Source organism: Gymnoscopelus braueri, assembly GCF_963280865.1.
Source record: "Gymnoscopelus braueri genome assembly, chromosome: 15".
NCBI classification, from domain to species: domain Eukaryota; kingdom Metazoa; phylum Chordata; class Actinopteri; order Myctophiformes; family Myctophidae; genus Gymnoscopelus; species Gymnoscopelus braueri.
In genome coordinates, this window is record NC_137620.1 from 18,836,150 (window position 1) to 18,908,238 (window position 72,089).

Sequence of the window (72,089 nt, forward strand, 5' to 3'; positions counted from 1 at the left end):
TTGCTTCTGGGGGTCCCTGGAACAAAATATTTTCAGGTGGGGGTCGGCGGCCACATAAATATCATTTTAGTGGTCCTTGACATGAAAAAGTTTTGAGAACCACTGACATAGAAACATATGTTTTTTCAGAAAACTGTGTAGGATTTTAGAAGACATTTTGTAGAATCGGAACCTCAGGCCATAACGGGTTAAAATCTGCAACCCCCCTCCTCTTCTTCTCTCCTGTCCAGGTGAGCTACTACTTCCCTCTGAAGACGCTGTGGCGTTCCTTCTTCGCCGCACTGGTGGCGGCGTTCGTCCTGCGCTCCATCAACCCGTTTGGCAACAGCCGGCTGGTGCTGTTCTACGTGGAGTACCACACGCCCTGGTACCTGTTCGAGCTCATCCCCTTCATCCTGCTGGGGGTGTTCGGGGGCTTGTGGGGGGCCTTCTTCATAAAATGCAACATCGCCTGGTGCAGACGACGCAAGTCCACCCGCTTTGGTGAGGAGACTTCTCGCCAGAGCCCCGACCAATGCCAATTTTTGGGGGGATCGGATGCTGATCCCAATTTCTTTGTGTCCCAGTGCCACCGGTTACCGATATTTTGACAAAAAGTGTAAAATTCACAAATCAAACCTTTAGATTTTATTATCTTCTATTTGATAACCTTTAACTTTGAACCTTTAATAAGCAAATTATAAGCACGTTTTATTTAACCACTTAAGCCCTATTCAAAACCTTTTTTCAAATAGCTCATCTATAAGCTCACAATGCTATGCATTGTGATCTTGTAGATCTGCTATTTTAGAAAACCTTTTGAAAACTTAATAATGCCTGAAAATAGGGACACCAGGTTGTTGAAAGTGGTTAAATATTGGGACATACCGATACCAATGTCGTTTAAAAAAGACAAATAATAGCTGCTTGCAACGCAATAATAGTGAGCTTACAACGCGTCACTTCGTGACTCGTTTTAAGCTTGTAGATCTGCTATTATTATTATTTTTTTAAAGTATAGTCAGTCATTTCTTTGTATATTTTGAGTTATTTGTCATATTTGCCCTGTGCAATTTCTTTTATTACAACGCTTAAAAGGCAAACCGAAATAACGTTTTTATTCATATGTTCATATTTATTCATATGTGTGACAATTAATCGTCAACTTAAATGTATAATCGTGACAGCCCTTACTTGACGTTACTTTTTCCCGTCCCTCTGCCCCACACACACACACACACAGGCAAGTACCCAGTCCTGGAGGTGATCCTGGTGGCGGCCATCACCGCGATCGTGGCCTTCCCCAACCCGTACACGCGGCAGAACACCAGCGAGCTGATCAAGGAGCTGTTCACGGACTGCGGCCCGCTGGAGTCCTCCCAGCTCTGCCAGTACCGCAGCCAGATGAACGGCAGCAAGGCCTTCACCGACACGCCCAACCGGCCCGCGGGGCCGGGCGTCTACTCCGCCATGTGGCAGCTCTGCCTGGCGCTCATCTTCAAGATCATCATGACCATATTCACCTTCGGCCTCAAGGTACAGTGGGGGAGGGGCACGGATGTGATAAGCGATGGGGTTTTATTATTAAATACATTTAATTAATAATAGGTTTCTCAAGATACCTGTTTAGTGTCTGTGTAGAGATTCGATATGCCTTACATATTACGTGCATTTTGAGGATTTTCTGCACAAAATCTCCATGGTTAAATTAAATATAAAAGGCTAAACCTCTGTGTATTAACAATGTCTGTCAATTAACATTATGTGATTATTAATAACTTTTACTTTAGCCCATTAAGACCTGGAACTGTGTCATTTTTAGATGTGAGCTAAAAAGTATTATTTTACACTTTTGGCTATTCAAAAATAGCAGATCTACAAGCTCATAGCGCGGCACCGAGTGCCGCGCTACGAGCTTGTAGATCTGCTATTTTTGAAAAATCGTGAAAATGTGTACAAATCTTTGAATATATATATTTCTAAAGCGAACATTTTTAACTCAAATCTTTGCTTCTGGGGGTCTCTGGAACAAAATATTTTGATGGGGGTCTGTGGCCAAACATATAATTTTGGGGGTCCTTGACATGAAAAGGATTGAGCACCACTGATATAGAAACATACGTTTTTCAGAATACTGTTGAGATTTAGGAGACATGTAGAATTGGCTTCAGGTCTCAATGGGTTAGTGCACTAACCCTAAACCCTCATGCGAGTGTAACGACCACGGTATCAAAACCCTTCTGGTGCCCTCCTCAGGTTCCAGCGGGCCTGTTCATCCCCAGCATGGCCATCGGGGCGATAGCGGGCCGCATCGTGGGCATCGCCGTGGAGCAGCTGGCGTACTATCACCACGACTGGTTCCTGTTCAAAGAGTGGTGCGAGGTGGGAGCAGACTGCATCACCCCGGGTCTCTACGCCATGGTGGGGGCCGCCGCATGTCTGGGTGAGTCTAACCTCGCGTCACCAGGCTTTCCACCATGGAGAAAAGCCTGGTATTCATTTTCCGGTGGGCGTCACATAGTTTTTGTTCCCCACATAATGCAAATTAAATTAGTTTAGTCTCGCTAGTCGTGCTCTTTTGGTATAATAACCTTTGAACTCATATATTCAAAGATTTGCACAAACGTTCACGATTTTTCAAAAATTGCAGATCTATAAGCTCATAGCGTGGCACAAAGTTACGCACTATGAGCTTGTATACCTGCTATTTTTGAATAGCCAAAATATGAGATACATGGTTAAAGTGGTTAAAATGATTTTGATGCTATATTAACTGATTTGGACCCCACTTTGAGAGCCAATGCTGTAAGATTCTAAGTCTTTCCTCTGCCCCGTCCCGTCGGCGTGGCCAGGCGGCGTGACCCGCATGACCGTCTCCCTGGTGGTCATCGTGTTCGAGTTGACGGGCGGCCTGGAGTACATCGTGCCCCTCATGGCGGCGGTCATGACCAGCAAGTGGGTGGGCGACGCGTTCGGCCGCGAGGGCATCTACGAGGCCCACATCCGCCTCAACGGCTACCCCTTCCTGGACGCCAAGGAGGAGTTCACGCACACCACGCTGGCCCGGGACGTGATGCGGCCGCGGCAGAGCGACCCGCCGCTGGCCGTGCTGACCCAGGACGACCTGACGGTGGAGGACCTCCAGGCGGTCATCAACGAGACGAGCTACAACGGTTTCCCCGTCATCGTGTCCAAGGAGTCTCAGAGGCTGGTGGGCTTCGCCCTGCGCAGGGACATCACCATCGCTATAGGTGAGGCTTCCAAGTGCTGCCAAAGGTTTTACATGAACCCATTTAGACCTGTTACGCCTATACGTTGTTATACCTTTCAAGCTGGGAACGCCTCTGTGTCATTTTAGTTGTTGCTATATATTGCTGTTGTCAGGCAGAAACCTCTTATATATATTCTAACTTTTTGTGTTTTTCGTAAATGAATGCCCTACTTGATCATACTACAAACAGCGTCACACAAAAGTATCAAAAGTAGCGGATGTACAAGCTTGAAACCCGGCACGAAGGATATGAGGTTTCCACCCGACAGAGACGATATATAGCAACTATTTAGATTTTTTTTAAACGTTTTTCAGGAAACTTGGGTAGGATTTAGAAGGCGTTTTTAGAATCGACCTCGGGTCTTAATGGGTTAAAGGCTCTTTTCCCCTCCCGAGAAAGAAAAATGCACGCCCTTCTTTGCCTCCATATTATGCATGGATGGCACCCTTTCTGCTGACTGGAATCTCCGTGTCAGCATGTGCCCTTCTTTGTCCCCATAAACGACTTAAGTGGATTAAAGTGTAACTTGAACAAATAAATGTTCCTGATAATGAGCATGCCCTCCCCCTCTGTCTCCTTCTTTCTCCCTCTCCCTCTTTCTTTTCCGTCCGTCTCACTTGTTTCTGTCTCTCCCACATTTCTCTCTTCATCTCTCTCTGTCTCTTTCCCGTTGTCTGTCCCCTTTTCCGTTTCTCTTTCTTCCTCCCCACCCTCCTCCACTCCGTCCCATCAAACAGAGAACGCGCGTCGTAAACAGGAGGGCATCATGCTGAACTCCAGGGTGTACTTCACCCAGCATGCCCCCACCCTGCCGGCCGACAGCCCCCGGCCCCTCAAGCTGCGCTCCATCCTGGACATGAGCCCCTTCACCGTCACCGACCACACCCCCATGGAGATCGTGGTGGACATCTTCAGGAAGATGGGCCTCCGCCAGTGTCTGGTCACTCACAACGGGTAAGTAAGACATTTGAACGGAATGGGAAAAACGTATGCGTGTGTACATTCTGTACAAAAACTAAATTTGATGCAGGGAAGAGGTAGCACTGAGGGAAAGGGCAGACGACTTTCTGCTTCCCCCCCAGTTCTCCTTTCTTTCATTCACACTAGCTAACATTTTAAAGGGGGCACAGTGAACAGACAAGCACTTGTGCACACACACACACACACACAAACACAACATTGCATGGCCCCTGTAACCAGCATGTTCTGTGCCCTAGTCGAAGTTGTACTTGATTGCGTGCCGATTTTGTGCACCGACAATAGAAGATCTATAAGACTGCAGATCAGCTATTTGTGGTCTGCGACACAGGCGGGCAACTAAGAATAAATCATCCTTAACTGCCCTGACCTGTACCCTGCTACTGAAGAAATACCACCTGGTTTATTCAGTAGTGGGAACTCGACTACCACATAACGGGTATTTTGACAAATTAACTCACACAAGGCAGCTTTCTTAAGGAAGCCAGTGCACGTCTGCTCCCAAAACGAGAAGTGAAAAGGAATTTGGGTTTGGGGAAGAAAGTCTTAAGTTATTCGGCGTGATTTCTCATATGATTAAGAAAGGAGAACAATGGCACTGTTCATGGTAATGCTAGCGCTGAGAAGTTCTTTCACCATCAGGTGCTCCAGTCATCAGGGAAGGAACTGTCGTCTCTCTAGGGAGTCACCTGCTGGGGAGATTTAGTAATTACAGGACAAATTTGTTTACAGCATTTAATTACTAAGTGAAGTGCAGGGTCTGAGGTCTCATATGGCAGCAGCATGTTTGTTTTTATTATATTTTCAATTGTTTTGAATCCTTGTTAATACCCCACATTTAATTGTATTTTTATTGAGTTTTGATACAGTGACAATGAGCGTTTAGTAGATCGATTTGATTCAGTTAAAATCTTTTTTTTTAAAAGACTAGTCAAATAAAATGTATTGAAACGTGTTCCTTATTTCCATTACATTATATTACAGAAACAACTCAACTCTCACCAATTCAACTCTCGCCACCACTCACTCACTCACCCGCTCTTACAAATACTAGTGTCCAATTCCAGTCCCTCAAAATTCCACTTTTATTAACAGTTTTATTATGTTGACTGCCTTTTATGTTGTGTAGTGTTAAGTTTAAGTTATTTATTTGTGTTAAGTTATCCCTGTTATGTATGCTTTGTGCTGCTGCTGTCTCGTATCTCTCTCTCTCCCTCCCTGTCTGTCTCTCTCTCTGTCTCTCTCTCTTGTTGTTGTTGTTGTTGATGTTGTTGTGTGGGGGTTGTTGCCGAGTAACGGGTGTGTGTTGCAGGATTGTGTTGGGCATCATCACAAAGAAGAATATTTTAACACATCTGGAGGAGCTGAAGCAACACACGGAGCCCCTGGTGACTAGCCACGCCCCCTCCCTCTTTTAAACCCCTCCCCCCCACACACCTCTGTTCTCTTAGGCTCCGCCTCTTAGGAAGGGATGCATGAAACTTGTGGTGTGGAGTGTATATATATAAAGTGTTGACAGTTCCCGGTGCTTCCTAAAGAAGCCACCATCTTCTTCTCTTCCCTCCACCCGTCCTTCTCGTCACTTAACTTTTATTAAGCACTTTCACTTTGTGGGGTTTGGTGGTTTGGTGTGGACTTCCCTTCTAACGGAGATGTTCATCGTAGCAACAAAACAAAAAGAATGCGTAGAGCATAATTTCTTGGCATCCATTTTCATTGCTAAGCAGCTGCTCATTACAGTTTAGCGAGTCAACGTAGAATACATTTTCGCTAGTCTTTTTCCTAGCTTGGTAATATATATGGGTCCTGTAATGGTGGACCTCTAATGGGAACTGTCACAAACAGAGACTTTACTAGTTTCCCTGACTATAGCTTTGCCAGTCCATGCTCATGAAGCTGCATCTTAGTTCCAGTAACTCCTGCTTAGTAGTGTGTGTGAACTGTGTCACAAGCATGTCCTGTTAACCACTTGAGCCCTATATACCAGTGGTTCTCAAAGTGGAGTCCAGGGACTCTCTGGGTTCCTTTTCGAGGAGCAGTCCAAATTGACCCTTTGCAAGTCTGTAACTCTGACAGTATACAAATGGAACCAAATGGAGCCGTTCCGTTCGTATACTGTCAGAGAGTTGAGTGGAGACCGTGACATTTAAAAGTTTTGAGAACCATTGCTATATACAGTTCTTCATTCTTTGGAGAATAGCGAAAATAGCCACCTACAAGCTTGTAGTTCTGATATTTTCGCTATTGTTTTGTTAATCTTTGACTATTTCTGACAGTATAACGACGTGCCCAAAAGAGGGGCACCAGGGTTAAAGTGGTTAAAGGACCATACCGGCATCACTACATGTTTTTGGCCTATAGTACAACTTCCGCCATATAACGTACATAGGTTCGATGCCAAGCAAGCAATGTGTCGATGTGTGTACCTGAGTAAGACTCTTAACCCCTAATTGCTCCCAGAGCACCGTAGAATGTCTGCTCACTGCTCCTAGTTGTTCTAGGATGAGTAAATGCAGAGGACAAATTTCACGTACAGTATGTGCAAATATACAGTGACAATAAAACCACCCCAAGGAGTGGGGACTATTCTATTCTACATAAGAGTTCAAAACATTTAATCCCTGACCGAGTGGATCACATTTGGATTTTGGGTGTTAAAGATATTATTTGATTAAAGGACCTCTTTAATCAAATAATATTAAAATGTTCACAAACACCCACTAAAGTTGAAAGTAGTAGAGATCTGGAAACGAGTCTTAAGCATTTTCAAGTGTATCTTCGTATAATTGGTCCTCTCTCATTGCCATTATAAGATGGTACCATTTCAGTCTACTCGGTCTGTGTCTCAGAAGGAGGGCTGGGAACTGTTCAGAAACCTGCATTAGCGTGGCACCGAGTGCCGCACTATGAGTGTTTTTGCAAAAATCTCTCTCTCTTTCCATCGATGATGTCATTGGTAGGCAGGTTTCTGAACTCCCCACAGCCCCTTAGCCCACCAATGACATGCAGAGTGAGCAGACGGAAATTGTGCCATTTTATTATGAGCATTAGTGAGGACCAATTATATCGTTGCTTATATCGTTGCTGTCTGGCAGAAACCTCTTATCTCCATATTTAAACTTTTTATTTTTCATAAATTAATACCCTACTCCTACTTCGTCATACTACCGTTTCACAAAAGTAGCAAAAATAACCCATCTACAAGCTCTTGCATCGAAATGCGTTTTGAGCTTGCAGATTGCCAAAGTTCTGAATGGACATTGTGATGCCATGCTGGTATGGTCCTTCAGGATTGGTAGAAGACTTTAAAATAGCATTCATTCCCCCATCCTTAGAAAGCGATATCTTCATAATCAATCATGTTTTTTTTGTGTTTGTGTGATCTATGTCTGTGTGTGTGTGATCTATAAGAGTCATGTTTAAGATTATTATCGCATCATACTACATATATATCTCTCTCTCACACACACCCACACACCCACACACACACACACACACACACACACACCATAAGACAGCCATCTCTTTGGGGAAAAGTTATCTACCACAGTTAACAACTGCTTTTCCCTTTCTTTTTCTTTCTTTTTGTTTTCTTTTTTCTTTCTAATCCCCCTCGCCCCCGGGTCTGCACAGATCGATGACATCTGACCCTGACTCGTAGCCGTGACCTAAACAACCACTTGGCGAGTAGCTAGCCGCCTTTGGGAAGCAGATCATTGTTTGTTTATTTCTAAGGGGTGTGGGGGGATATTGATTATTTTTAGGGGTGCAACATTTAATCAAATCGATTTAATTGATTATATAGAATAATAGATCATTAATATAGTATCCCTATTTTGGGCATGTCATAATATGTCATGCCCAAAATAGGGATTAGATTAGATATTAGAGCGAAGAGTTTTCAAAAATAGTGAAAATAGTCGATCTACAAGCTCACAACGTGAAAAATGCGTTGCGAGCTTGTAGATCGGCTATTGTCACTGTTTTTTTAATGACACCGCTGTGCGACCTATACAATAGGGCCTAAGATGTTAATCGTTTCATTGATATCTAAAACAAATAAATAAATATTTTAAAAGCACACTTATCGGTTATTTCGAAAAAGTAAGCGATAGAATGATCGCTTAGAAAATAATGGATAGTTGCAGCCCTAATTATTTTCTGGAGGGGAAGAGGGAGGGAGGGAGAAGAGATTAAGAGGGATAATGTTCGATTCCCCCAGTATCCGTCCACTCTTCCTCTTCCTCCAAGCCTCCCCTGGTGCTAGAAGGGTGTGTAGTGCTACAATGAGCCCTGTGGTGTGATTTGATGGTATAGCTGTAGTGGTTCTAGTGAGCTAGCTTTTCAAGGCCTGGGTTATACTTGGTTGTGTGTGGTTTTTGCACGCCGGAAATAGCCGATCTACAAGCGCACAGCGCGTTGCGCTGCAAACTTGTAGATCGGCTGTTTTCGGTACGCAACACCGCCGCACAACTAAGAATAAATGAGCCGTAATATTATGACCAAGCCAATCCCCTGCACTCCTCTGGCATCCTCCCATGTTGTCACCCCACCCTTAAACTCCTCACCCCCCAAACCTCTCTGATATGAATCGATCCAGTCTTAGCCTGGTGTCCCAAATGCATTTTAGCGCTACGGTCACTTATTGGTTTATATTTAGAATATGGCCTTAGGGCTAATTTGCCTTTGGGAAATTCTGATTTGCTTCACTTAGCATTTTTAGTATTTCCTCCAGTATTTCTCCTGCTCCTCAGTAGTTCTATAGCAGTAAATCAAGCTCCACTCCTACAGGTCATAGCCTCTTGGAGGCCGTCTCAACTCAGACCTGGGTTCAAATGCTGCTCATATTTTTTTTAGACATTCTATTGTACTGTATGTGCATTTTATCTGTTTAAAAAAAGTTCAAATACAGTTGAGTGAAAGTTGTAATAAGCTTCCTCTGGGCACCAGACAAGTATCAATTCTCCCTCATAATAATTACGCACAACAACTGAATTACATTCAAAAGCTTGTTGTTTAAATATTTTCTTTCTTTGTCAATTTACGTCTGCGGCATGTGATCATATTTATATATATATCACACATTTTCTGTTCATGCAATTGGTAATTGTAGAATATTGGCACATCAGGAATATTAAAATGTTCACAAACACCCACTAAAGTTGAAAGTAGTAGAGATCTGGAAACTAAAAAATACAACGAGAAATGCGAAATTACCATTTTAGGTACGTACTAGACCAGTAGTTCCCAAACCTTGGGATTTTGTCACACATTATTATTGCAATATATACTATATAGAACTGTACAAAAAGTACTGTATCAGTACTTTGTGCATACCCAATACAGAGGCAAATTCTATACACATTTTCATCTTGTGTTATAGAGACTATTTTGCATGGATATGAATACAGGTGTGCCTTGAGATTTGTACTTGCTCTTTGGTGTGCCTTGGACACACAACGTGTGAAAACCACTGTACTAGACCAGTCTTGATTTGTACTTTAAAACTTGAAAATATGAACTAAATGAAAGGCTAAGTCTGTCTGGCCGCCTGGTGACCCTGGTTTACTTTAATGAAATGATGAAGCTATTCGGAGCCGAGGTCTGCATTGTTCTATTCCTGTAGCGAACCACCTCTCCTGACCACTACCACATCTTCCTGCTCAGACACACTTTTCTCTCCAAGTTCTGGAGATGCCTCTCTGCATCTTCTCTGCACCTTAAAGGACCTTACCAGCGTCTGCACATGTCATTGTCTATACACAACTTTGGCCATATAGCGTACATAACTCTAGACCATTTTATCTCACATTAAGCTAGGCTCACACTACAATAATGTAAATCTCGGGGAGATTTTGGCTTTGAGGCTGTTTGGAAACGATCATTCTCTGCCCAGATGATCCTGTAGTTTGAAGGGTTCACATATCTAATCTCAAACCTAACAACCTGCTCACAGACTCATCGATAATTATCGAACGTGTTTGATATTTATCTGGGATGGACGCACGCAAGTACATCAGCTCAGAAAGACTAAGTGTACAAGAGTGAAGTGTGAAACGGAGAGCCGAATCTAGGACGCATCTGAAACGAAGGATTTTCACAAGGCTGAATTTCTATGCCTAGCATATGTTTTCCCTCACCTTTTTATCATGATTAGCAGTGAATGGGGATGAGTAAGGACCAAATATAACAACATAATGCAGTCTAAAGAAGAAGGAAGAATTGTTTACGTTTATGTATCGTATGTGGTCAAAGTTGTTATTAGATGATGCCGGTATGGTCCTTTAAAACTGTTCATGGCTGAATTCAAGAGCGCTGGTACTTGCTGCTCACTATGGTCATTTGTAAACATTATGAAATGTAATGCGTCCCATTTGCATGACACCTCATTCCAGAAACCAAAAGTTTCCAGAGTAAGCTTGTGAGGTGCTCTTGAATCAGCCTGACCAGGCACTTAGAATATTGAGCCAAGTCAGACCTATTGTCTGTTGTTTGGTTGGCAATGAAGAAGTATTATGTACAAGGAGAGGACAAGGGAGGAGCCCATTTTACAATGGAGTGTCTGAAAAATTGGCGCACAACATACTTGTGAATTTTCATTATATTGCCGTTAGTCACAGTTTTCCGGAAGCAAAAATGATAGTTACATATTTGCGCACTACGTATGATCACAGGCTTCGTTTGCTAATGGGGCTTCATGGGTTGAACGTCGTCATGTACATAAAGATGTGTGGATCAAGCCATAGAGCCCTATTTGGGCGAAGCCTGTGCGGAATAAAACAAAAGAAGCAACACGATAATCTTGGACAGTCTGCTATGGGGGCATCAAGCAGCAGTGTATATCCATAATGTAGAATAATGACTCGACACAAACCCGTGTCTGTCTACACCTCCAGACAGGCACGTTAGCATACCCACACTGCCCTCATGTCTTCACAGTGGGAACTTTGCTTTAATCTTTGATTTTTAAAACTCAATTCTATTATTTGGATGATGACACAAGTTATGAATATCTTTCAAAAACGGAAAATGTATGTATGAGAAAATTATTTGATTGGATTTGGATAACCATACACTTCAGCCTTCTCTTTGCAGTCAGGATGTCATGCTCGCACTGCCTGTGTGTCCTGCTGACTGGCTGGGATGTGAACAGAAAACGGGGTCAAAGGCAGGAAAACATAAACAAATAGGATGTTATGCACCGAAGAAAGTGCATTCTTCGACAGATCGTAACAATATTGTCTCCTCACTTGTCCTCTCAGACCCTGAATGCCATGAGGGCAATTATGTCTACTCCTTTTCCACTCCTCCAAGGTTCTGTGTTCACGCTACTTCCTGTTCACCACTTCCTGTTTCCTGTAGGAATCCAGTTCACTCTGCTGTTCACCAGGCTTCTGGACCGCTCTCCCTTTTAAACGAGAACCGTCACAACGACGTCTCAAATGGCACCCTGCTCCCCGTGGAGTGCACTTAAAACCGAGCATTATGCGAGAGCGAGTGTCAGATATTTAAGAGTGCCAAATCTCGGTCGGTGGCGGGGTGCCATTTTGAATGTCATCACAATTCACTCACTCCTCCTGCAGTACTCACCTCCTCTTCTTTCCACCGGCTGTAGTTCTTCAGGAACTCATGTTTTTGTTGGCACGGCTGCTGTTGATGCATTTGACACATTAACAAGGTTCTCTCTTTACCTTGAGGTCTATGTGGCGAATGATATTTGATCCGATAATGTTTTACTTTGGCTTTTTAGTGTGGTGGCAAAGAAGCTGTTTTTTGCTCACGTATATATAGCATCCTTTTTGCTGTTCCCAGGTAAAAAAAAAAGAAAGATGAAAAAAATCTCCTTTTTTGTTCAAAACAGATGTGTCAGACCTCCTTTATTCACCTGCTGAACCGAGCCATTGTGCCAACAAAAACATGACGTCATTCTGTCTCCAACACCCCAAATGGGATGCTGCCATCTTCAGCCTGAGTTATACTTTGTTGTGTGCAGGTGTCGTGAATCGAAAAACAGCCTCATCTACATGCTCGGATCTGCAATTTTTATTTGCCATGCGACACCGGCACGCAACCAAGTATAAATTAGCCATCACTCCTACTGACTTTCTCTCTTCTATCCTTCCCTTTCCCCTGTCTCTCCTCCTCACCACCACCCCACCTCTCTCCCCTCTCCCTCTCTCCTCTGTCTCCCCCTGCAGGCGGCTCCTTGGTATTATCACAAAAAAAGACATCCTCCGTCACATGGCCCAAATGGCCGACAAAGATCCAGAGTCCATCATGTTCAACTGATCCCCTCCTTCATGGACCGTGGGACAGGAGGGGGAGGAGGAGAGGAGAGCGAGGAGGATGAGGTGGTGCACCTCCTGGATGGCTCCAATCTCTGACATACGGCCCGCCCCTTTTTTCCAGCTCCATAGAATCCTCCACCACTACCGCCAAACACTAAGGTGACCCCGCCCACAGGCCCCCCTGCTGAGAGACTGCCCCCCGGTGGCCATGAGAGGGGCGAAAAAAAGGACGATGAGCCAAGAGACTCAATTTATTATCATTTTGGCTGCTGAGGACTCAGTGAGGTCACAGGTTGAGGCGTATATACATGTATACACACACACATACAGGAATACACTTTTACAGACGGCTATATGCACACAGCTATCACACTTTTGCACAGATGTCACCCAACAAGCATGCTTTCTCGTGTGCTGCTGAACCGCTCTGGCACACAAACACACAGAGCTAGGAACGTCATGCAACCACAGTGAATCTCCTTCGCCCCTATATAGAAACACACACACACACACACACCTGCCGCTTGTCCTGCTTCTGGCGGGTTGCAGTGTACGCCGCTGTGTGCTGGCCTGGCTCAGGGGTCAGAGGTCAGAATGATCCGCTGGGAGGCGAGGAGGGACCATCAGACACCTTGAGATGACGCCAGGCCACCGTCCCTAGATTTAACTCCTCATACACACACACACACACACACCCGCAACCCGTCCATCCTTAAAAGAGCATTGTTTACCTGTGAAATGTGTGTATTTGTGTGTGCGCTTGTGAACGTGCGTATCGCTAGTCCCTCTACATTCCGGTCAGGTTGCTGATGTAACTCTGCCTCTCTTCCCCCAAGCAAGGCAGCCTATTTGAGGTGGCTTTAAAGTGTGTGTGTGTAATGTATGTGTGAGTGAGGTGGATGCACACTGTATTTCAAGAACAAAGAAGTTCCCTTTCAGGAGGAATAAGTGTGCATTAAAAGTCTGTATGAGTTCATTTCTGAGCCATGGTGAACTGTGTGTGTGTTTGTTAGATGGCAGACACCCATCGACCTCCGCTCTGTCCATTGAAGGGCGACGGAGAACGTAAAGAGGGGGGAAAAGAAGGAAAACCTAATTTGAGTTCTTCTGTGTAAAGTTACTCTGTTACAGGAACCACACACACACACACAAAATGAAACAACTTTTCCTTTGTTTTCTTCTATTACTATGCTACTACTTTTAGAGTATTGATCTTGCTATAATCAACTAACTTTTTACAGCTTGACATGAAAAAAATACAAGACTGGAAATCTGCACTTTTCTTTCAAAGTGGCATCTGTTGATGTTGTTTCATGAGGAGGAAGATGATGATGATGCACAGTGGCCGTGTTAAAAAAAAAACTCCCCCCCCCCCCCCCCCCCCCCCCCCTCCTTTCGCTGATGCTGTATCAAGGTGTGTAAGAAGTAATGTCCTGTATTTTCAAACTTTTTTTCTCATTGGATATCCATGTCATCATCCCCTTGCAGCGTCCATGAGAAATGAGTGCGAAGTCCCTTTATACTTAGTTGTGCACCAGAGTGTCGCACACAGAAAATAGCAGGTCTCCAAGCTTGTAGATCTGTTATTTTTGTGTGCGCGACGTGGTGCGCTACCACGTATATACATGTACAAATAATGCTTCTCAAAAGAGTCGTGAGATGAAGTCGATATTGGCCAAAGAGTCAACAAATGTGGCAATCTCTGAAAGCACGGTAACAGGCAAAAGCCACGCGTTATGCCTTATTGTTTGGGCAAAACTAAAATATTGCAAAATATGAGGCAATAATCTGTCACCTCCGCCACATTATGACTGGTTCAAATGTAACGGGTGTTTGGGGTTTACTGCAAAGGTACAGTAAGATGTTACTCACATAGAAAGCAAAGTACAAATTGACTTTGAAATGCTATATGGGATTCCCTGTACTGTCTGGCACTCCTACCCGATGGTGGCAGGCACCACCCCTGTGGTACCTGAGGTAGAATAAAGTCCATGCTAACAATTGTATGCAAATGCTAGTTGACCCATGTCTTTGGTTCATACATACCATGTTCTCAAAGTGGGATCTTTGACAGGATTCGAGGGGGTCCCCAGCTAAATGATTGATAGTTGGGAACCAAATGGACCCTTGCAGCTCTGTAACTATGGGAGTGGAGCCAAAGGGACCTTACGGGTCCATTTTGTTCCATTTGTACACAAGCTACGGGGGTCTGTGGCCTATTGCATACCTAGGTATGCTATCCACAAACCCTTACCTCTGCGCTTCATGAGTGGATGGTGTTAAATATACATGGTTATGTCATCACATTGCTTTTAGTCATAGTGGGTATATAGCTTGAGGAACCGTTCAATGGACAGGTGGCGCCATCTAGGGAGGTTTTCGCCATTACTTTCCCATGGGGTGACGTCCCGTTCTCCTTCTAGATACTAACAATATTGATTAGACCAATCTAAACCCTAAACCTACCACGTCCACTAAGTGTCCTAACAACACATTTGGGCCTGTCATTATTTGTGTATGTTCAAATGCAGGAGCAAGAATAAAGCAGCATTCACCCTCTACTTGTGCGCTTGTCAAAGTGGTCCCCCCCTCCCCCAGGTCACCGATCCTTGTTCTGTTGTCTCCCTCATGACATCATGTCCCTGCATCACAATTCTCCACCATTTCCCGGAACACAGTATTGGCCATTGTTGTGTTGTATACATATATAATAATGATGCATGATTCTGCTATTGACGCAAGGCGCGTACGTATTCCATATGGCGCGTGTAGAGGGGATAAAGGACTTTGGGACGGGTGGAGGATTGGGAAGGCAGAGGCAAACCAGTAGCACCTTACCCTGCAGAGTGAGCTGAAGAGTGAGCAAGACTCCAGACATGTGTTTTAACCCATTCAATCCGGGAACGCATCTATGTCACTTTAGATTTCTTTGGCTATTAAAATATTGCAGATATACAAGCTCATAGCACGGCACTGAGTGCCACGCTATTAGCTTGTATATCTGCCATTTTTTAGGGAGAAAATGCAAATCTTTGAATATATATACATTTTTAACTCTTTGCTTCTGCATGGGGGTCCCTGGAACAAAATATTTTGAGATGGGGGTCCGTGGCCAAAAACATATCACTTTGGGTGGTCCTTGACATGAAAAAGTTTGAGAACCAAGTTGTTTTTTTTCAAAAAGAGAAAAAGATATTTGTAGAATCCCCAGAAGCAAAGCTTTTGAGTTATAGTATGCGTTCCTGAATTGAATGCGTTCAGTGAGAGTGATGGAGGGAGGTGTTATTCATTGTATTCTTTCTTTCTAATGCAGTGACTGTCCTACTCTGTGTTGACAAGGAGAGCCATCGCCTTCGTTAACCGGTGGTGTTGCCTAACATTGTATTTCATACTGATCGATGTTTTTCCTTTTCTTTTCTTTTTTATTTATGGGTAGTTCTTATAGTTGTACATTACGAAGAATTTTATGTATGATTAAATTGATGGTTTGATTGTACATTAAAAAAAAAAAAAAAGTAAAGATTAAATTTTGTTTTAAATTAAAAACAAATGTTCCAAGTTGCATAGTGTGGGTCTGGATGCTTTCTTTTCTAAGCATATAAAATGTGTAGTACAGTTGTAGTTTACACTATATATCCCTGTTTTGCACTTAAATAAACTAAACAGCGTCGCTGTAGATCAGCTATTTTCAGTGAGCTACACCATGCTCAACGAAGCATAATCAAGCGTTTACTGCAGATTTGTCTTACAGCATGGATTTCTACATGGACAAGGGCAATTCTTTCAACATGAAATGCTGCATTCATGTTCAGGAGATCGGAAAAGGCAATTCTCTTGAATGTCTCCTTGTACAGCCAGCCATGGAAACGGGGCATTTGCATTTCTTTCACCATAGTAAATGCTCAATTCATGTCTGGAGAGGGCACTTTTTTTTACAGACTGGTAAAAGGGCAGGTGCTCAAGTCCGATTTGATGTCTGTGTGCACGTGCCTGCCTGGGACTGAAGTTATGCACAGAGCCCACTATACTAGTCTGTTTTCATAGCTGCAGCTGTCCTGTGTGGATTCAACATCCTAAAGGCGCGCATGTGCGCGCACACAGGAATGTCCAAGACCGACTGCTTGGCGAAGTGCAGCGAGATGAGCTCGGCCGGAGCTCTTAATGGATCCCTTTGAACTTCAAACGGGTTGTGCACTAAGTTGATTGATTGAGCCATAGAAGTGTCAAACTCGTTATGTGCTCGTTAGTGCTCTCTCTAATCAATTAATGCATCAAAGACAGCTATCACTCTGATACCTGTCAGAGAGGGGAGGGGGGAGTAAAAAAAAATAGACAGTAAAAGGTATGGGCAGCGTTGCGCCCATAGGCGCTTTTCAGCAATTTCAAGTCTGCCATCTTTCTATATCCTATGGAAACGGAAATTAATGCTACTTGTTTGGGACCAGAGCGGGGGTGGGGAATTAATGCTATTGGATGTGTAGCTTGTCAATCAAATCATCACAAGGTAGCCACGCCCCTCCTACAGCATACCCTACTTTATCATCAATTTTAAAAATAAATGGGACCCGTGTGTGTGTGTGTGTGTGTAAACAAATTGGCCCCTCATTTGTTAAATAAATGGATATAAAATCAAATGGGCCTATAAAATAAATATTTCAAGGATTGATGCCCGGTGTTCTCAGTGGCCCACTGTTCCGGTTACCTTCAAACAGTGGTGGAAAGTAAGTACATGTACTCAAGTACAAATTTGAGGAATTTTTACTTTACTGGAGTGTTTAAAATTTTCAGTACTTTTTCTTCTACTCCACTAAATCTCAGGGGCAAATATTGTAATTTTTACTCCTCTACAATTAGTTGAAAACTTTAGTTACTTTGTAGATTTTTATAATTATTTTACAAAACATGCATTAACCACTTCATAAAATACTTTTTTTTTGCATTTTCAAAAGATTTTTATACATTTTGAACTTGTGAAATGGTACATCTGCATAAGGAGTACTTTTACTTTTGGTACTTTGTAAGTACAGTTTGATGCCAAGACTTTTATACTTTTACCTAAGTAAATTTTGCATACAGGACTTTCTTGCAAAAGAGTATTTCTACACTGTGGTATGTATTGATACTTTTACTTAAGTAAAGAATTTGAGTACTTCTTCACTAAGTGATTGGATGATCTATCTTTAGAAAGTCATATTCTTGGTCAAGCGGCCATTATCCAACAGGTTTTTTAATTGATGATGAATCTCATTCTCGAAAGTAGTTGTTGGATGGTAACCGGAACGCTCGCCCCAAAACACATTGCCCCCATTTTTCCTGCGGACCGCTCGCCCCCAGCGGTTCTTGTATTGTTATATCTTGTTTTACTGAAGTTACGTACCACTCCCTCAGTTCTAGTCCAAAAACTAGTCAGTTGTTTTGCATACCGCTGGATGTATTGTGAAACTCTTGCAGGCACTCAAAACCAACGTTGAACTGGTAACAACACAAATAAACAAACGCTTAGAATACACATAACGTACACATAGAGTACAACATATAAATGTAATGTAATAAAGAAAATACACTCCAAAATAATAACATACCGTTACAAAACATAAAGGAATCAGATCAGAGATCACTGGTGCCCATGAACACAGCAACGCACAAACTGAAATAAAATGTATCAATAAGGCGTTCACAAACATAACATTGATATCAATATAGAACAAACAAACAATGGAAGTGTAACCACTGAGGTGTCTACCTGTTCATGTCTACCTGTCTACCTGTTCATGCAGAACACCAGGAGTGTTCTGCATGAACTGAAATACTTGTCATTCCGGCACAACTTACACAACCAGTAGACATAAAATGAATAAATCATATTGGCAATAAAGAACTGAATTTAAATATATATAAAACAAAAATAATTATAACAATTATGGCAGCTATGGCAGCCACAATACATTTAGGAATAAGGTTAGGTTTAGGCATAGTTTTACTGAGGTTACGTTTAGGAATAAGGTTAGGTTTAGGCATAGTTTTACTGAGGTTACGTTTAGGAATAAGGTTAGGTTTAGGCATAGTTTTACTGAGGTCATGACGTTATGTTTACAGGCGAGCGTGTTTTGGGGCGAGCGTTCTTGTATTCTGTTGGATTGCCAGAGAGTTTTCTGTCATGCTTGGCATCTCCCAACTGACGGTGCACCTCCTTTTCATAATCACTCCTATTCTAGCAGTGGCAACATAAAAATGTGTGGGGAGGAATTCAACGGCATAACATAAGGCATGCCCTAATATGAATAGGCCTGATGTCAAGTTGATGACATCACCAACATGATATCAGGCATATCCATATTTGGGTGCAGACAGACAGACAACGTGATTTGTGTGTTAATAATGCCTGCTAGGATCTGACACACACTGTCAACAATATTCATGTAGTTATGTGAGGACTGAAGTGTTTTTTTTGTTAATGATTATGAATTAAAACTTCACAATCAGTATTGTTTGCTTAATTCTCATCAATGTTATTCTGTACTCATTATCACCAGTAAAGTAACTTGCACCTTGATTATATATGATATAATTAATAACCCATGAAGGCGTGTTAACTATGGCTGCAATCCAACTTCCATGTCCTACCCAGGATTCTTATGAATCCCTGGGCCTTGGCATCTGTACCACTGTACCTTTTTCGCAAACTGTTAGTAAAGTATTCAATCAATCAAAAAAAGTACTACTTGTCAACCAGGAACCATTGCAGATACTATAGTTAATTTATATTGTATTTGTTTAACATAGTCTACCATACAGATTGATTAAGATGACATTCTATTCATTTTTTGAGGGGCTTAAATCCATGTAAATTATCAACACTACAATATTACCGTGCACATTAGCTGCTCAAATCTGTCAGAAGAGTTTGCCAGTTCCCTACATTTTTCTTTTGTCTGGGAGGATTTGTGTGTATGATTATATCATTTGAAATGTGGATTTACGGTAAAAATCAATAAAGGTAATCGTTAAAACTGGTGTAATCCGAATAAAAACCACGATTTAACATAATAATTGTTCACCGACGAGGATGGGATTCGAACCCACGCGTGCAGAGCACAATGGATTAGCAGTCCATCGCCTTAACCACTCGGCCACCTCGTCCTATGAGAGTCACTCCCTAGTCACGCGAGACCTTAAACGTAATACCACATACCACAAAGAGCTTCAAATCCAAGAGTCGACAGCCGCGACACTCGTGGCAACCGCACCGAGTAACCAGCAGATCTCCACTTCCACCATCTAGGCGTGAAAGCGACTTTCGGAGAAAAATCTGACAAAACAACAAAATAATTTCCACTCTTTTGACATGCCTTTATTGAAATAGTCTGTGTTGGACAGCGAAAATGTATTCTAATATACAACGATTACCATTTACTCGTTACAGTTATGAATAGATCAAAACAACACATAACAACGACACTAAACGTCACTCCATGATGGTGGCAGCGCTCTCCTCTTGTGCTGCCTGCTCCGTGGCCGTGCTACCACTGCGCCATCTAGTGGTGATGTCAAAGAATTATACACGGAATGACACTCCGTGCTAAATTGTGCGAGATCGGGTTGATTAATTTACTAATACAACAATAAAGCCCACATTTCATTACAGATATTTTACTTAAGCGCAGCAGCACCGTGTATTGGTGCTGTTACTTTCACTACAGCCATGTGAGAACGTGTAGGTTAAACAAACGTCTGACGCAAAAATAAACAACGGGTCGATTTCCACTTCGTATCTACTCTCAACAGTACGGTGGTAAATAATACGGACCAATTTAGGCTTCGAGTCTACCTCACATGGTACGGTAAACACCGTGTACCCGTGTTGCCATGTCTGTTTATTATAAGCCACTTGGGGCTTGTTTTTCTGTACAGTTGCTTGTAAACATTGGTAGTTGTGGGTTGGGGTTTAAGTTGTTTCTAAACGACTGTTCTTCCTCAGGAAGATGAGGGAGCTTCAGGTCCGTCCGACCATCAATCCTGCAGGCTTTCTACAAGTCCTTTGTGGAACCCATAATGACTTTTAAAGCTGGCTCCAGACCAATCCAAATCGGCCCGATTTTGGGCCGAATTGGCTTCGGGAAGCGTCGGCCAGTCGGTTAGGGGTCCGTCGGGGGGTCCGTCGGGACCTTTTCGGCCGACCCAGAGCCGACCGAACATGTTCAGCTTTTTAGCCGACTGGTAGCGCAGTGGCAGTGACAACAGAGGGCTGTCGGTGTTGCCAGATTATGTGAGAGAAACAAGCGACCATGTCTAAGAAAACCTACATTCAATGTTTCTCGTGAGGGAGAGGGGGAGAGAAAGAGGGGGGAGAGAGAGAGAGAGGGAAAGAGAGAGAGGAAGGGAGAGAGGGGAGAGAAAGAGAAAGAGAGAGGGGAGGAAGACAGAGAGAAAGAGGGTGGGAGAAAGTGGGTGAGAGAGAGGGAGATACCAGGAGCGAGGGTCGGGAGAGAGAGGAACGGAGAAAGCGGGAGGGAGAAAGAAAGGGAGAGAGACGGAGAGAGAAACGGAGGGAGGGAGAAAGAGGGAGGTAAAAAGCGGCAGAGAGAGAAGGAAAGAAAGAGAGAGGGAGAGACAGAGGGAGAGAAAAAAGGGAGAGTGAAAGATTGAGAGAGAAAGAGCGAGCAAGAGATTGAGGAGACGGAAAGAGGGAGAGAGAGAACGAGCAATTAAGTGAATTGCTTTCACCTGCTGCTGCTGCTGCTGTGCGGAGTGTGCTACAGGGCATATCTCCGCCAAGCCAGGGTGACCTACCCAGGCTCATGAAATTCATATTCAGGCATAGTAGCCAATTAGAATGAAATCTGCAAAAACGGACTCATATACTGATACAGAACCATATATTGGCTATATATTATGGCTGTCGGGTGGAAATCTTGTATGTTCCTTTTTTATTATTATTTAAAAACCATTTAAAATCGTGAAAATAGCCAATCTACAAGCTGTAATTATTAATAATTATGAAATACTATATTTTAAAGAGTGAAAAATCAACTACAGTCATTATTAGTGCAAGTTCATTCACATTTCATTTGAATGAAAATAACTTGTGTGTAAAATACATTCTGTGAATCTAATGTGATTAATGTGACCCCTACTTCAGTCAGTGAAGTCCAGGGCTGAATGTGACATATTGAGACCTATATAACTAAATATTGATCATTTGCCAACACATTATTTTGTGAAATAAATGGGTAATATTTCACAGATAGTTATACTATTCTTATAATATATTAAAATACAATCATCCTTAACCTTCAAGTTAAATGCATTATTTCCGTGGACTTAAAAATCATTTTTGGACTTAAAAATATTTATTATTTTTTTGGATGGCCTTCCTGCCCTGGCAGGAAGGCCGGGCAGGGCCTTTGTGCCCTCCAAAAAATTACAACACCAAAGGCCAAGTGGCCTTGCCCCTAAAATGACGAAATTCCAGGCTTGAATGCAATAGATGTACTCTGAGTCTGTTACAAGTAAAAGTCTGGAATTCAACATTTACTTGAGTAAAAGTACTAAAGTATTGGTATAAAAATGTACTTAAAGTACCAAAAGTAAAAGTACAAAAATGTTTGAAAATAGCAGATCTACAAGCTCAGAACGCGTGCATCGCAACACGTTGTGAGCTTGTAGATCTGCTATTTTCAAATAGCTTATAGGTATAAAATAGGGCTAAAGTGGTTAATGTATGTTTCATAATGATTTATATCTGCAAAGTAACTAGTAACTAAACATTTCAAATAATTGTTGTGGAGTACAAGTATAGACAATTGGAAATACTCCAGTAAAGTAAAAGTACCTCAAAATTGTACTTAAGTACAGTACTTGAGTAAATGTACTAGTTACTTTACACCACTGCACGTCAGTGAAGAAAAAACGCTGGGAACATCCCTAAGTGGCTTTGCAGGGAAACAAGCCCAAAGTCGCTTATAGTAAGCAGACCTGGCAACGCTGGCAGGCTAAAAGTCAAATTAGCACATGAATGGCCAGTCGGCTGACAGACTTAAATGGCAACTTTTGCCAACCGAATACCAGTCTGTTGCAGTCTGGAGTAGTCTGCATAGTCTGGACGAGTCTGTTTGGTGCGGAGTTGCCTTTACATCACATCATGGTTTGATGTGATGCGTGTCATCAACCGGAAACCTCGATACGGTTTCTAAAGTGTAGTTTAGAGTAAAGTAGTTGCTTATTTTGGGGTCCTCCCCCTAATTCCTAATGTTGTTTAAACCAGTGGTTGTCAAACATTTTCATGTCGAGAACCACCAAATTATATGTATTTGTCTGTGAACTGAAAATATTTTGTGCCAGGGATCTGTGTTGTTAAAATGTTCAATGGTCAATTCCTTTCTCAAGATTCTTTTGAAAATAGCAGATCTACAAGCTCACAACGCGTCACATTGCTACGCGTTGTGAGCTTGTAGATCGGCTATTTTCAAATAGCTGATGTCATGTAAATAGCTTTAAAGTTCTCATGTGGCCTAACATTCGCTTCTTTTGGGCTTGTTTTCATAGACCTGGTTGCTTATTTCTCTTGCAAAACCTGGCAACACTGACCGTGACGCATCGACGTGCGCCGCCGTCGCAGCTGATAAATCGCAGAGGGCTTGTGTTTTGGTTTTGATGGAGGAGACAGACATCCCATTGATGGAAGAAGATGTATATGATCTATAATAACATTCAACACATATGAATGAGGCTCGTACTGTTACTTCATGGTCGGCAGACGGTACGAAAGCTCGTCGTGACAGCGTTTCTGCAACAAAACCAAGTTATGGGGTCAGTCATCATCATGTGTCGAATCCCCAGCGTTACAGCAGCTGTCCTACTGTAGGACAACACCCTGTTTATTGTCCTACAGTAAACACTATGTTTACTGTCCGAATAAACACCCTATGTTTACTGTCCTACAGTAGGACAACACCCTATGTTTACTGTCCTACAGTAAACACCCTATGTTTACTGTCCTACAGTAAACACCCTATGTTTACTGTCCTACAGTAAACACCCTATGTTTACTGTCCTACTAAACACCCTATGTTTACTGTCCTACAGATTACTGTCCTACAGTAAACACCCTATGTTTACTGTCCGAATAAACACCCTATGTTTACTGTCCTACAGTAGGACAACACCCTATGTTTACTGTCCTACAGTAAACACCCTATGTTTACTGTCCTACAGTAAACACCCTATGTTTACTGTCCTACTAAACACCCTATGTTTACTGTCCTACAGATTACTGTCCTACAGTAAACACTATGTTTACTGTCCGAATAAACACCCTATGTTTACTGTCCTACAGTAGGACAACACCCTATGTTTACTGTCCTACAGTAAACACCCTATGTTTACTGTCCTACAGTAAACACCCTATGTTTACTGTCCTACAGTAAACACCCTATGTTTACTGTCCTACAGTAAACACCCTATGTTTACTGTCCTACTAAACACCCTATGTTTACTGTCCTACAGATTACTGTCCTACAGTAAACACCCTATGTTTACTGTCCTACAGTAAACACCCTATGTTTACTGTCCTACAGTAAACACCCTATGTTTACTGTCCTACAGATTACTGTCCTACAGTAAACACCCTATGTTTACTGTCCTACAGTAAACACCCTATGTTTACTGTCCTACTAAACACCCTATGTTTACTGTCCTATAGTAAACACCCTATGTTTACTGTCCTACTAAACACCCTATGTTTACTGTCCTACAGTAGGACAACACCCTATGTTTACTGTCCTACAGTAGGACAACACCCTATGTTTACTGTCCTACAGTAGGACAACACCCTATGTTTACTGTCCTACAGTAGGACAACACCCTATGTTTACTGTCCTACAGTAAACACCCTATGTTTACTGTCCTACTAAACACCCTATGTTTACTGTCCTACAGTAAACACCCTATGTTTACTGTCCTACAGTAAACACCCTATATTTACTGTCCTACTAAACACCCTATGTTTACTGTCCTACTAAACACCCTATGTTTACTCTCCTACAGTAAACACCCTATGTTTACTGTTCTACTACAGTAAACACCCTATGTTTACTGTCCTACAGTAGGATACTGTCCTACAGTATACACAGGCATGCAATGCTCATTTGGTATGTTCTTGCACTCTATTTCAATGACGTGATGCGCACGTCGCTTAACACCTACACTGCAAGTCACACAATGGACAATTGATTTGCGTCTAGGCTTATTCCTATGTTAATTCGCTAGGTGTGAGTCCTTGGTGTGGGAACCTTTGAAAACTTTGTTGAGGTGCGAATTTAAAGTAGTTTTAAATCTATGCGTGTGCCTGCGCATGCTCCTGGTCAAATAGGTCCCGGCACGGCGTGCAAGGCCGTCCAGTGAGCATTGCACCCCTGAGTATACAGAACCCCTTATGTTTACTGTCACCCTATGTTTCCTGTCCTACAGTGAACAGTGAACCCCCCCGTCGCTTCACTGACTGGATCTGCGCCTAGTGGAATGCATCTCTCTAAGAAATGCTCCGTCTTCAAAGTGGTGCTGAGTGCTCTGCTCATAGTAGCGCTCCTACAGCTCATCTACCTGTCCTTCTTGTCCAAGTTCCACGGCAAACAGCAGCGGTTTGTATGATGTTTATTATGATATGTTTATGTGGTGTTTTTGCATGTTATTGTTAGTCTTTAAATGTTTCGATGAATTGAATACACTGGACCCCAATGGAAACAAGCCATATAGTGCTTTCTTGGGTGTATCCTTTTAGCATCCTTTTGTATGGAACTTTTTTTTTTTTGTTGCAAACTGTTAATAAAGTATTCAATCAATCAAAGGTACCACTACTCAGAGCTGTTCGGTGGCAAGAAGAATGCAGGGGCACACGCGGAGAAGAACTCCCGAAAAGAGCGCCTGAGGTACTCGCTGTCCACGGGGGGCATCTTTGACCACAGCGGGCAGTATCGCGTGTACAAGAACTTGATCAAAAGCGACTACACGACGAATCACAATCCGGGGGCGGACGCCAACGTGAACGTTCTGGCTCTGGCCACGCACACGACCATCAACAACCTGCATCACCTGGATTCTCTCCTAGAACGGTGGCAGAACCCGCTCTCTGTGGCCATATTCGCCCACGGGCAAGACGTCAAGTATGCCACCGCCCTGGTGTACGCCCTCAGTGTCTTCTGCCCTCAGGTGCAGGCCCTGGTGGACTTCCATTTGGTCTGTCTGTCGGGGGAGATGGCCAGTTTCCCCGAGCAGGACCTAGAGCATTTTGTGGGACTCGAGGACTGTGCGTCGGTGTTCTCCAGACTTGAGACCCACAGGGATAAGTACAAGAACTATGCCATCAGCGGGAACATCTCGTACCCCAACAACCTCCTTCGCAACGTCGCCCGGGCCACCACGGAGACCTCTTACGTCCTGGTCATTGACATGGACATGGTGCCCAGCGCCGACCTGCACCAGCAGTTCCTGGCCATGATCATGAGGCAAGAGCCGGACAGCAACGAGGTCTTCGTCCTCCCGGCCTTCGAGATCCGCCACCTGAAGAAGATGCCCGCCACAAAGTCCGAGCTCGTTCAGCTGTATCAGGTCGGCGAGGTGCGGCCCTTCTATGAAGAGCTGTGCCCTCGATGCCAGGCCCCCACCAACTACTCCCAGTGGGTCAACAGCCACGCCAGAGGGACGGGGCCCCTGGAGGTGGCTTACACGCTCACCTGGGTGGACCCCTGGGAGCCCTTCTACATTGGGCCGCGCACCGTTCCCCTGTACGACGAGAACTTCAAGCAGTATGGCTTCAATCGTATCAGCCAGGTGGGTAATATATATAAAGTGGCACTCCCCTACTTTAAAGCAAACCCCCAAATTGATATGTATGTGGCCGCGGACCCCCACCTGAAAATATGTTGTGTTAGGGACCCCCAGAAGCAAAGATTTGTGTTAAAAATGTTGAAAAAAGTTTGAAAGATTTGCACCCATTTTCAAGATTTTTTAAATTCATTAGCAGATTTACAAGCTCGTAGCGTGGCACCACGCTATGAGCTTGAATATCTGCTATTTTATGAACTAATTTAGCTGGGGACCCCCTGGTATCCCCCCAAGGACCCATGGGGGTCCCCGGACCCCACCTTGAGAACCAATGCTTTAAAGGAAACAGGTGTCATAAAAGGTTGTATGAATCATATTCATAACCCAAGTCTCTGGATGCTTGCAAAGACTGTTAATGTTATAATCTACATGCTGTGCTAGATGCTAGATGTGACACACTAGTTTCTGTGTTCTCCAATGTCCCCATCTTCTGTTAAGTCTCCCTGTTGTTCCCCTCTCCTCCATCCGTTCACCTGCTCTCTTCTCCTCTTTCCTCACCCCCTCCTCCCCCTCTCTTCTTCTCATTTACTCTATATCACCACCTCCCATCTGTCTCCTCTGTTTTACGTCTCACTCTCTCTCTCCACTCTATTCTCCTCTCCACTCCTCCCCTTTTCCTAGTCCTATGGCTCTTTTGATTTAAAAATAATAATACATTTCTCTGTTCTCTCTCCCTCTTCTCCTGTTACTACCTCCACCCCCTCCTCCTCTTCCCTTCCTCCGCTCCCCTCGCCTCCTCCGCCCTCCTCCTCTCTCTCCTCCAGGCGTGCGAGCTCCACGTGTCCGGATACAGGTTCTCCGTGCTGAGCTCCGCCTACGTGGTGCACCGAGGCTTCAAGGTGCAAGGAGAGTTCCACTCGCAGAAGGACGAGGAGAACAAGCGGAACCGCGTCCTCTTCCGCAGCTTCAAGGAGGGCCTGAAGACCAAGTACCCGACCTCCACCCGCCGCTGCTGAACAGAAGAACTACGCAGTCAGTCACCCCTTGAAAACCTCCCAGCCTTTGCCAGGCTGCACATTTTGTGGTAGCAGTGAAGAGTGAAAGTGTATAAACACCAGTGTAGTCAATTATAAAGCAAATAGCCGCCTGCGTCAGCGTTTAGGCTTGAAGACCAATTAGCCGTCCTCCACTCGGCACTGCTGAGTGGAAGAGAACATACTGTACATGTCATTTATTGCTCACTAATTAGGTACTGTACACTCTGCCTGTACCCGTCGCTATCGCTAGGAAAGTCCTTGGTAAGGCGCTCGGGTGGCGCAGTGGTAAAGTCACTGCCCACCACCACGGAGGTTGTGGGTTCGAATCCACCGTGATGGATCCGGCTTTGTCGAGCGTCTACACGAACACAATTGGCCCGTGTTCGGGGGAGGGAAGCCGGGCGGGGAGGAGGGTGATATAATTGGTCATTGCATGTACTCCTATGGGGCGGCACCTGTCAGTGAGGAGTGTAGGGCGGGAGGAGTAGGATGAAGGCTCTGCGTCCTCACGGTGGGGGCTCCTCACTGGCAGGTGAGTCAGTAGGATACGACAGCAGTGACAACGCAGAAATGTGTGTGGGGGGGGAATTAATTGGCATAACGACTAAATTGGGGAGACAAAGGGGTAAATTTTTTTTGGCTACTCTAAATTAAAACAAAAAAGAAAGAAAGAAGAAAGTCCTTGGTATTTTAAAATATCTCATACACTACTTTCTGATTGGTTGTCAGAACTGATAGCAACTGTGGGAAGTGAAGCTAATTTGACTGTTACACACTGTAAGGTCAGTATGAGTGGCAGCCAAAATCCTAACTGTAAGTGAGAAGGGCTGACTGGTAGAGACTACCATAGGACTGCTGATGTGCAACCCCTACTTATATACTGTGTTCCGTGCGGGTTTTGCGCACTGAAAATAGCAGATCTACAAGCTCTCAATGCCTGCTTGTAGATCTGCTATTTTCAAGTAAGTATAAATAAGTCTTAACTCGTCTTTGATGCAAATATATCGTGAGTAAAACACAGACATATGACTTTGCGGCATTACTGACAAATCACTAAAGGTAAAAAATATATAAAATGTCACAGGATTATTAGCGTTGTGATCTATAGTGGAAATATCTTCTGGTATAACATGCAGATACTGTATATGGGAATCAACAATTTAATCAGTATTCCTGGAGGCAAACAAAATGACGGAATAATATAATGTATATTATATTAATATAATATATTAACTCTCTCAGTGCCACTGAGAGAGTTAATATAATATATACTTATTGCCATGGGCATCCCCTTATCTCCACTCCAATTGTAGCACTGAGTACAGGGCTGATAAGGTCCAGTGTTGGAAAAGTTACTGAAACATAGTAATATATTACTTATTACATATTACTTGTTTAAAAAGTAATATAGTTACTTTACTTATTACTCCCTGCCAAAAGTAATTACTTACTTTACTAGTTACTGGAAAAAAGTAATATATTACTTGAAGTTACATATTACTTTATAGTTACTTTCCATCACTGCTAAGGTCCATGCCTTCACTTGTAAGTCTAGTGTGTGATGTATTTGCTACTGTATTTACCTTGCACTAGACAGGCGGTTTAACCACATGAACCCTAGCGTCCCTATTCCGGGCATGTAATATAATAGGCGAACATTGAGCAAAAAATAGGTCATTCATATCTACAAGCTGTTGTGAGCTTGCAGAGCTGCTATTATCGGCAAAGAGATTTGGTTGCAACTACTTGCAACCATTATCCCCAAATGGCACCGGTCTGCAACTGGTTAGTCCAGACCGCTGCAACTTTCTTGCAACTGGTTGCGTTGGTGTAGACTGGGCTTTAGAGTAGTAGGAGAGTCTCGGAGGTCACAAGTCTGAACTCTGCAACGTCCAATATGCCAGTGGTTGTCAACCTTTTAAGGCTGCGACCCCCCCAAAATAATCATATTTGAACTGGGGACCCCACAAAATAATCATATTTGAACTGGGGACCCCACAAAATAATCATATTTGAACTGGGGACCCCACAACAATCATATTTGAGTTGAGGCATTGCATTTAGTTTGACTCGGTTCCACAGATAATATTGTGAAAATAGCAGATCTACAAGCTCACAACGCCTCGCGCATTGTGAGCTTGTAGATCGTCTATTTTCACAAATGTAACCTCTATATATTTGACAATTTGGCCAATGTTTGACCAGTTTTTATAGTATAGTTTGTTTATTACTTTTGATGCAGTAATGGTCTTTTTTCATTTTTATTTTCTTAAGGTATTAAAAAGGTCTTAAAAGTCCTTAAATTGTCACTTCACTGTCATCTGGGGACCCCCCTGGGGGTCCCGACCCACAGGTTGAGAACCCCTGCAATATGCCCATGCACAAGATACACTACCTGTCCTTCTCCTTATGTTCAGACAATTCTGGTTAAATGCATGCATGCAACTGTGCTCGTCATAGAGGGATGTGTGGAGAAACCAAAAAAAACACAGTATTGTGGCAGTTTAAGTACTCGACTCATGGCAGCTGGTCTTTCATCCCTGCATGAAGGGCTTGTTAAATACGCTGTGTGTAATCATCCATCTGTAAATAACTTCTGAACTCCAATGGTGGTTTATTTCAATCACACAGCACTCCCTAGTTGTCCTCTTTTTCTTTCTTTAATTTCGGTGCCAAGGTGTGCATTTTTTTCACCACTAGATGGTAGAAGGTTCCCAAGTGTGCGTTTAGCATTGGCTGAGCAACCAGGTGGACACTAAAAAGAGTAGCTTGGTTGCGAGACACTAATATTGTTGGGTGGTTTTAACTGAGTGAGACTTAGACTATAGTACAAATGTCAGCACATTTCACAAGTCCTCATTAGTGACTACTCCTTCCTGTATATGTCTGAAAAGCTTGTTCCTGCCACGGTGCCACCTGAGCGCACAGAACCACTGAGTGAGGAGAACACTTCATGAACAAGCCTCGTGCCACACCCTAAAGCCCGATTCATACTTTGTCACACAAATGCGTCACTCGCCGAAAATAGCCGACCTACAAGCTCACAACTAGAGTTGTTCCGATACTAGTGTCGAAAAAGCTGCCGATACCGCCTAAAATGCTGTATCGGCGAGTATGCCAGTCTATGCCGATCCGATACCACGTAATAATGTATCACACGATGCTATGTCATTTACCGTAATTTTTTGAATGCTTCAGTTGATGTTGCACGACTGTTTTATACTCTTGCTGTACTATTTACATTACTATTTACATCGGTACTCGGTATCAACCGATATGGTATCGGTACATCTCTATTTACAACGCTTTGCGAATGCGAAGCGTTGTGAGCTTGTAGATCAGCTATTTTCGGTGCGCACTGCTGACCTGCGACAGCATAAGTTAGGCCTAAAACTTTGCCAAGGTATGAAAGAGTAAAGTAGTGGGGCACATCAGGATCTTCTTATGAATTATTTTGTAAGCTGGAAGACCAAGACTGACATTGCCTCTTTCATGCCATTGTTCTGTTCTGAATGCACTAGACAAGCCTCACCTTTATTAAAGGTTCAACCTCAATAAGTCCCTTTCCACCTTGCCAGTGTATGCCAAGTTTAAAGTATTAAGTATGTATTTGACTCCCTGACTACTATATACAGTATATTTATTTAAAAAATAAGTTTGCTTTGAGGTGTCAAGTGTTAAAATGTAATTTCTGTTTTTTTTTTAGAGTTGTACAAAGAAAGCATCCACCTCTTTGTTTATAGGGTATTGCTATTATATTTATATTGTGAACAGATACTTTTTGCTTGAACTAAATGAGTGATAGTTGTTGACCACTGAGAGTAACATTGTAGCACACTATTCTATTTGTTGAAAACCACTATGCGATAGGCTTAATTTGAATTAAGATTTGAGAGTTAGATTTCACAAATCCACTTTAGATTCATGTCATGGTGTGGTGTCTTTTTGAGGTGCTTTAGTTAAGAATTTGAGCATTTTTCTTTTGTTTAAGACTTTTTTTTCCGTAGACAGAAGATGATGTCTGTTTGAATTTCTATTAAACCTACAGTGTTTTTGATTCCTGACTACTCCTGGACCTGTACTCGTTGCTGTCGGGTGGAGACCTTGTATGTACAGAAAACGTTCCTTTTTTATTATTATTTTAAAACTAGCCGAAAATAGCTGATCTACAAGCTCGCAATGATTGATGAAGTAGGGCATTAATTTACGGGAAAAAAAACATAAAAGGGTGAAATGTGGTGATACGAGGTTTCTGCCTGACGGCAACGATTCGTACTTCTAGCAATGTATGTTGAGCATGAATACTGTACATCCAAATATACTGTTGCCACTAGTCGTTACAGTTGCATCACCCACGGCCACCCCTTTGCTATTTGTGCACCAATCAATAAAATGCATCAGAGAGTGCATTATTATAAGGACACAAAGGTCACAATCTTTATGTGTAGTACATTTAAGTATCTCTCAAATCCAATAAATACACTGAAGCGCAAACCCAGAATGATTTCTAATGGAAAACAAGCTTGAATGCTTTTTAGTCTCGTATTAGATTTTGTACTTGCTACAGCATTGTTGTTTTTACATTGGCCAGCAGGGGTCTATACAACATTAGTCAGGGACCCATACTTCATTTTCAGATTCCAAACTACAGTACAACTTTGTAAATGGTTGGATATTGTCCGAGAAATGGGTAGAATGGCTGGATTTGATCTGATGTGACATATAAGTGTAAGAAGTCAGTGAATATAGAGGAAAAAGTCTAAAATGTCAAGCAGAGTATTAAAGGTAGGGTAAGTGATTTTCTTTGGTTAAAATAAGTGTTAAATAGCTCTATAATATGATAGCTGTAGAGTGTTTGTTCAGTAACGTGAGTCCCCATGTCTTTCCAGCTCTTTATTAAACAGACATGCATTTTCAGGTGTACCAATTTGATCCAATCAGGCTAGAGAACTCAGACAGGATACAGTTTAGACAAGTGAAATGGGAAGTGATGACAAAGACATTATCATACAAAAGTGGAACTGGAACAAAATAAAAATGCTGATAAATGGGTACTCTCTCCTGATTGGCTGAAATCTTGCAACCCACCTGAAAATGTATTTTCTGTTTATCATACAAAATTATCATAATTTATAGAAATATTTTGAGAATGTGAGAATATTATTAATAATAAATAATGATAATTTATAGAAAGAGCTGGAGAGATGGGAAGACAAACGCTAATGAACAAACGTTCTATGGCAATGATTATCAGAATATAGTGCTTTAACATTTTAACAAAAAAACTTTTGTTTTACCCCCAAAAATATCACTTACCCTACCTTTAAGTCGTGGTGAGTTATTATTGTTATACCATCTTTTGTCTTTCAGTTTTGTGTTTGATTTACAGTAGTTTTAAGAGTGCATAAGTAGTTTTAATTTTAGTTAAAGAATTTACTAGTTTAGTTTTAGCTTTTCAGATATTATGAGGAAAGTCTTTACAGAAGCTGAAAGGGTATAGGATGATATATCAGATATGATTTACAAAACGTCTTATTGTTTATTAAATGTCCCATATTGACTACAGTGCAAATCGAGGGGGGAGAAGTAAAATGAAGTTTTAGTTTTGCATTGTTCATTGTAGTTTTAATGTAGTTTCTCTTTTCTTTTCTTTTTTTTACTTTAGTGTTGTATTCTCATTTCAGATAATGAAATTATATGATCACTTGAAGTTTTAGTCTTACAAAAACCCTGTGTGAATGTCATTTGAAGATGTCCGGTGGCATATCATTCCCGGGCATTTGGCACAGTTGACATTCTCTGAACACACCTGGCTGGCAGTGGAGGGCCAATCGCATGCAAGGAGTGATTAAAGGGTGATTCGGGCACCCAAACACCCAATTAAATGCTCCCGTTGAATAATTAAGAGGCCATATTAAAGAGGACAGTGGACAGTGAAAGGATCTTCATTAGGTTACCATGGGATGCATTAGGTTGCATGTCCACTGAAATCTCATTGACAGCCCTGGCCTCTTTAACTTCAGTGGGAGCCTGGCACACTTTCAGAGAGCAACCACCTCCATTTTCAAGTATGCACATATCGGATGGCAAACTATCTTCCTAACTATTATAACTACTAGGCTATACTTTGAAAATTGCTACTGATCCATGTTGCTCACTTAGAAGCCCAAGTGATTGTAGCATGTGCTACAGTATATTGCCAAAGATCCATTTCAATTGTGACATACGTCAGAACAAATGACATTTGTAATCTGCAACTGTATGGGTAATATTCAGACGTAGCAAACGGTAACTTTGTACACATGGCATTTAATATGGATTTAAATTAATTGCATGTCTAACAGTGATCAGACTTTCTTAAAACATTTGAAAAAAAATAAACTACTGTATTAAAAACATTATTGTCCAGGTAAAAAGCAATTGTAAGCAGTGTTTGATCAACTATAAAAAGAAGCAGTTTCTAATCTCTAAAATCGGGATAATGGAAATGGACATCCAATCCATACACCTTTTATGATTAGTTTTTGAGTGGTGCTAGCCACTCCAAGGAGTGACTTTGTCCTGGTGTGTGTGTGTCTGTGTGTCTGTCCGTCCGTCCGTATGAGCCTCTCTGTATGTTTGAGCACAGCCTCAACAGCTGCGGCTGATTGCAACACAAAGATGCAACCAGTTACACTAATTATACACACACACGCACACACACACACTCACACACAACACACACTTTCGAGTAAAAATACTTAATGAGTAAAAATACTTAAAATGAGTAAAAATACTTAAATATTAGTAAAGATACTTTAAAGTTCCTAAACTGAGTAAAAAATACTTTAAATGAGTAAAAATACTTTAAATGAGTAAAAACACTTAAAAGATGTTAAAATGAGTAAAAACACGTAAAAATCAATAAAAACATTTCAAAGTACTTAAAATTACTAAAAATACTTCGAAGTCATCAAAGTCTGTAAAAAGTAACTAACGAAATGAACTCATGAAAAGCACCACTCTCTTCACATTGGGTGTGATTTTTTCATACAGTCAACAATACGTCTCAGCATAATAAGAGATAACACATAATTCCTTATTACTTCCATAACCATTTAGCATCACTTAGCATAACATACTGTACTGTTTGACCGGCCACAGGACTGGATTACAACAATCGCAAAACTCCCAATTCCCTTGTCTGGAAAGTAATTCCCTGATTCTGATCGGACCTTAAAACAGTGGTTCTCAAAATGGGGTCCGGGGACCCCCAGGGGTCCTCAAGGAGGTGTTCCAGGTGGTCCCCGGCTAAATGATAGTTAGAAACTGAATGGACCTTTACAGGTCTGTAACTCAGAGAGTGTACAAATGGAACCAAATGGACCCTCCAATTGGTTCCATTTGTACACTCTCTTATGGGGAGTTATGTGGGCCCATATGGCCTGATGCACACAGCACACAGTGGTGGGGGAACTTTGAAATGAAAAACTTTGAGAAGCACTGCCTTAAAAAAGGTTCTTATCTGACTCCTCCCCCAAGTTTGTCCAGCACAGAGAGGCCTTTCTCCAGGTAATCTGCTCTGCTCAGCCAGAAGGAATCCTTGTCCTTCATGATGTTGGCCAGCACCGCCCCGCCCAGGAAAACCATGTGTTTACGCCTCGGAGGATCCTCGATGCGGATCTTAAACTTCTACACAAGGACAAGAGAACAGAGGTGCAGATGTAAGCAAAGTACTGTAGTACACGGCTTAAATGCCTGCCCACACAGTTCATTGAAGTCTGAGAGAGAGAGAGTAGAAATCAATTGGTTACACTCTCAAACTTAAATTAAGGATCAGGACATTACTGTCTACCTTTTATTTTGGGGTGTATAGAGGTGAATGAAGCTAAGTACTCTACTTAAATGCTGCATACACAGTGAATTTAAGTCTGAGAGTAGAGTAATGTTCTCTTCTGTATTTGTTACAGTATGTTTGTATTGTAGTGTTTTTATATGTGGGGACTGCGGATGGAAATCTAGCTTCTAGATGAAGCAAAGTAAAGCAAAAAGCAATTGTTACACTGTCAGACTTAAATGAAGGATTAGGACACTTCTGTACCTTTTCTTCTGGAAAATACGAGTGTGTGTAAGTTTGAGGAAATTAGTAATTGTTTGTGTTAGGCCTACACACTCGCAGTACAGCTACCTTCCTGTGTATCCGCATTTCCCTTGGCTTGGTTGTGTCGTTTAGAGTGTTTTAAATAAAAAGATGTCTTACTGATAGTTTCTGAGTGTCTCCGTTCAGCACCCTCTCCAGGTACAGCTGTTTGATTTCTCTCTCCAGTCGGGAGGGCAGGCCGGGGTACATGGTGGTGCCCCCTGACAGCACAATGTGCTTATAGAAGTCTGCCCTGCACAGGACAAACAACACAGGATGCTAAGAAAAGGTAGACTATGGCTTTTTGGTGGTCCTTGGCATGGAAAGGTTTGGGGAACCCCTGGTTTAGAAAAGTGGTTCTCAAACATTTTCATATCAAGGACCACCAAATTAATATGTATTTGAACCCCATCTGAAAATATTTTGTGCCAGGGACCCCCATACAAGATATGTGTTGTTAAAATGTTTCCAAAATATTCACGTGAGCTTATTGATAGACTATGCAAATATCCAATGTATATAGGGTTTTGAACTTATATTAACTAATTTTGCTGGGCCTCTCTGGAACCCCCTAAAGGACCCCTGCACTTTGAGAACCACTGCTTAAGTAGAACACAGTGCAATTCTAGAATCCTGTAACAACGGTTAGTACAGAGAACCCTAGGCTGAATGCTTGATATTCCTATCATGTTATTGTACAGGTGCAGTTTAGTATGCACATGTGGCGGTAGTGTAGTGTGGTACAACAGCGAGGTGTCTCTGACCTGAGGTCAATGTCTGCGGCGTTGATGGTGTTGAACAGCAGCTCGGCCACCCCTGCTCCCTCCACGTTGATGAGGTGGGGCTGGAAGAGCGCCTCGGGGGCGCCGAACCTCTCACCTCCCACCATCACCTGCCGACCGTCAGGGAGCTGCAACACAAAAGGTTGTGAGGATGTACGATGCAGTATTGGTATAAAAGACATATTGTCGCTGTTGGGCGAGATAAAAAAAAAACACATTTTTTTTAAATAATTTCTCTTCTGGGGGTCCCTGGCACAAAACATTTTCAAATGGGGGGGGGGGGGGATAGTTTGAGAACTACTGAGCTACCATATATGACTCCACCAGAACGGTGGTCTCGTTGGCCAGACGCTGCTCCTGCTCGATGTTGTATCCCACGTAGCAGAGCTTCTCCTTCAGCATCCGCACCGTCTCAAAGTCAGCCGTATGGTTGAAAGCGTAACCTCTCAGCAGCAGCAGCTGATGGAAGCAAGGACAAGAGAGAGAGAGGTTAAACTGGGGGTTTGAGAAAGTCAGAAGTCCATGCATGTCTTATTATGCCTAACGCTGATACCGGCCTTTATAGAGTTTATATTTCATTATTGGGTCTTTAAGTGAAGCAATGTAGATCATCACATCAATCATCATCAATTACACACAACTAATTGTAATGAGTGCAAGGATCAGAGCCATGGTGCTTAGACCAGTGGGTTTGCAAAGTTGGCGCCGCAAGAGGTCACCAGGGGGGCAATTGGAAAGGAGTAGAAAAAGAAAAGAAAAGATAATTCCTAAAAGGGATATATATCTCTTTTTATTTCAATTCATATTCACTTCAGAAAATGATTGTGCCAGTTAAATTGTTTTGTCATTTTCACAAGGGGGGGGGGCAATGGCTATTTGAGGGTCCTTGGCATAGAAATATTTGGGAACCCCGGTCTTACACTGTATTCCTGAACCCTGTGATTGATTGATTGATTGATTGAGTACAGCAGTACGAGAGAGAAAAAGGCCAAATGGTTCATGGGACACAAAAAACTATTATACGGAAGAGATGAGGATGAGGAAGGGCAGGACATATCACATAAACATGTCTTTTTCTGTCTGCAGTTTATTCATTCACCATTCATTCACCTTCGATTTGATAAAGTCTCACCTTGATGAGGTAGCGCGTGATGTCACGTCCTGCTATGTCCAGCCTGCGTGTGAGGTGGGGCAGAGAGAAGCCCTCATAGACGGGACAGATGTGAGTCACTCCGTCCCCAGAGTCCACCACCACGCCTGTCAGTAAGCCTGTACACACCATCCATTCCCAGAGAATCCTTATCACATCCTCTCTGTCGGGTGGAAACCTCATACAGTATGCCCAAAGCTGTTACTTTTCAAGGTTTCAAATTCAAAAGTAACAAAAGGTTTCATTGTTATATTGATACATGCTAAAAAATATATTTTGTATGTACTTTTGGTATGCGGTCAGGTTTAGGCCTGGCTCAGGGAAGAGGACGTCCCTGCCATGCATAGTCCACCATGGGCAGCCTTGGAGGTGCGTATAAAACAAGACCAGGAGACCTGGTTCTGCCAGACCCAGACTTCACATGACGTGTCAGCCTGTGTCTATGCCCATGTATGGACGAAAGGGGGACAGACTTTTATGGCTGGGGCCGGAGGACAAAGTGACAGACTTTTTTTTGGCTGGGGCCGGAGGACAAAGTGACCATGCCCATGTATGGACGAAACAGGTACAAAGCCTCATGTAAGCCCGACCCCTTGGGTCTGGCAATAATGCATTACTTTTTCGTCATTTAGGATAATCGTTTTTGTCTTTGGTATGTGTGTGAATGTATATATTGTATCGGTTCTTTAATTGTTATTTTATTTTTTAATTGCGCTGTAATCTTTTTATTGTACTGTTCTTTCATGATCCTTAGTATGGTGTCATCATACTTGTGGATGTCGAGGGCTTACCCTGAGCATACAGAGTGAGGACAGCCTGAATGGCCACATAGATGCCGTGGAACTGGTACGTCTCAAACATCACCTCTGTAATCTTCTCGCGGTTTTTGATGGGGTTCATGGGCGGCTCGGTCAGCAACACCTGCAAGAGGAAAGCATGACTATAGCAGTGGTTCTCAAAGTGGGGTCCAGAGACCCTCAGGGTTCCTTGATCGGGTTCCAAATGGAACCCTTTGCAGGTCTGTAGATTATACTGTACATTAAGTCATTAATCACATAAGAAAGTAGATTTGAGAAAGAAAGAAGGAAATAACAGGAATATAACGTTTAAAATGAAGTAGACAGTGCTGAATTTTGTTTTAGCATGGTTTGAAGTTCTAAATCTAAACCATACTGCAAAATAAATATATAAATTAAAAAAATGACTTTTTCTACAAATGATTTGTTTTTGTCAAATCGATTTGGTGAATTGCTTTATCTACTATTTATTGATTAATTTATTTATTACACTGCCAGTCTTACCGTACCTTGCATTCTGGCGGGTTGAGGTCCAGGCGCTCGGGGCCAAAGGTATAGTCCCAGAGGTGAATCATGTCCTCCCAGGAGCGGACCATGCCGTTGTCCATGGGGTAGGACACCTCCAGGAAGGAACGACACTCGCTGGCTTCATCCCCCACCATCAGGTCCTAGAGGAGAGCAAAGCTTCATTCATAACTACTCCATAGCACCACAATGTCGCTTGCAGACAATAACTGATTTACAGGCTAACAACGCATGGCGTCACACTGCCGAGTAAATACTACTGTAACGTAGGCAGAAGTCAGGTGGGAATCTGGTAAAGGCAGAGATGTCAGAGAATGGGCGAGCGCCCTTACCTCTTCTATATGAAATGGAAATGGTTTGAAAAACGTTGATGTAATTGTAGATAACTTATGGGACATAGTTTGGCTTGTTTAAGTTAATTAATACAAATTACTATCTGTGTTCTTGGTATGACCCACCTGCTTTAAAATGGAGGTTGCAGGTGCAGAGTGTCAATTAGCTTTGGCAGACTACAGAACAGCCAGGGGAAGAGAGCCGCTAGGGCCCTTCATGGAAGGGTGTAGCAGCCTATTACGTATGTAGCTACCTGGGTTGCTGTTCTTTTAGCCTTTTGCCTGTGTTTTATTTTGATATGCCTATTTTTGGACAGGCCTGCACTGTAAATGTTATTGCACTGAGAGGTTGGTGTTTGGAGATTTTTGGTAAATAGAAAAACAACAAAATGCATTCTTGGACAGTTTTTGGAGCCTTGAGCCATCGGCCAACCTTTACACCGACCCTATATACTGGGCACCCCCCAAGGGTCTATACTTGGTCCCTTACTTTTTTCCCGGCTACACCAAATCTCTTCACCAAAAATCTACAAGCTCATAACACGTCGCAACGCATTGTGAGCTTCTAGATCTGCTATTGTCGCTGAATGCTCAGAAAAGGGCACGTGATAAGGAGTTAATGTTTAATATTTCTTTACCGGTTCCAATAATTCCTAGTAGCTGTCCAGTAGCTCCCTGTACCTGCCACCTGATCCATTGTCTGTCCCATAAAGGGCTTCTGCTGCTCGCTCCTGCGTGGATTACGTGGGTGAGAGGTCAAGATGACCAGTGTGACCTCAGTCTGTGAGAGCACTGATCTGGGATCACTGGTCAGGTCATCTGATTAACAAAACTTAACTCTGTCTTAGGAGGCCAACAGGTGTCAACGCAACGCTCTGTTCTCTGAGACACTTTAACTCATACAAGCTTATGAGGGGTGACAGATCAGGTCTAGGTCACTGGGGGAACAGGATTTAGTGGTGGCTTTTGTATTTGATACGTGTTCTTGTACATGTAACGACTGAAATAAGTACCTATGCAGTATCCAAGAGCAACTCACCTAGTGTTTTACATAATTGCTGATTGTTGTTGTTTTATTTGTACACACTTCAGATTTGCTTTTTGATTACAAATGCATTACAAATAAAATGCGTTTTTATGCAGTGGCTCTGAAATGGGCTAGCCGTCTAAACGAGGGTCTGTCTGTCTGTTTGTCTGACCTGTATTTGCACACTAATGCTCTATACTCTGCTCTGGCAGATTTGTCTGGTTTACAGGCAACTCTGTCAGAGCCAAGCCGTCTATAATAAGAGGGTTATGAAACTACATGAAGTCTGAGATCCACATGAAGCCACACCGTCATTAGACCCCATCTTGTTAGAATGATGTGTAGAAGTAGACCTTAATAGGAGCATTCTGTATACGTCTCTGACGGGTGGAAACCTCATGTCCAAAACTGTTTCAAAACGGTTTAAAATTCAAAAATAGCTAAAGTAGCAGAACTACAAGCTCAGAACGCGTCTCTTTGCGCCGCGTTTCGAGCTTGTATATCTGTTACTTTTGATGCTCTTGTGTGACGGTGTAGTGTGTGAAGTCGGGCGTTAATTTACGAAAAAATACAAAAAGTTCAAATATGGAAATAAGATGTTTCTGCAGTCAAACTGCAGATACAGGCGGTCAAGCGGTGTGTGATGATGATGCTTTCATTATGATGTCTGAATCCTCTGCAGTGGCCTCACCTTTATCTCAATGTTGCCCACTTTGGTGGTGGATCGTATGATGGGTCGACCCACCATAGCGGGGAAGATGTGCTCTGGGAAGTTGGAGCCGGCAAAGCCACACTTGACAAACTGTGGATGAAATATACAATGTTCATGTTTAAAAGTGTGATGAGGAAATATGAGAGGGGTACAGTGAAAGCTCAAGTTGGAAGCTTTTTTCTTTTCTTCACTTCTCTCAAATAATTTCAGTTCATATTTCTTGATATTGTGCTGTCACAGCAGTCACAAAATGAAACGGTTACATGCAATTGTACTGTATTGTAATCTCCACTTTTATTGCTTTGCATTAGCCAATGACTGATTTTCTTTTTCCAATCATTGTAATATTTGAGCATTTCATGTGCAGAGAAAATGTGTGAAATATGATAGTGAAAAAACTAAGGTTGCTGAAACATTTCTGCAGCTTTGTTTGATAACAGGTGATTTTACATTATGAATGTACTGCACCAGTTTGACATCCATGGCTATTCTTTGGATTGCCTCAACTTGTCTATTTGCCTATGAGACACATTCCATAGCCTGAGGGTGTGCAATGCATTCCAGAGTGCATCTACCGTCCATCTGTAGCCACACTAAATGTTTGTCTATGCTGTGTTTGTGGATTACAGTAGACAGTTGGCCTGCTTGAATGGTATGCTGTACACACACTACAGTAACTTGAATGACACAGTGCCTATAATGGGATAAATCAAGTGGTTTGTGGACCCTGACACCTGGAATCTCTTTCTTCCTGTTTCTCGGCCAATGGAGGATCACTTCCAAGCATCACAACCATGTATGGCAGTGTGCAGGTAGGAGTTGGACGAATGACAAGTCCAGACAGATGTGGTGGAATCACTTCTATCCACTATGCAACTATACACGCCCTGTCTGTGTGCAACTTCTCCAAAGTAGTTACGACAAAACGGTCCAGTGAAAATGGTTTTCTTTTACTTAAATAAAGCACTTGACCCAAAAACGATAATATGCATTTAATATATAACTAGTTTTCTATTTCCATTAGGAAAGCTATCACATGAATGCAAAGCTTGCATTATGTTTCACCTAATAGGCTACACCAAGCTAATGTATCCTAGATTTACATGGTTATTCATAGAAGAGAACATAATATCCACTGTAGAAATGACCTGGATGCAAGAGAATCTATAGCTAGTATATTCTGTATTGCCAGAGCTGTCAGTTATCAGTGGTGGAAAGTAACTAATTAGTACAAGTTAAGTACAATTTTGAGGCACTTCTACTTCACTTGAGTATTTCCAATTTTCAATACTTTTACTTCTACTCCTAGGCTACTCCACTACTACTCCACTACATCTCTCACTTTTACATTCTGCATAATGAATGAGTACTTTCTACTTTTGGAACTTTAAGTACATTTTGATACCAATACTTTTGTACTTTTACTCAAGTAAATTTTGAATTCTGGACTTTTACTTGTAACTGAGTATTTCTGCATTGCAGTATTGATATTTTTACTTAAGTAAAATATTTGAGTACTCTTTCCACCACTGGTTATAACTTATAACACAACAAGTTTCAACTTCAAAGAGGATATTATTAAACTTTACCCCAGTGCCATTGTCACAGACCACCACCTTCCTTCCCTGGCTGTCCATGTTCAGTGTTATTATTCCCTCCAGTCAGGAGGACACGCGCGGGTCCGGTTATTGTTATGGATGTGAAAAGTGTTCAATATACCAACATTGAGCTGAATCCTCGCTGTAAGTTCTTCATGGATCAGAATGGGCGGTGTCGCACACAGCGATCGGGAGGGACGCCCCGAGATTCGAGAAGGAAGGGCCAATGCAGCTAGGTATAGAGAGGTAGCCTCACACGACGGTCGTCTGTCATGACCGTCATGGATGAACTTCAACCTTGTGTTTGCACCTTCTCTCTTTTGACCCGTACTTCTACATAAACGTTCAGATTTCAAATATAAAGTGCTTAACCCATGGCCACGGATGTTGCAATTCTGTACGGGTCCTCAGAAGTACCCGTATCTTCCGTAGTATTCAATAAAAAGCATTTTAATCCGATTGGTGGCCATTGTTTCATAGAGTTATAATGTATCAGAGTGCAGTACACCTCCCAACCGATACAGACGCGTAGTTGAAAGTATGTTGAGGAAATACGGAGAAAATGGCAGCCGATCGGATTAGAATGCTTTTTTATTGAACAATATGGAATATACTGTTACTTCTGAGGGCCCGTACATCATCGTAACATCCGTGGCCATGGGGTACGCACTTTATATTTGAAATCTGAACGTTATTGTAGATGTACGGTACGGGCCGAACTTGGGATTTATGCCTTGCCAGTTGCCAGGCAGGCTCTCTAACCATTCAGCTATGGCCACATCATCAGCAGGGATTCTAACGCAGTTCTACTCTGTAACAGTAAAGGGGTTTCAGGGGAAACCAGCAAAATGAGGAATAATATAATAAAAGACTGTCTTGCTAATAAAGCGTCATGTCTCTCATTTTTGGGCGGTGAAACCGCCCCTATATGTGAGGTTTGGACTTCGACATTCGCTGCACTGTGATTGGCCACCATTGTACCCCCCCCCACCCATTGCACCCCCCCAACCCTGCGCTGTGATTGGCCACCAGTGTACCCCCCTAACCCTGCACCGTGATTGGCCAATCACAGTCTATTCAGGACTGTGATTGGCTAGTGAAACATGACACATGTGCATAGCCCTATAAATAGGACTATGCACTTAAAAAAAAACACATTTATGTTTTTTTTAAAGTTAGGGGTGTACAATGGTTGGTCCACGATATTACTTTTCTTTAAGTGAACTTCCATCACTGTGATGACCACTGTGACCACACCGCCCACTTCACACTGGGTGTGATTTTTTACAATGTATTTGATATTACCTTTATATTATTAAATAAATTATGCATTTCATCCTCTATATATTGTCCTGCAACCTTTATGATAAAGGCGAAAAGGGATAGTAGACCAGTGGTAGGAGCGAGAATGCTCAGAAGCAGAGAATCCTGTGCTGGGATTCGATACCATGATCTTGTGGTCTGAAGTTAAGAGCTCCCCCTACTGAGCTATGGATAGTCCAGCCGCAAAAGAAGCAGAAGTCACACTTTCAACTCCCACCCTCGCCAGGGTCAAAAACTTTATATTTGAAATCCGAACGTTTATGTAGATGAATGAACGGGTCAAAAATGGAGACAGTGCAAACACCAGGTTGAAGTTCATCCATGACGGTCATGACAGATTCAGACTGCACTAGCGATTTGTTTACATTCGACCGCATGGCTCATTTGCATAAGAAGTTACCATATTGATTTTATCCCACTGTTGAGGGTTAGGGTTATGAGGTGTGTAGAGAGTGAGGTTCCATTAACTACCATAAAGAACATAAAGTAAAGCAGGCTAAAATTATTATGTCAACCATAGAGTTAAAAAATAAGGATGTCAACCGGGGCAGGGACATTAGCTGGTATTATTATTATTATTATTTTATATATAAATGCATTTGACTACAAAAGGCAAAAAGTCACGTGACTATCAAGTATTTTGGCCTCATGTTGTTGCCGCAACACCTGCTGGCTGAAAGTCAATGCAGGGCTTTATAAACGGCACTGACAACATCATTATTCATAGCATATTATTTTATTGTGTATATACATTATGTAGATAAATTACTGATAGCATTCTTACTATGTTGGTGGGGAAATGTAAGGTTTGTGCGTGATGAATCTAAAACTTGCCTTACATTTATAGGAAGGGGGGAAACAATAATTGACAATTATGAATTATGAATTCCACTTAATAAACTTACAATATCACTGGTGTTCACTGTTCACTTAGGCTACGGGGTTGGGAAAAGCCATCTAAAACTTAAAATGCAATAAAAAATCCATAATTCAAGTTGCACAAAGACATGTCTTTTCAACAGACGTCTCTACCCACTGGGCACACAATACAACAACACCCAAACGCCGTGCATACGCCGTCCATACGACGTCCGAGTCAGACGTGTGTCGACGTCGTTTCAACGTATTTTTTGCAAAAAAGCTGCTGACTGAGGTCTGACTCGGAAGTCGTATGGACGGCGTATGCACGGCGTATGGGCGTTGTATTGTGTGTGCCCAGTGGGTAAAGAGATATCTGTTGAAAAGACACGTCTTTTACAACTATGTTTTTTATACTTATTATATTATATTATATTATATTTTATTATATTATTATAAATGATATGACCTCATAAACATTTAAATGTATTATTAATTAACGGGGTTAGTTGGGGGTTGGGTGTCTTGCTCAGGGACACCTTTAATAATTAATTAATTAGTAAAACTTTAGCTGGGAAGAGTTCGTTGTCCCGTTCCGTGTATATTGATGGCATGCGACTTGAACCTGCAAACTGTCTGTAGCAGAGGCAACCGATCAAGCGCACTACACCCAGTGTTGTAGCGCTAATTTTGGAAGTGGGGGAGCGCACCTCTTTGACACATGTATGCGCGCGCATGTGTCAAAGATTTTTCGGGTCTTGCGCGGATTGGAGGTCTTTTTTTGTTACTTTATTTCGGTTTTAGGGTTAACCTCTGATCCACCCTTAGCTCTTGAGTCTGACTCTTGCCAAGTCTGCTTATTTGGCCTGTGGACCACCCCACAGGGTTTTCTAAATCTCACCTGCACAACCCAATATTATGCTGTTGTTACACATTTGTTGCTTTTAAATGTGCAAATGATTTTTTTTTAAATCATTAAAAAATATATATATAAAAAAAAGGAAAATCATATATATATGTATGTATATATATATATTTTTTTTAAGCCGTTAGAGAAGTGAGGGAGCGCCGCTCCCCCGCATCCCCCCTCCACTACACCCCTGACTACACCACTGCGCCAATGCACCTTTGGGCCCTCAGCAGGTGTCTTCTAGTGGTTTTGACTTGCTTTTTTGTATTTTGGTATTGAAAATTTCAAAGTGCTACAACATTGAAATATGGGATGATTGGGATTTGAACATGGAACCTCTGTGCTGAGAGTTTGATCACTATCCCATTACACCATCTCTCTCACTGTTTCCCAGCTGGTGTCTTCTAGTGCTTTTGACTTGTTGTTTTGTATTTTGGCCTTAAAAAATTCAAAGTTCTACAACATTGAAATATGGGACGACTGGGATTTGATCATGGAACCTCTGTGCTGAGAGTTTGATCACTATCCCATTACACCATCTCTCAGCAGGTGTCTTCTAGTGGTTTTGACTTGCTTTTTTGTATTTTGGCCTTGAAAATGTCAAAGTACTACAACATAACATTGAAATATGGGACAACTGGGATTTGAGCATGGAACCTCAATGCTGAGAGACTGATCACTATCCCATTACACCATCTCTCACAGTGGGATGATGGACTTATGAGCAGTCACCCACCAGCTAGTTAGTTACATTGGCTAGAATGTTGTGCCATACTTTACACATTGCAACTTTAATGTTTAGAGGGGAAAGAAAGAGAAAAGGGGTTCAATTCAATTCAATCTTTATTTTAGACCCAGGAAGATTCATATAAATGCTATAAAGACAGGTTATATCCCACATGGCCAGTTCTGGCCAATGTTGTCAAACATTTTCCTGCCAAGGAACCACAAATTGATACAGATTTTGTGCATAATTAAACAACTATCTGTTCTGTAGCTATGTGCATAACAGTGGAGAGAATGAAACTCTCTGAATACTGAACTCTCATTCTTATTTGGCTAACTTATTTTATTACTAATAGCAAGTTTCAACCTGGGGTCCAACCTACGTATACTATATTTGAAATGTATTTTTTTTTTTTTTTAAGTATAAAACTGTTCCTTGTTTAGCTGGAGACCCCCTGAAACCCCCTCAAGCCAAGGCCCCCTGTAGTCCCTGGACTCCTCCTTCCTTGAGAAGCACTTGCCTGCCCTAGGCAACTGAAAAATCGAGACACCCAAAAGGTTGGATAAAAATAAGTTCATTTATTTACATAAAACGTTTACAAAATACATATTTTTCAGTGAAATGCAGCGATGTGTTACGCGCTATGGTGATGGGTATATAAGACATGAAACAGTTGTAGGCCTGTGTCATTTTGATAAGGTATGACAAATAGGTCTCACTGTGAATGTTAAATAGGCACATTTAAAGTTAGTGCTTCAATTCCTCTCCGTTCCCCATCATTTGTTGAGCTGTTTCACCTTCATTATGTTCACCCTTGCAGGTCTTTATCAGTGGGGAAGCATTTGAGAAGACAACTTATCAAACAACAAAGGAGAGGAGAACAGGTAAAAGTAAAACAATGGCTGAGATTTAACTGGGGTTAGAAAGTAGCTTTAATAAGGTATGAACTGTTTAAACCTGAGATGGGTGTTATTAATGCATTGTAAAAGAGTTAGCTCTTAGTTACTCTTTAAGGCAGTGTATGAACATCAGTTCTGTTTTCGCCATTGACTTGGAGTATATAGCCTATCACTCAAGGCATTGATCACTCAATGTGTGCGCCTGAACCGCTGTCAATAAGAAATGCACTCTGTAAAGTACATGACTATTTAAAAAATATCTAACTAAAAAGATATGAGTTGAATCCAGTACCCAAACTTAATATAACGTCAACAATCAAGTCTAGAGACATCCATGAGCATTATTTCTATAAACATGTTTCCTGAGATGTACTGTACAAGTACCCACGTAGCATTGTCTATCTACAGTTTTGATTAAATACCACAGTCATTGTTTAGCTCAGTCGGCACTATAGCCTAGGCCCTTTTCACAGCGGCCATTTTGACATGAAATAGTACGGTAAAAACACAGGCGTTAACAATTGAGGTTGCGTTCATTCAGGTCAAACAGAGACAGGGTTCTGCTATAGTGCATGTAGACTCACTTGAAAGGCTCTGCTGAACTAAATGGAATATAATGAAAATGTATAGGCTATAGCATATTTAGCAACACCTGTGTTTACCCTACAATTTAGGCCTAATGTTGATATGGCTGCCATAGGAGAAAAAAAGGTCTATTGTGTATAATACAGTCACAGTCATGTGACATTGTTGTTTGTTTAAGTGCATGTCGTTTGTCTGTTCTTGTTCCCTTATAATGTTCACGTCAGCAGCCGCATCACGTCCCAGCTGTAGAACAGCTTTGGAATGTCTGCAGACAGTATGTTCTTGAATGTCAGTCCATCCTTTTCTTTGCATAGTCGTGATGCTGTGATGACAGACGCCATTAGGGTCCCAGTTGAATAGGGGTGACAAAGTCAGGGGGGGGACAAAAATCCACGCTTTCCTCAAGGCTCAAACTCACTGTCGCTGCTGACGGAGATTTCGGGGGTGGAGGCCCCAGTCCGGTGTGGCTCAGTGCCTGTGCTGCAGTCACTGGCCTCAGGGCTTCCTGGGTGGTGAGGGTAGGTAGGCAGAAGGTGGGGGTGGTGGTGGCGGTCCTGAAGGGAGCCGTCGGGGGAGCTCTGGGAGACCAGATGGGAAGGATCCTGCTGCAGTCTGGGTGAAGGGAAAGAGAGAAGAGTCATGTTTAATCACCTAATAAGCCCCATATCCTTTGCCGTACAACATAACAAAAATAGCTGATCTACAAGCTCACAGATGAACATTTTGCCTATCCTTTTTTGCCCAATATGGAGGCACCAGGTTACTTGAAAGTGATTTAAAGATCACGAACTGAATGAGCAGGTTGGTACCTTGCGTGGCTGCCTCTGCTGTAGGTGTGTGAATGGGTGAATGTAACGCACATTGTAAAGCACTTTGGATTAAAGCTGCCATACCGTACGCAGACCATCTGCCATTTATGGTAGAGCTGTACTTTAATCTCTCTCCCAGACTTTTTGTGTTTGCTTTTACTCTTTTACTACATACAGGCTAACAGTTTGATAGACAGACAGACAGACAGACAGACAGACAGATTAGACAGAGATGTTATCTTGTGTGTGTGTGTGTGTGTGTGTGTGTGTGTGTGTGTGTGTGCGTGTGTGCGTGTGTGCGTGCGTGCGTGCGTGCGTGCGTGCGTGCGTGCGTGCGTGCGTGCGTGCGTGCGTGCAGGATTTAAATCTGTCAACTCACAAGTGACGAGTGAGACACACCCATCATGATTATATGAAGGATGTTTGATCTATAAAAGTGGACACATATGAGTGTGGTGACATCTGAACGTCAGAGTCTTATTGTCACTGTTGGTTTAGTCTCGCGTAGCCAGACTATTTCACAATCTCTGAATACTATATAGCGTCTGGAACTACACCTCCTGAAATCCGAGACAGGAAGCCCTCATCTGTTCGTCATTTCCGTTCACGAAAATGTATCTTAAAATATCTTTACATTAAGAAAACTAAATTCCATTTCTGCTACGCAGCAAGCTATGCTTAGATGATTTTGATTCATATTCGGATACATTTGCGCGACTGTAAAGACTAAATGTTAGTGGGGAAGAGCCGTCACATCCGCTTTATCATTTTCAGAGCTTCCGTGCTCCAGACTGTATGACGGAAGCATTTGAAAATTGTGGGAGGCAACAGTCTGTCTCGCGAGACTACCGTTGGTTGGATTGGGGAGCGTTTAAAAGTCTTTCATGTTTCACTGGGTGCAGTGAAAGGCCACCCTAATGTACTGTACTATTTTTTTTAGACATACCTTTGTGAGACATACCTATTCTTTGCCGATGCAGCCCGGTCTCTCTGTCGCCGGTTCTTGAACCAGTTGCCGACCTGTGTGGGTGTGAGGCCTGTGGCCTGAGCCAGGTGCCTCTTTCTGGATGGGTTGGGATAGGGGTCTTGCAGGTACCATTCCCTCAGCAGGCTGCGAGTCCTCTCCTATTATGAGAAACACAGAGAATGTTGGCTGTTTAGGTTCCAGGGCTTCGGTTTCACTCAGTGTTCAAAATTATGACTGCTTCCAAAACAAGACGTTTGCTTCCATAGCAAACCACTGCTGAACATCAGTGTGAAAGTTTTGATTCAAAAGACCATTCGCTGAAAGTAAGAAGCTTGAGGGTGAAATTATCGATGTGTGGGTGTTTTTTCTCTCTTTATATTTGTTTTAATTGAATTTTTTTCAAGCTCACAACATTTCACAACGCATTGTGTTCTGACATGTAGCAGATTTTCACTATTTGACTATATACAATAAACTATTGTATATAGGGCTTAAGTGTTTAAATGTGCTTATAAAGTACAGTGGAGAGAGAGTAAAAACTCTAGAGCAGAGAGGAGGGGACGGTAGACCCACAGCAGGGGACGGGTTTGGGGACTGGGGACTTCGTCACTGTCGGGTCGAAACCATGTAAGAGCAGAACTGTTACTTTTCAGATTTTTTTTTAAAATAAGCTCTCTTCCAATCGATCCAGTAGTTAGTATTTAGTCACAAGTTCCTGTTAATACTTTTCATTGGATCAATATTTAGAAAACCCACGGACAGACGTAACCACTTAAACACAAAAGAATATGTAAAACAGCAACAAACTAAAAAAGAAATATGAAGATACAAGGTTTCTGCCCAACAGTGATGATGACAGTGATAGTTGAACGACTGAAACACAGTGTGTGTGGAAACTGATCTCATTCATACCTATAAGCCACAAGTGAGGTCAGGTGGCTCGCTATTATGAAAACCATCTTATCAAACACTGCTGAGAATGATCTCGCCGATGATCTCTCTCTCGCCATGCTGGGCGTAATCTCATTAAAGTGGATTTATAAATAGTGTGTAGCTCCTAATCTACAGGAGGAGCGGGTGTACGTAACATTGTATATCCAGTAAATTGGATGATGCTAAGGGGCTTATGGCGCTGGCGAGGCCGTCCCTTCTGAGGTTTAACCCATTAAGGCCTGAGGGTCCGATTCTACGAAATGTCTTCTAAGCTTGTCTTCTAGCTTGTAGATCGGTTTTAATGGGTTAAGGAGAAGGGAATTGATCGGCAACACTTGTCAACAATGCTGCATTCTGCCACATGAGGGAGATGATGGGCACAGCCAAATGTGTTAATCAACTCCTTTTTACATTTTCTGATTTAGACAATTTCAACATTTGATTGATTGATTGGTTGATTGATTGAATACTTTATTAACACGTTAGTTAACGGCACATGTAGTACAGTCAAAAGTTACAGTTAAAAGGATAACACAAGAAACCCCAGGGGGCTTGTTTTCATTGTTTCCACCCGGCGTCCCTATTTTGGGCATGTTGTTATAGGCGAAAGTGGTCACAAATATTAAAATATGAGTATTTGTAGATATATTGTAGATACGGCTATTCTTGCGGCTATTTTCACTATTTTTGGAAAGTATGAAATAGGACTTCACAAACTGGATTTGACTGTGCACACAGCCACGCAGAGATTTTCCATATTTAATTTTTTCAATGGATTGAAATCGAACTATTTTGCCTTGCCGCTCACCCTTACAGCATTTTACTTAAAGGTAGGGTAAGTGATATTTTTGTTAAAACAAAAAGTATTTTGTTAAAAGGTTAAAATACTATATTCTGATAGTAATCATTGCTATAGTGTTTTTTCAGTAACAGATGTCTCCCTGTCTCTCCAGCTCTTTAATAAACAGAAAATAAGTTTTTCGGTAGGTGTCAAAATCTCAGCCAATCAGGAGAAAGTACCCATTTTTAAGCTTAATTTGTATAGTGTTCCAGTTCCAATTTTGCATGCTCATTTCTTAGTGTCATCACTTCCAATTTCACTTGTTTAATCTGTATCCTGATTGAGTTCTCTGTCCTGGTTGGATAAAATTGGAAATGAAACTGAAACTGAAACGAAAATGCATTTTCTGTTTAATAAAGAGGTGGAGAGACAAGGAGACTCCTAATACTGAACAAACACTCTATAGCAATGAGTACTATCAGAATATAGAGCTATTTAACACTTATTTTAACCAACGCAAATCACTTACCCTACCTTTAAACTTTGAACCTTGAAGGCTGCCTACAGTTTGCCCTCAGAGGCAGTAGAATCATTGGTCAGGCCTTGGAAGGTCTCACTCCACAGTTGTCGAGAAGGGACAACCTACTATAGCATATCCTCCTCCAACGGATGACTATTTCCATATTTCCTTGTTAGTACTCGCTTTCAACTGTCTTTTTTCAGAACAATAGATCCTGGTATGGCATCGTGTTAACATGTTGTGTGTGGGTGTGAACAGTAAAAAAAAACTAAACTTTACACTGTAAACCACCAACAAGTCAAATTCCTTGACTCTATCCAACTAATTAAATATGCACAGCAACATCCTCAGTGTTGGTTTAACTGAGAGTGTAAAAATGTACACTTAAAGTAGGATTTTGCTATAACGGCATAGGTTTTGGGTCTTTAAAACCTGCATATTTTTAATTGACTGGGTGGTAACCGGTACAGTGGGTCCCTAAGACCTCTGGGAACCTTTTTTATATGCATTTATTTTATATTTTAAGTTTTACTTTATATTTTTTTTAAATGGGGGCCACATACATATAATGATTTTTTAAATTACGTTTAATGCCTAATATTTCTACAATTGCTACAAATTGCTACAAAACCTGTGGATAGACCAAGTTGAAGGGTACATTTAGGTCTGATAATGATGTACCGATACCGCGCATGTTCAAATCATGTATACTGTACATTATTGCCGACCATTTTCCACAGCATACATTTATTCTTTATTTCTTACCCCCGGGGGTCCTTGGGGGAGTTCCAGGGGGTCCCCAGCAAAAGTGGCTAACATAGCATCACAATCATTTTAACCACTTTTATACGTTGGCTATTCAAGCTGTTGCCCCTGGGATGAAGGCGTCTTAACGCTGCGCAACAGATGGCTGGCCTGCCTGCCTGCAGACCACCTTCACTAATGTCTTCAGAGCTCTTACTGGGCTGGCTAGTGGCTACATTACAATTTACAATTTAGGCAATGTTTACATTGCCTCAAATAAGGCTCATGTATGCTATACTGACAGTGGTGGAATAAGTACTCAGATTTGTTTTACATAAGTAAAAGTAGCAATACCACAATATTTATCATTTTTAATCTAGCACTTTTTTATTAATTTTTTTATTTGAATGAACTTGGTTCCTTCCTTTTCTTTATGAAAAGCGACTTTGGGTACTTTGAAAAGCGCTATATAAATCTGAGCTACTATTATTATTATTATTATTATTATAAAATACTCTGTTACAAGTAAAAGGCCTGCATTCAAAAATGCCCCTGAATAAAAGTACAAAAGTAGCAAAAATGGCAGATGTGCAAGCTCAAAACATGCCACATTGCAACACTTTGTGAGCTTGTAGATCAGCTATTTTCGAACAGCCGAATTATAAAATAGGACTTAATTGGTTAATGTATGTTTTGTATTAATAATCAAAATCTACAAAGTAACTAGTTGTAACTAAAGCTGCCAAACAATTGTCGTGGAGTAAAAAGGACTATATTTGACTCTGAGATGTATAGTGAGGTAGAAGTACAAAGTATCAAAAAAGGAAATAAAGTGCCTCAAAATTTTACTCAATTACAGTACTTGAGTAAATGTACTTTCCACTACTGGATCATAGACAATTGAGGTTTCAATACTCAGTCCTGCCATTGGACAAACAGTTCTTGCATGGAACAACAATAAACTATAACTATTTACGTTTTATAATCTTCATATGCTTGTTACATTTTAGATACTGGCGTTTGAACGCACAGACTTCAAATTCGGATCAACTATCGTGTCATATGGCCTACATAATAAACTGCATAAGACAGGAAGCCTTATAAATGCTTTTGGCATGTTACGCAGCTCCATAAGTAATGTATCTGACCTCCCCCCCCAGACAGGTCCTGATCACTTAACAAAATCTACTCTCCTGACATGCAGCAGATCTCTGACCTTGCAATAGGACACCAGGTCTAATGTGCTTTAACCTGCAGCTCAGCAGGCTGGCTGCATGAAGGATAACCCGGGTTCATAGCATTATCATCTTAAGAGCTCAGAAACTATAGGCTGCTTGATACACCGACCATTCACCACGGAGTCCTGGCCATGTGTTGATTTCATCGACTAAAACTATGACGAAAAATGTCTGTTGACTACTACTTTTTCACTTGGGAAAACTAAATAAAACTAAAACTATGACTAAAATATACTGACAATTTCGTCAACAAATAAAAACTAGACTAAAATGTGATGTTTGGGGGGGGACTAGTGGAGAAGAGATCCAGTGGAACCAAGACAAGTCATCATGGGTGTCACAGACCGAAAATAGTTGATCTACAAGCTCACAACGCATCGCAGCGCGACACATTGTGAGCTTGTAGATCGGCTATTTTCGGCATGCAGCTAAGTGAAAATCAATTCATGGCCCGCCAAAAATACATTTTAGTCGACTGTAGATTTAGTCGACTAAAATCTTATGATATTTAGTCGTCTAAAACTAGACTAAAAGTATAGACATTTCAGGTGACTAAAATGTGACTAAAACTGAACAGAACGTTATTCAAAAGACTATTGGCCGTCAAAATCAACACTGGTCCTGGCTTTAAAGTATAGGCTAAGGTTAGAAATATGAACCGTTGCTCATAATAAGTCTTCTTGTTTAGCTTTCATCATTCGTGACTGTGGTCGCCTCTAATCTTGGGGAGAAAACTGTGACACACACCATCAAATCTTATAACTTACATGTGAAACTTTTAACGATGTTTTAACGAAATGGGTGAGGTTGGAGCAGGTTGGATTTAAGAAAAATATATATAGGCTAGCCCACTACTACATCATACTATAGGCTGGTTCTCTAAATGGGATCCAGGGACCCTCAGGGTTCATTGAAGGGGTTCCAAATGGACCCTTACAGGACTCTGATGTAACCATTTGGTTATAAGACTATTTGTTATGGGGTTATTGGGGGTCCTTGAAATTAAGACGTTTGAGAATCACTCACTGTACTAGGCTACTGTCGCTTCCCTGATAATAACCAGTGGTGGAAAGTAACTGAGTACATTTACTCAAGTACTGTACTTAAGTACCATTTTGAGGTATTTTTACTGGAGTATTTCCAATTTTCAATACTTCCATTTCTATACCACTACACCTGAGAGGCAAATATTGTACTTTTACTTTTATACGTTTCAGCCATTTGAAAATAGCAGATCTACTATGCATAGGGAATGCATTGTGAGCTTGTAGATCTGCTATTTTCAAAAGCTATTTCGACATTTTACACATTTGAAAACTTGTGAAATGGGACATTCTGCATAATGAGTACTTTCTACTTTCTACTTTCAGTACATTTTGATCCCAATGCTTTTGTACTTTTACTCAAGTAAATTTTTACTTGTATAACAGAGTACTTCAACATTGCAGTATTGATACTTTAACTTATTAAGTAAAACAAATGTGTACTTTTTTCACCACTGATAATAACGCATTTGAACTTGAAAAAAAGAAAAGAAAACACATAATCGGACTCACTTTAAAGCAGTGGGTCTTCTGCTCGCCGTCCCAGATGGTGCGGGGCAGGGGGTACTTCTTGCGGATGCGGTACTTCTCCACGGGGCCCAGCGCGCGGCCCCGCAGCCTCTCCGCCTCGCGGTAGTGCGCGTCCAGCCACAGGTCCTGGAGCTTGGCGTGCGACTCGCGCGTGAAGCGGTGCGTCTGGAGGATCTGGTAGAGACCCTCGAAGTTCCCCCCGTGGAAGGCGACGAGGGCGCGGGCGCGCATCACGGACTCCTGCCGGTTGAGAGCCTCGCCTCCGGCGGAGGGCAGCGACCAGAGGAACCGGCCGAGCCGCTCCATGTCGCCCGTCTCCTCCAGGTTCTCGCACACGCGGGCCACCTGCTCCGGCGTGAACATGGGCAGCACGGGGAACATGGTTCCAGCTCTCTGTCTGTCGGCTGCTCGGTCAAATTCCTGTCACCCTACTGGCCTATCAGAAATAAAGGCATAAAAAGCCCCCCAGAAAAGAAAAAAAGATAGGTAGTCTAGTTAAGGAAATGTTATTTTGCTGGTTAATTTAGTTTGTTAAGGCGCATCGCATTGATTGGTCCTATACTCCTACCCAACCGCGCGTAAAAACTCGCGCCTTCTGGATTCTATGAAACCGAGAGAGGTTCGTCTACACTTAAGCAATAATCACATGTAATCGGCATGACTTCATTGTGTAAATTGCTTCTATCCCGTCACCGTGGCCAGTTCATTCGGGCTACACGTTACCGAGAAAGCCAGGTGTGTCCGAGCCTATACAGGTCCTAATACATACAGCTCCTCAGGAGTTGTGGCTATAGTAAAAAAAAGAAAGAAAAGCCAGGAGTCAATCTGTATTTATAGCTCGATACAATTAGCATGGCTGGAGTTGTTTTGAGAAGGATTATATGACTGGGCCCATTAGCCTCTTAGTGGGGGGTGGTAGTGTGTACAGAGGTGACTGTTGATCAGCTTGTTTGGCTTAGCTTCTTTAGCCCCGAGGATACGTTGACTGACTGGCGGGATGATTGTGACCTGGTGAGCAAACAGGCGAGGGTCGTTTATTTAATTGGTCCGATGCCGATCTGATGGAAATCTGCTGGAGGTATTATCCCTGGATGTGTAGTGAAGCGTTGTGACTCGTAGAAAGGGTCGCTCAAACTGGAAATGTAGCCTATATATGTCTCCTGTTGTCCAATAGGTTTTGATTGATTGATTGATTGATTGATTGATTACTTTTTTTTGCAAAAAAAAAAGCACAGAAAGTACAGTTCTATACAAAAGGATGCTGAAAGGATGAAACCCAAGAAAGCACTATGGCTTGTTTCCATAGGCTGTGTGAAACGTTGCCACCAAGAACAATTGGATACAGGCTGATAACCATATTAGATTAATTTATGCCTAATAATATGGTGGTACAAGTACTCAAAGTACATTTTTTTAAACTTAAATACAAGTACCAGTACTGAAAGTAGAAATAATAGAAATACTCTGTTACAAGTAATTAAGTCCAGAATTAAAAATTTACTTGAGTAAAAGTACAAAAGTATGGAAATCAAAGTATACTTAAAGGTAGGGTAAGTGATATTTTTTGGTTAAAACAAAAAGTATTTTGTTAAAAGGTTAAAATACTATATTCTGATAGTAATCATTGCTATAGAGTGTTTGTTCAGTAACAGATGTCTCCCTGTCTCTCCAGCTCTTTAATAAACAGAAAATACATTTTTCGGTAGGTGTCAAAATCTCAGCCAATCAGGAGAAAGTACCCATTTTTAAGCTTAATTTGTATAGTGTTCCAGTTAAAATTTTGTCTGCTCATTTCTTAGTGTCATCACTTCCAATTTCACTTGTTTAATCTATATCCTGATTGAGTTCTCTGTCCTGGTTGGATAAAATTGGAAATGAAACTACAAAAAAAAAAAAAAGAACTACAAAATACATTTTCTGTTTTATAAAGAGCTGGAGAGACATGGAGACTCTTTATATGGACAGGACACTCTATAGTAGCGAGCACTATCAGAACATAGACCCATTTTGCAATTATTTGAATAATTGCAAATCACTTACCCTACCTTTAAAGTACCAAAAGTGAAAGTACCCATTACGCAGAATGGTCCATTTCACAGGTTTCAAATGTATAAATCTTTTGAAAATAGCAGATTTTGTGAGCTTGTAGATTGCCTATTTTCAAATAGCTAAAAGTTTAAATGGGGCTAAAGTGGTTGATGTACGTTTTGTAATAATAATCCGAATCTACTTAGTAACTAGTAACAAGTTTTCTAATAATTGTAGTGGACATTGAGGTACTTATATAAATACTTAAACTGAAGTAAATGTACTTAGTTACTTATAGCAGCTCTCACTCAGCCACTAACACACAGGCTCATGTTTTAACGAGTTATGTCTCTCCTGGTCACTGTCTCTGCCCCCTAGGCCATGAAGACCTGGATCACATGATGATGCTCCTCCCATTTGACCGAGAGGCCACTTAAACCACCACGACTATCCCCGACAAACTAATACCTGGTAATTAAACTAGACACGGCTATCCTCCTGCTCATCCTCATGTAGGCGTTCTCATAGTCGGGTCTGGGGCCCCCGGGAGTTCTTAGGGCTTTGGGGGGGGGGGTTCCAGTAGGGGGTCCCCAACATATTGTGGTAATATAGCATCAAAATATGTTGGCTATTTGAAAATAGCCGATCAACAAATCTTGTATGGGGGTTCCTGGCACAAAATATTTCCTGATGGGGGGGGGGGGGGGGTCCACGGCCAATATATATATATACATTTGGGGGTCCTTGACATGAAAATGTTTGAGACTAATGAACACATCTCTGTACATGATGAGGATATGGAAATAATGATCTACTGCCATGTTCAACCACCTCTGATCTTATAGCACATTAACCAGTCGATTGACAAATGAAATTCAGCCAGGTTAAGAATCCTGTGAGCATGCTGCCTACCAGTGAAGACATTGTACACTTAATGTAGTGATATCTTTTGGTTAAAAAACGTAAAGTAAATTAAAAGATTAAAGCTATTCCATAGTAATAATATAATGTGTGTTCAGTAACAGGGGTCTGTTCAAAGGACTTGGAGGTTGACAAAAGGGAATTTATCACCATATCACCAGATTTCTTGAACAATCTCTTAGCTTTTCTCAATCTATGTCCACGCATATGGACATAGATTGAGAAATGTCATGTCATTTGACAATTAGAGTATAACATTCCCCCTGTCAACAGTAGGGAATCATGATACGTGTTGGATCTTAGCTCTAGATTAACTCTGGTTGGAACAAGGCTAATGGAAAGGGGGTAGGTGTAAGCGTGTGTGTGTGTGTGTGTGTGTGTGTGTGTGTGTGTGTGTGTGTGTGTGTGCGTGTGCGTGCCACACACTTTGGCACAGAAGGGGAGAAATGAGCTCAGAGTAGGATCATGCTCAAGACTAATCTATCCCTTCTCCCAGGCTCAGACATTTTGCGCCACCGAAATCTTTGCGCCAGTGGTCACTGGTCACACATATGCACACACACACGCACACACACACACACACAAACACACACACACACACACACACACACACACACACACACACACACACACACACACACACACACACACACACACACACAGGACCCCCCCCCCCAGTTCAAATCCCTCAAATCTAAAATCTGGTTCTAACACTTTTGAGAGCAGATTGAGTGTCAATCTGCTTAAGCACTCCCAACTCAAGCCGTATATAGAGGGGAATGAATCACGAGATGATGATGAGCTGTACAGATGAGATTTTGTATGTATGTTTGGGTGAGTGTGTGTGTGTGTGTGTGTGTGTGAGTAACCTTAAGTTGAATTAGCACTTTATTATATTAATGTCGACCAATAGTCCCACATTTCCCACATTAACAATAAATCGATATTATTTCAAAAGAGTTAAAAAAAAATAACATCAATTAAAAACAATTCCAACATGAATTGTTCAAATGATTTCATAAATAAAATGGGAAAAAAAATCTAATTTAATTTCCATGAATACATCTTAAAAAAAGTTTAAGAAGTAGTGAAAATAGAAGATCTTCAAGCTCACAACGCGGCGCAAAGCGTCGCCTTGTGAGCTTGTAGATCTGCTATTTTCACTAGTTTGGGTCCCTGGAAAACGGATAATTTCTGTTTTGGGTCTCGAGCTAAAAATGTTTGGGAACCACTGGCCTATATCGTCGCTGTCGGGCAGAAACCTCTTATCTATTCTAGCTTTTTGTGTATTTTTTTTGGTATATTAACGCCCTACTTGATCCCACTACAGCGTCACTCAAAAACATCTAAAGTAGCAGATCCACTCGCTCGAAATCTTTGATCTTGTAGATCTGCTAATTTTTGTTACTTTTGAATTTGAATCCTGAAAAGTAACAGTTTTGGACATATTTTTGTAGATATGTTATTTCCATGTTGAGATGAGGTGAAGTTGTTTGTATGAAGGGGCAGGTCTGGAGTGTTTTCTGTTTCTTTTTTTTTATTTTTAAAGTCACAGCCTTGGACCACCAGTTGATTGAGACATTCTTTTTTTATTTGTATTCCTTTTATTTGAGTGTGGCGTCCCACAAGCCTATAATATACTTATTTGTTATCCCCTTTAAAGGTAGGGTAAGTGATTTTCTTTGGCTAAAATAAGGGTTAAATAGCTCTATATTCTGATAGTACTCATTGCTATAGAGTGTTTGTTCAGTAACAGGAGTCTCCATGTCTCTCCAGCTCTTTATTAAACAGAAAATGCATATTCAGGTCCGGATACCAATTCAAATCCAATCAGGATAGAGAACTCAGTCAGGATACAGATTAAACAAATGAAATTGGAAGTGATGACACAAATAAACGAGCTGAACAAATTGGAACTGGATCACTGTCAAAATGAAGCTGATAAATGGGTACTCTCTCGTCATTGGCTGAAATTATGTCACCTACCTGTAAATGTATTTTCTGTTTATTAAAGAGCTGGAGAGACAGGGAGACCCCTGTGACTGAACAAACAGCTTTTTGTTTTAACCCAAAAATATCACTTACCCTACCTTTAATTGTGCAATTATATATGTTTTAAAAAACAATTTATTACACTGCCCATATTTGACAATAGTTAGTCAACTATGGGCAGATGTACACACTTATGTACTTTCTCTCTCATGCACGCACTCGCACGCACTCGCACACACACACACACACACACACACACACACACACACACACACACACACACACACACACACACACACACACACACACACACACACACACACACACACACACACACACACACACACACACACACAGCTTTCCGTCATGATGGAACCCCACGTGGCATAATTAATTAGAGGCTTAAATAGAAGACTCCTGCTTAAAATTTGAGCTGTTGATTTTGCCAACAGACAAAGCAGGGGGCGTCTCTCTCACTCTGCCTGTGTGTGTGTGTGTGTGTGTGTGTGTGTGTGTGTGTGTGTGTGTGTGTGTGTGTGTGTGTGTGTGTGTGTGTGTGTGTGTGTGTGTGTGTGTGTGTGTGTGTGTGTGTGTGTGTGTGTGTGTGTGTGTGTGCGTGTGTGTAGAGAAAGAGGGGGGGTATTACCACACTATAAATCCACACCAAACACAATTAACAAGCAATTGGGAGGAGAAGTAATTAGTATTATCTACTTATCACTGGCAGCTCCTATTCTAAGTAGAATGGGGTCAAAAACACACAACAAGCTCACGGACACACACACACACACACACACACACACACACACACACACACACACACACACACACACACACACACACACACACACACACACACACACACACACACACACACACACACGGGAGAGAACACTAATTCCCTCCAGGCAAATGTGTAGGGGCTAATTACAAGCTCGTTTGCAAGTCAATAGCAGCATCCTCTCAAACAGGCCCGTCCTCCTCACTCCTCCCTTTTCCTCTCCTCCCTCCCCTCTATCCCTGATTCCCCCCCCCCCCCCCCCTTCTACTGCAGTGGTTCTCAAAGTGGGGCCCGGGGACACCCAGGGGATTTTTGCTATTTGGTAATAGCTGATGTACATGCATTGTGAGCTTGTAGATCGGCTGTTTTCAAACCGTCTTGAAAAAAAAAACGTGACGAATTTTGAATGTTTTTTTAAACATTTTAACAGCACAAATCTTGTATGGGGGTACCTGGCACAATTTCTTTTCACATACAATACAATTTGGGGGTCCTCCTTGACATGAAAACGTTTGAGAACCAATGGTGTACTGTAATAGCACTTTTACCTCTCGTCCTCTATGTGCCAGGATCATTCACCAAACAAACAACATCATTCACTTCCCAATGCTAACACTGCAGGGCTAGAAGGAGAGAATGTTAAAACAATAGATACATTGTAGATGCAGGTAAGTGATAGCCAGCGCAGACAAAGCTAATATTGGCTGAGGATTTCAAGAAGAATCAAGATTATTTGTGTTTGTGACGTGGCGTGTGTGTGTGTATGTGTGTGTGTGTGTGTGTGTGTGTGTGTGTGTGTGTGTGTGTGTGTGTGTGTGTGTGTGTGTGTGTGTGTGTGTGTGTGTGTGTGTGTGTGTGTGTGTGTGTGTGTGTGTGTGTGTGTGTGTGTGTGTGTGTGTACATATATTTGGATGTCCAGTCTTAATATTCAGGTTTCATGTGCCAGTGTGCATGGTATGTGTTTAGTCCACTATCAACTTATACCATAAGATCTATGGCACAGATCACACTTGAATTGTGTTAGAAATGTAAATGTATATAAAGTACAGTATAGAATGCTTTTTTTCTTATTTTTTTTATTATCTGAGAGGAGATATTTTACTCTCTCAGACTTAAATGAACACTCATGATTTTACTGCGTATGGTCAGTATTGTTAAATTTGGTCTTAATTGGCCATCTTCTTATTACATTTTTTTTGTTACTTAAATAAGGTCTTTAAGGTACCATTGTAGAAGCATGTAAGTTCATTGTGCAAGCTCATTTACATAATAATATTGTTTTGTGATGGTGTAAACTAAGTACATTTACTCAAGTACTGTACGTACTGTAAGTACAATGAGGTATTTTTTACTTTACTGGAGTTTTTCCAATTTTCAGTACTTTTACTTCTACTCCACTAGATCTCAGAGGCAAGGAAGAGGAAATCTTCGGATGACGTTATTTCCGGATCCGGGTGAGTGGAAAGTGAACCTGATTACTCGGGTGACAGAGAACAGCGCAATCTTTTATAAAATGGTTGAAAAACAATAAGTCGTTGTAAGTTGTCCTCGGCAGTTTGGACAATTAGTCGTCATAAGTCGTCCTTGGCAAGAGAGTTAAGACCGTTTTTACACAATTTCTGTAATTTTCCCTTCCACCAGATTTACCCTTCATGTAACATAAGTATTAAATAACACATCTTTTCTCACAGGCTTTCAAGAAGCACCTAAATATTGGGTCTGAGTGGTCATTTTGTTTAAAAGGGCGTGAGTGCATGGGTTTGTAATTTGTTTAAAAGGTCCTGCTGTGACACTGCCACATAAATGTGTGAAATAATGTATTTCCTGTCCAGTTATGATGAGTATTGAAAGAAAAAGATACACAAGAAACATAACACACTTGGTGATAACAAGGGAATATATTGGTTAAAATATGGTTGAATATTTAACACCTAAATGTAGTGTACATTTGATGATTTATTTTGTGTAAGTTGATTATTGCCATTAATTTTCTGTTGACATGGTTCACTCATAGGGGGAGCTGTGGGGAAAAAGCAGTACTTAGCAAAAGTTCCAGGAAGTGAGGTACCAGGAACAGCTATAAAAGTACAGGAAATGAGGCGGCGGGGGGTTCCATTTTAGGTATTGAAAAATTGTGTTTGGTGGTGTTTGAGAAAGAGACTCTTCACTCTTGTAAGCCTATACTAAACCAAAATCAGGAATTGATAAACCACTGAGTAGTGGGGCCTGAGAACTTTGGGAACTGGAAGAAGTTTGGTGAAGAAAAATTTCGGAGGGTTTATATCTGAATCAATTCAGAGCTTTTCGACAAAGGAACCCGCTGTGGCCTCCTTGAAGATTGGGTGAGGAATATATTTCCCCCCCTTTTTTAAGCCTTTTTATTTGCTGACTTTCGGAAAATAGAAGATCTGCAATTTTTGTTTCGGGACTAAAGATCAGAGTTTGATAATTTTTCATTTGTATTTTAATTAATTTTATTATTATTTAGTTTGATTAAGATTGGGTCAGATAAAATACTGCAATTTAATTTAAAAAGCAACAGTTTTTTTGCATTATTTTTGGTCTGCATTACAGTTTGTTTACAGTATAAAGAATTACTGACGCAGGTACAGGACCTTTATTTCTTTAATATAACTCAGACATACAATTTTACGGTTCTGATTGTTATACTGCAGAATGTATCCAATGTTCCTTATTGCATGTAGCATCGTGCCATCCTATCTTACAGGGCCCAGTTATCTAACGTTACGCTATTTCCAGGGGGAATCCCTGCTGCTTGACTTAACGGGGAAATTAGCGCCTCCGTCGTAGACACATTCATTTGTGAACACACACGCACACAAGTTCCAGACAGGAAACAACACGGTATCGTTGGAAGGATCAGCTTATCGTGAGCTCTTGGTAGCCGGCAAGTTCTAATTTAAGCCTTTTACAAAATAGCTCAGCAATTGCTGCTCACTGGTTGTTTACTGGATTAATTGTGTTAGCTCACTGTGGCACCCATGTGCAGGGTTCGATTTGCTGGGGGTATGTGTGTGTGTGTGTGTGTGTGTGTGTATGTATGTGTGTGTGTGTGTGTGTGGGGCTATGTTTTATCCCTGCTTCTGGTCAGACTAAATTAAAGTGCATTTCCTTTTGAGAAATATAGACTGTATGACATGTTTGATATTTATTTATTATAATATTTAGTTTGATAATACCCTGTTTAATACCCAGCTTAATTAGCCGTGAAACAATGCAACGCAGCTTACCTACTTAAGAAGATTTAATCTATTTATTTATATCTTAAGATGTATTAAAGATAAGTAATGCTGAACACTCAAAGTAAAATGGAAAGTTTAAGTTTGATTTCATCTCATTTCATCTGTGGTGGTCAAGATTAGAGTCAAGAGCCAAACCAGAGGGGGAAAAAAGTTTAATAATCAAAGTGACTGTTTTGCCTATAATAAACAGAATGGGAATGGCGGCCCATTATCACAAAACCCTCTCCAAATCCAGAGCGTTCATTTCAGTCAGTGTAAAAGGGTCTGTTACCGATCCATTATTACACTCTCAGAGCTAAACCCACACTCCGGATTTGTGAATGCAACAGGTGCTATTGGAGTTGTGTAGGAATCCTACAGGGATTTAAAGTGGTACCTCTTCTCACCTAAAGCCATAATGCTCATTAATTCCTGCTTCAGTGACTTGCCTCCCACTCTGATCCTCTCTGGCCTGGCCAGCCAGCCACGCCTTAAAGTGGAGACGCTGACACACCTCTTGTCAGCTTGTCAGCTGGGATGGTCTATCTTTGTTATGTGAAGAGATGAACTGTATATTCCAAGATTGAGGTATTGTAGCCTATACACCGTATGGTATACTGTAAGGAGGTGGACAAAGTACTCAACTCCTAATCTCTCAAGACAGATTCAGAGCTGAGGGTGCTGTTTTTTCCTTTTTCTTTTACTATGGGTTCCCAGATTGCTCAACTCCAGGCTGGAGTTGACTCAGGTATTGGGGATGCCAGTACCTGAGTCGGAGTACCTGAGTCAAAGTATAGATATATGGTCCAATATTAACACATTGGGTGCCAGAGGTTTATTAAAATATTATACGTTGAGTGCCAGCATTTCTTCCATCCACTTGCGTTATACATTTCGTGCTGTGAGAAGCCCCGACGCGGAAATGCATGTAAACAAAGCGTGCGTGCGAGACGGCGGAGGGTCCCGACTAACGCCTGGAACAATAATATTTCCAACGCGACCCTCCATTGCAGCGTGATCGCCGATCGAAAACGGCTCGTTTCCACCACATTAAAAAGAAATGGAGATATTAAGCTTTTAATCAAGGAGATAACATTGAAAACGCCGACCGGAAGGATTTTTGACATGGAGCCTCATCCAGCCTCTTCTTCTCAGAAACTGCTTGGGTGATGTCAAAGTTTCGTTTTAGCGCCCCACGTGGCCCACATGTATAAAAATAGAATTGGGTCAAAAACGGTCCGGACCGTTTTCGGCACTTCTCGTTTGGACCCTCAAAAACGGTCCGGACAGTTTTTGGCATTCAATGTGTTAAGCAACTACAAGTGAAAGTTGGTCAGTCAAATTTGTACTTGAGTTAAAGTGCTGGAATCAGAATCAGAATCATCTTTATTGTCACACTACAGGTTTGCAGGTGTAAAACAGTGGGTGAAATTTGTTTTTGTGTAAGCTCCATCGTTTTTGTTGTTTCCAGAAAAAGAAAGAAAGAAAGAAGAAGAGGGGGCAAGGAGTACTTGTTATAAAAAAATACTTGAGTATTCTTAGCAATGATAGCAATTAAGTACTTACTATTAAAAAAAAACTCAATTATTCAAAAGTATATGCTTTTAAAAATTGTGTAGGTATGTGTATATTCAAACATATAAATTATAAAATACAATTTCTTTTTAATATAAATGCATAGCTGTATTGAAATGTAGTTGATGCATTGTGAGCTTGTAGATCTGCCATTTTCACTATATTTGAAATAGGGCTTAAAAATAATACTATTAATAATGGTTAATTCATAATGTACTTTTTCCTTTCCTAGAAATGTAGTGAGGTCAAAAGTTCAATACTGTCCACCACTGCATATCACCATTATTTCTGACATGCCCTAACTTGACAGGTCAGAGTGGGTGGGTGGGTGTTCACTGGCCGGGCACGTGGCTGGGGGATTGATTCGCTGATGGGATCCGCATCCTCCCACAAGACAGTTTGTCGATTATGGATCAAAGCTGCACCAAGGTCGATGAGTTATTCCCCCAGAGGGACAATGTTCACTGTCTTTCTTGAAAGCTATAGGAGGGAGGAGGGATGAGAAATAAGGTTTGTCCGTCCGTCCGTGTTTGTGTGTCTGTCCGTCTGTGGACAGCTAATCTCCGGCACCGTTGGCCCGATCGACGTGAAACTGTGCACACACACTCTCTGGATGCCAGCGCAGAACCTCTTTCTCAAATCTTTCACATGGGCCTGTTATAGTGCCACAAGGAGGCCGATTTTTGTAAAAACAATGTATTATATTACTCCTACAGATTTTATCCATACATCACGCAAATCGGTACAAAGTATCTCTCATTAAACCAAACCGATCTGTCCGATTTTTCATATTGCATCCTGATTGGCGAATTTCGAACGTTAGTGGCCCACAATAACCTATACCTGACCTGGCGGAGACCTGTGCTCCGAGGAGCACTTTTTCAAGTTGACTCTGCTCTGGCCTCTCTCTCTCACACACATTGAGAGAGAGATAGTTGGTAAGACAGAATAAGTTATGTGGGTGTGTGATGTCATGTGTCCATAAAAATCTTAGATATTTATACTTCTCCAGCAACCCACATCTGATCTCTCCGGTGTTCTTTCTGATCTTTGTGTTCACTTGCAACACTGTGTGCGTGCGTGTGAGTGGGCATGTGTGTGCGTATACACACTCAAACCAGTGGTGGAAAGTAACTCAGTACATTTCCAATTTTGAGGCCGATCTACAAGCTTTGTGAGCTTGCAGATCTGCTATTTTCAAAAGATTTTTATGAATGTTATACATATGATAACTTGTGAAAGAGGACATTTTGCATAACGATTACTTTTACTTTTGTTAGTTTAAGTATATTTCGATGCCAATACTTTTGTACTTTTTGTACATTTTGAATACCATACTTTTACTTGTAACAGAGTGTTTCTACATTGCAGCATTGATACTTTTACTTCAGTAAAAAAAATAAAGTACTTTTTACACCACTGGTGCGTAGACACACTCAACTGCCATTTGTGCACGCTGCTCATCGGGGTTGCTCATCAGGGTTGCACGCGCGCACACACACACACACACACACACACACACACACACACACACACACACACACACACACACACACACACACACACACACACACACACACACACACACACACACACACACACACACACACACACTAGGGGTGGGACGATATATCGATATATCGCGATACTTTCTCCCGCGATAAATAATCGTTATACTGCCGAAAAATATCGATATTAAAAAATATATATATTTTTTTCTTTATACGTTTTTGTCCTACTCTGTATTTGTGTAATGATGATTTTGAACCGTTTGGTGCTATTTTATGTGTTTATGAATTGAATACAAGGACTATCGTGATATATCGTTGGTGAATTTTCATGCAATATATCGTGATATCGCAATATATCGATATTTTCAGATATCGTGATATATCGTTGGTGAAATTTCTTGCAATATATATCGAATATCGTGATATCGCAATATATCGAACATCGTTGAATATCGTGATATATATTGTTATCGTGGGCCTAATATCGTGATATATATTGTATCGTGAGGTACCCATATCGTCCCACCCCTAACACACACACTCTGTATCCAGTCCTGTTGGGCTGAGGGGCGTTGCAGCAGGCTGAGTCGAGCCTGCTCGGTGAGAAGAGGGATTACTTATATCTGTTAGGCCTGCTTTCCTCTTCCCCGGCAGAGCGCTGTCACGTCTCATTAGTCCTGCACCCAAACCTGGATTGCGTGGCTTTAGCTAGGATGCGTTTAAAATGCAGGCGGCCTGGGTGTCCATGAATACAGGGCTTATGGGCAGAGTGATACTGTACAGTGTAACAGTATGACAGTGATTCTCAAACAAACCTTTTCACATCAAGGACCCCCAGATTAACATGTTTTTGGCCACGGACCCCCCATCTAAAAATGTGCCAGGGACCGCCCTAAAAAATCTTGTGTTGTTAAAATGTTTCAAAACTATTTTTTAAACCAAGGTTTTTTCCTGAAAACAGCCCGATCTACAAGCTCACAACGCCTGAAACCCCCTTAAGGATCCCTGGGGGTCCGCCGACCCAGGCAGTGCTGGGTCGGCTGTCTGTGTGCCTTTTGCCAGAGAGGCCACTATATGAGCAGACAGGTAAACGGCTCCCCAAGCTGGTGATGTTGGCAGCTAAGCTCCTGCTCCTTTAAGTGTAATGGATGTCTCATAGAGAGACATTGCGGATGCATGTGAGGTTCAAGTCTGTCCGGTTGTCCAGAGAAAGATGCTTAAAGAAAAATGTTACCTTAGCTAATGCATGATTTCATTCAATTGGGGGGCTTTTATGCCTTTATGGATAGGACAGTAGGAGAGAGATGGGGAGTGACATGCAGCAAAGGCCGTCCGGATCGGGACTCGAACCCACAACGGGCTGTCAGGCTACATTGAGCTTACTTGCCTGGACCGCTACGCTAGGCCTACCAGGCCTTAATTTCGGCAAAGGCAAATTAATTTGTATGGCACATTTAAATTCAAAGTACTTTACTCGAGGCACAAAAAGGCTTTTGAAAGCATAAAAAGGAATTTAAAGATACATAGAGAGTAGAAGGAATAAAGTAGATGATGAGGCTTGAAGAAAATAATGGTAGCAGTGCATGGTTTTCCTTTTTTTTTCCCACACTATTGGTAACAAAACTCTTTGTTAGGAGTATATCATTAGGTTTTCCTTTTTAACATAAAATGTTAGTGCAAACATGGTGACTTAATTATGAACCAATAACCTATTGACATCCCCCCCCCCCACACACACACACACATCATTAGCAAACAGAACTCGGCACGATGTGTTGTGAGCTTGTTGTGCAATTTTTACTATTAATATTATTTTAAGATTTCTTTAAAACGTTGAATTCTTTGGGGAAATGTCTCTACATTATAATACAACAATGCATTGATATACTTAATTTATACTTTTTAAGTATTTTAAAAAGCATACTTTTGAATACTTAAGTATACTTATAAAAGCAAGTACTCCAGTACTTTAACTCAAGTACAAATTTGACAGAGTAACTTTCACACAATATTTGACCAGTATCTATACTTTGACTCAAGTACTAGGGTTGAACACTTTATCCTTGACTGGTTGCCATAGAAACAAATGTTTTGGCCATACAGTAGGTATCTAAACCCTCTGGCATCCATTGAAAAAACTAAACACAAATGTATTAGCAAACACTACAGTCTATTAAATGTGTACTTTCATGTGGCTGATTATATATAAATTTGGGGGTCCTTGACTTTTTTGAGAACCACTGGTTTTAATTAACGGTGAGCCCTGAATTCTTTTTTGTGTGTAGCAGCTAAATCTTTTTTCCTTTTTATTTTACAAACTGAGACATGTAGCTCTAAAGCCTCGTTCAGAACCATTTGTTCTAATCGCTCGTGTTGCTTTTACAGTCAAGTGGCTCCACAAGACACAGCAGCCACCGACGCTCAGCTAAGTGCTATACAAGCATCCAATAAGGTTCCCATTCATCCCAGGACCTACTGAACCCAGTAAACCAACTGTTAACACATGCTACAGTGGGCAAACAATCTGTTTATCTGCACCCAAAACTCGTTTTGTGAAAGCCCCGCGCGGGATGTGGGTCACTGCCCGCCAAGCTCACTGACCCATGTAAAACACCCTATGTGTCTGTACGTTGACCTTGTGACCTCTCTATCCTCAGCCTTCCCCCCTCAGAAGAAGACCCCCCCCACCCCCACCCCCCCACTCCACCTCCACCTCCTTCTCGTCGTCTTCATCCTCCAGCTGGCACGCTCCCCCTGTCCGGAAGCGGTGGAGGCGTTTAGCGGTTCAGCTAATCTAGATGCATGGATTAAAGTTCTCAGTCGCGACGAGCGGTTTCAGTCATTTGGATTCCATAGAAGCCAGCATTTCTTCTATGGAAGCATGTTGCGCTGCGAAAATAGCTCTCAATGTGTCAGCTTGTAGATCGGCTATTTTCGTAGATTGGCTATTTTTGGTTATCAATTTAAGATTAGAGCATTTAAAGTGGTCAAACTAGCAACGTGTTCAGAAGCATCTTCCATGAATTCTTAATCGTCTCTGATATTCTATATAAAAGAAAAAGGTTAAAGCCTCGATCTGTGATTTCTTCACCTGGTTGGCAGTACGTAGAACAGCAGGAACAATATTAGTTTACTGAAACATCATAATCTTTACATATTGTGTTAATTGTTTAGGAATCAGAGCTAGTGTGGAGGGTTCCTTTCACACAGTTTCACAAACCAGGACTTGGTCATACAAACATTTTATTTTGCTTTAATCCATGTAGATGGCGGGAGGCCTACCCTCCTGCTAGCGTACACAAGGGAGGCCCGGGCCTAATTGCTTCTGTCGTAAAGCTCCCTGACCCAAATAAAGCCCTTGCGGCCCCCAAAGCTGTCAAGATAAACCCCACTTTACCACACCAAACCTGCCTCAAACGGCACCCCCTAAAACCACCATACCTCCCACCCACCCCTCTCACCCTATGCCCTCACCCCTCTGCTCTGCTCCTCCACCTTTTGCTATACATTAAAGGCCCATTTATATTTCCCTGAGCGCCGAAAATGATGTGCTTTCGATGGAAAAGAGGTGCTGACGTGAGGGTCACCGGAAGGCTCACCCCAAAACACGCTCGCCCCCAGTTTTTTCCACCGTCCGCGCGCTGGGGCGGTACTTGTATTTGTTTTACTAAGGATAAGGTTAGAAATACGTTTAGGGTTAGCCATAGTTTTACTGAGGTTAAGTTTAGGAATAGGGTTAGGTATTGTCACCATTTTACTGAGGTTAAGGTTAGGAATAAGGTTGGGTTTAGGCATAGTTTACTGAGGTTACGTTTAGGAATACCACGTAGAGACCATTCCGAGGTCGCCGGATTTGCACTCGGGGCGACTGTGTTTTGGGGCGAGCGTTTTGGTATTCGCCGTGAGGAGTTGGACGTAATTTAGACAAGGAGGCGAGATCTGTGTTTTCTACGAAGGGCAGGTGTTCAGACAGGACGAGAAGCAGGTGTGGTGATTTCCAAAGCAGTCAAGCATATCGGTTACAAATGGGCTGTGTGCAACCATAGGAGGTGATACTTGAGTAGGACTGAAATGGTATGATATGTTAGTTTAGAAGTGCCCTGGTGCTGGTTTCATTCGCATTGGGCCTTCTACAGTACGTTCTCAGTTTGAAATTAGAATACAAATCCTGGGGATTTTCATACCGTGTCATTTGGATGCCATGTTCTGTTACATCCCCTAGTTTGAGTAACCAATCAAGAAGTTGTTTAGAATTCATTCACACTTGTTCACTATAAACACTGATAGGGAATTGATTTATGGGCTGCCAGCTTCCCTTGCGCAATTTTGGGGCTTTTTATGCCTTTGTTGATAGGACAGTAGGTTGACAGGAAATGTAATGGGGAGAGAGAGATGCGGGGAGTGACACGCAGCAAAAGAAATGAATATTGGAAGAGTATGGAATCGGATCACTGCCAATACTCCTAACTTCAAATAAAGGTTTCAGAACCTTGAAAACCTTTTTTGCAAGACTGAAAACTCGTTTCGAACCTCTGAAAAAAGTGTTGAATCTCTGAAAAAAGTGTTGAATCTCTGAAAAAAGTGTTGATAGGCCGAAAAAAAATTTCAAAACTCTGAACAAATATTTTACAGTGTTTCGCCAACACATTTTCAGAGTTTCAAATTTGTCACAAACACACTTTCAGAATATGCATTTTGGCACTGTTCTCCCTGGGTATTATTTTGTTTTACATGTGTGAAACCTTGTAAACTCC

The 72,089-nt window shown here is 41.7% G+C and overlaps 4 protein-coding genes and 1 long non-coding RNA gene across 8 annotated transcripts in view; 3 read left to right on the plus strand and 2 right to left on the minus strand.

Annotated features, from left to right (window-relative positions):
* Window positions 1-16,079, plus strand: part of clcn3 (chloride channel 3) — a 66,807-nt gene extending 50,728 nt beyond the window's left edge. For 2 of the 4 annotated variants that reach the window (XM_080451098.1, XM_080451097.1), the window contains exons 8-14: window positions 231-483; window positions 1,223-1,515; window positions 2,236-2,422; window positions 2,832-3,230; window positions 3,989-4,205; window positions 5,542-5,617; window positions 12,428-16,079. In XM_080451098.1, the coding sequence (XP_080307224.1) occupies window positions 231-483; window positions 1,223-1,515; window positions 2,236-2,422; window positions 2,832-3,230; window positions 3,989-4,205; window positions 5,542-5,617; window positions 12,428-12,613 (1,611 nt within the window). In that variant the 3' untranslated portion in view covers window positions 12,614-16,079. Of the gene's footprint in view, window positions 1-230; window positions 484-1,222; window positions 1,516-2,235; window positions 2,423-2,831; window positions 3,231-3,988; window positions 4,206-5,541; window positions 5,618-7,862; window positions 7,913-12,427 lie in introns of all 4 variants that reach the window. The other 2 variants (XM_080451100.1, XM_080451099.1) reach the window with 2 other exon arrangements.
* A 7,054-nt stretch (window positions 16,080-23,133) lies between these two features.
* Window positions 23,134-27,756, plus strand: b4gat1 (beta-1,4-glucuronyltransferase 1). Its single transcript, XM_080451491.1, has 4 exons — window positions 23,134-23,326; window positions 24,986-25,155; window positions 25,363-26,344; window positions 27,163-27,756. The coding sequence occupies exons 2-4, from the start codon at window positions 25,037-25,039 to the stop codon at window positions 27,352-27,354; spliced, it is 1,293 nt and encodes a 430-aa protein (XP_080307617.1). The 5' UTR covers window positions 23,134-23,326; window positions 24,986-25,036; the 3' UTR covers window positions 27,355-27,756.
* Window positions 27,757-27,858: 102 nt separating this feature from the next.
* LOC308101708 lies at window positions 27,859-31,432 on the plus strand. Its single transcript, XR_013934539.1, has 2 exons — window positions 27,859-28,710; window positions 28,905-31,432. It is a non-coding gene; the product is annotated as an uncharacterized lncRNA (long non-coding RNA).
* A 2,232-nt stretch (window positions 31,433-33,664) lies between these two features.
* On the minus strand, window positions 33,665-42,577 carry LOC308101222 (actin-related protein 2). The gene is made up of 10 exons (XM_080450608.1): window positions 42,409-42,577; window positions 40,799-40,909; window positions 38,733-38,891; window positions 38,218-38,347; window positions 37,409-37,545; window positions 36,586-36,735; window positions 36,259-36,404; window positions 35,615-35,747; window positions 34,387-35,046; window positions 33,665-33,883 (listed from the first exon to the last, which is right to left on the minus strand). Exons 1-9 carry the CDS (start codon window positions 42,454-42,456, stop codon window positions 34,876-34,878), a joined length of 1,185 nt encoding a protein of 394 aa, XP_080306734.1. The 5' UTR covers window positions 42,457-42,577; the 3' UTR covers window positions 33,665-33,883; window positions 34,387-34,875.
* A 5,543-nt stretch (window positions 42,578-48,120) lies between these two features.
* six7 (SIX homeobox 7) lies at window positions 48,121-55,666 on the minus strand (the record flags this gene model as incomplete). The annotated part of the gene is made up of 3 exons (XM_080451226.1): window positions 48,121-48,331; window positions 49,490-49,653; window positions 55,268-55,666. The coding sequence occupies 3 exons, from the start codon at window positions 55,664-55,666 to the stop codon at window positions 48,121-48,123; spliced, it is 774 nt and encodes a 257-aa protein (XP_080307352.1).
* Window positions 55,667-72,089: the final 16,423 nt, after the last annotated feature.

Excerpts from the sequence above, each read along its gene's own strand:
- b4gat1 (XM_080451491.1), top strand. The coding sequence starts at position 25,037 with ATGCATCTCTCTAAGAAATGCTCCGTCTTCAAAGTGGTGCTGAGTGCT. Across the intron at positions 25,156-25,362 it reads TTCCACGGCAAACAGCAGCG|GTACCACTACTCAGAGCTGT; the intron begins GTTTGTATGATG and ends AATCAATCAAAG. Across the intron at positions 26,345-27,162 it reads GCTTCAATCGTATCAGCCAG|GCGTGCGAGCTCCACGTGTC; the intron begins GTGGGTAATATA and ends TCTCTCCTCCAG.
- LOC308101222 (XM_080450608.1), bottom strand. The coding sequence starts at position 42,456 with ATGGACAGCCAGGGAAGGAAGGTGGTGGTCTGTGACAATGGCACTGGG. Across the intron at positions 38,348-38,732 it reads TCAACCCGCCAGAATGCAAG|GTGTTGCTGACCGAGCCGCC; the intron begins GTACGGTAAGAC and ends TTCCTCTTGCAG. Across the intron at positions 37,546-38,217 it reads CCTCACTCTGTATGCTCAGG|GCTTACTGACAGGCGTGGTG; the intron begins GTAAGCCCTCGA and ends TGGTGTGTACAG.